Genomic DNA, 72,089 nt, shown 5'->3' with positions numbered 1-72,089 from the left:
AGGCTCCTCTGTCCATGGGGTTCTCCAAGCAAGCATATTGGGGTGAGTTGCCATTTCCTTCTCTAGGATATAATTTAAACAGAGTCAGAGAGTAATTAGCTTTGTGAAGGGTAAGTACAGCTATAAATGTTATTAGTAGTAATAGCTAAAGAATAACCAAGATTAACTCTTGCAAGACTGCTTGGCTAATATGTGCCAAAGGCTCTTCACTCATTTGTTTTTGCTGCAACCCCATCCTCATGAACATCATGCACTTTTGGTTCTCTCTTAGTCTCTTAGAGGTATGCATTTGAGTATATACTGCAAGGATGTTATTCAGGCAGTAAATCACTGCAGGTGGTGATTGCACCCATGAAATTAAAAGATGCTTACTCCCGGGAAGGAAAGTTATGACCAACCTAGACAGCATATTAAAAAGCAGAGACATTACTTTGTCAACAAAGGTCTGTCTAGTCAAGGCTATGGTTTCTCTAGTAGTCATGTATGGATGTGAGAGTTGGACTATAAAGAAAGCTGAGCACCGAAGAATTGATGCTTTTGAACTGTGGTGTTGGAGAAAACTCTTGAGAGTCCCTTGGACTAAGGAGATCCAACCAGTCCATCCTAAGGGAAATCAGTCTTGGGTGTTCATTGGAAGGACTGATGTTGAAACTGAAACTCCAATATTTTGGCCACTTGATGTGAAAAGCTGAATTATTTGAAAAGACCCTGATGCTGGAAAAGATTGAAGGCAGGAGGAGAAGGGGATGACAGAGGATGAGATGGTTAGATGGCATCACCGACTTAATTCACATGAGTTTGGGTAAACTCCGGGTGTTGGTGATGGACAAGGATGCCTGGCTTGCTGCAGTTCATGGGGTCACAAAGAGTCAGATACGACTGAGCAACTGAACTGAACTGAACTGAAGTCATGTCCAACCCTTTGTAATGCTATGGACGGGAGCACATAAGACTTCCCTGTCCTTTGTTATCTCCCAGAGTTTGCTCAAACTCATGTCCATTGAGTCGGTGATGCTATCCAACCATCTCATCCTCTGTCATCCCCTTCTCCTCCTGCCTGCAGTCTTTCCCAGCATCAGGTTCTTTTCCAGTGAGTCAGCTCTTCACATCAGGTGGCCAAAATATCAGAGCCTCAGCATCAGTCCTTCTAATGATTATTCAGGGTTGATTTCCTTCAGGATTGACTGGTTTGATCTCCTTGCTATCCAAGGGACTCTGAAGAATCTTCTCCAGCACCACAATTCTAAAGCATCAGTTCTTCAATGCTCAGCTTTCTTATGCTACAACATACTGAGTCCATTTTAATGGTTTGAATGTGTGAGATACAGCAATGATTTTTTAATTGAATGGTCTGTATATGATTACATTTAAGATAGTCATCCTGAAGGAATGGGTTTCCAACATCCTAAAAATTTTTATTATTACATTACAAGGTACTTGGGTACATGCTATTATGGAAAACTGTACCTTGATAAAAAAAGAACAGCTGATACTCATTACCTAGTATCCTGCTTAACCTTCTGCTACAAAGAATGATCATTTGTTTTATCCAGAATGTTGTGCTTTGATGGAAGCAAGGTGAGCTAATGAGAATTCAACTGGATAACTGTGTTGTTTTCTTTTATACTTTGTATTTACTTTATGAATATATAGTGTAGCAAAATAGTTCAACAAATGAAACAGCATTGAAAAGCTATATTTGGGAACATGCTTAGTGGTCCAGAGGCTAAGACTCCATACTTCCAATGCAGGGGCATGGGTTTGATGCACAGTCGGAGAACTAGATCTTACATGCTACAACTGAAGAGTTTGCATGCCACAATGAAAAGATCTCACATGCTGCAACAAAGACCTGGTACAGCCAAATAGATAAATGTATACATATGTTTTTAAAGAAAAGATATATTAGAGGAATATATTCTATATTATTCTATAGAATACAGTTCTATAACCCTTCTCACCATGGGTAACATTTGCTAATTTATTTTGTGTTCTTCTGGAGTTTTTTATGCTTGAATTTTGTCTGTATAGCATCCTATTAGAGTTTCACAGAAAAAGAAATCTGCAGCTTATACTAAATAACGGCATCCCTGGTGGCTCAAACAGTAAAGAATCTGCCTGCAATGCAGGAGATTCGGATCAACCCCTGGGTCAGGAAATGTCTACCCACTCCAGTATTCTTGCCTGGGAAATCCCATGGACAGAGAAGCCTGGTGGTTACAGTCCATGGGGTCGTAAAGAGTCGGACATGACTAAGCAACTGACAGACAGACATGCTTAATAAACTAAATTTTTTAATCAAAACCAAATGATTAAGTTAAAATAATGAATGATTATCTTTTATAAGAGAAGTGCAATAATAAGTGTTATATAATATGATTTATTCATTTCCTTCTTTTATTCTTAGTGGAATTGGTGTTCAGTGTTTAGCTACAAAATGGATATTCACACCCATGAAAAAGGGAAGTACACTGCTTTTTTTGTTGACATATATTTTGTCTCTTGAAGGCCTAATAAAACCAGTCAAAGCTAGTGACAATGTTATATGTTCTAAAGACCTTCAATAAAGATGAAATAACTGACTAATAAGAGCCAGATCTGTTTGAATAAACATGAGTAACCATATATATTTTTGACTTTAGTTGAAAATTTGATGCAGATGTTTTCATGTGCATTTGTGGGTATAACAAGAAAAAGAGTTTCAATAATGTTCTTTTAAAGTTTTTTTGTTGGGAACGAACTATGTGTGTGTATGTCAAAATGTCTGTCCAGAAACTTAAATAAAATCTATAGTCAAAATAAAATCTGTATATTTTCTCTCTACCTGCATGTCATCTAGTTTTCCAAGGCTCTATTAATTATTTCCATCCTTTCCTGAAATCAATCTCTTTCACTCCACTAATGCATAAGCCTAAAAACATATCCAATTTTTTTTCTTAAAATAGATGAAAAATATTACCTCTACTGTTCTGCCCCTTGGATTGCCAACTTCTTTCCCTCTTGAGTTCCCGGCAAACTTCTCAAAAGGTCATTGACTCCATTTGTGAAAATCCTCTGTGTTCTTTGCCCTTAACAATCTGGTTTTTGTTCCTTGTCACTCCATGGAATTTATACACTAAGCAGTCATCTGTAGATTTCCTACTGCCAGATCTAGAAGCTTTTTTTGACGTTAACTGGCTTTCTTTACTTGTGGAACACTCTGTGTATCAGACGATAACTTCTACTTAAGTCTTCTTGGAGCCTCTTTTCATGGAATCTTCTCCACCTCCTCTATTATAAACTTAGTTACCCACAAAGATTTCATTTTTGCTTCATATTTCTTTCTCACTGTTATTTCTTCTTTAATTATCTTATTTATTTATTTCTAATATTTTATTTTTATTTATTTCTTTGACTGCACTGGGTCTAGTTGCCACATGCAAACTCTTAGTTGCTGCATGTGGGATCTAGTTCCCTGACCAGGGATTGAACCTGGCCCCCTGCATTGAGAGCTCAGAGTATTAGCCACTGAACCACTGGGGAAGGCCCATCAGTTATTTAATTGGCTCATGTTTGTATGAGTTCAGCTCCAAAATCCACGTCTCTAGCCACTACTCCTCTCCTATGCTCCTAACGTCCATCTCCATGTGAATGTTCCTTCACACCTTCATGGTCAATTGGTTGAAACTAAGCTCTCTGTCTTGCACAAAACTGAATTTGCTCCAGTGTTTTTTAGTTATATTAGCATATAGTTATCCTGTCATTCAGGCTTGAAATCCATTTATGGGTGTTTCCTTTCCATTACTAAGCTTATCATTCATCCTCTATCTGAATCACTGTTTGTTTGTTTGTTTGTTTTTTTCCCCTGAAACACTTCTCTTTCCTTCTCTAATTATATCAGGATTGACTGTTCTCTCAGTCTCAACCCTGCCCTGATTTCGAACTATTTCTATACATTCATTCCAGAAAAATTGTCCTAAATACAGCTTCTTGAGTCTATTTTTTAAATATATATTTTCCTAATGTCTACTATGCAAAAACCTTTGACTGTGTGGATCACAATAAACTGTGGAAAATTCTGAAAGAGATGGGAATACCAGACCACATGATCTGCCTCTTGAGAAATCTGTATGCAGGTCAGGAAACAACAGTTAGAACTGGACATGGAACAACAGACTGGTTCCAAATTGGAAAAGGAGTATGTCAAGGCTGTATATTGTCACCCTGCTTATTTAACTAATATGCAGAGCACATCATGAGAAACACTGGGCTGGAGGAAGTACAAGCTGGAATCAAGATTGCTGGGAGAAATATCAATAACCTCAGATATGCGGATGACACCACCCTTATGGCAGAAAGTGAAGAAGAACTAAAGTGCCTCTTGATGAAAGTGACAGAAGAAAGTGAAAAAGTTGGCTTAAAGCTCAACATTCAGAAAACGAAGATCATGGCATCTGGTCCCATCACTTCATGGCAAATAGATGGGGAAACAGTGGAAATGGTGGCTGACTTTATTTTTCTGGGTTCCAAAATCGCTGAAGATGGTGATTGCAGCCATGAAATTAAAAGACGCCTACTCTTGGGAAGGAAAGTTATGGCCAACCTAGACAGCATATTAAAAAGCAGAGACATTACTTTGTCAAAAAAGGTCCATCTAGTCAAGGCTATAGTTTTTCCAGTAGTCATGTATGGATGTGAGAATTGGACTATAAAGAAATCTGAGTACTGAAAAATTGATGGTTTTGAACTGTGGTGTTGGAGAAGACTCTTAAGAGTTCCTTGGACTGCAAGGAGATCCAACCAGTCCATCCTAAAGGAGATTATTCTTGGGTGTTCCTTGGAAGGACTGATGTTGAAGCTGAACCTCCAATACTTTGGCCACCTGATGGGAAGAGCTGATTCATTTGAAAAGACCCTGATGCTGGGAAAGATTGAGGGCAGGAGGAGAAGGGGATGACAGAGGATAAGATGGTTGGATGGCATCACTGACTCAATGGACATGAGTTTGAGTAAACTCCGGGAGTTGGTGATGGACAGGAAGGCCTGGTGTCCTGCAGTTCATGGGGTCGCAAAGAGTTGGACACAACTGAGCGGCTGAAATGAACTGAGACATGTGATACATTGGATGTACATAGGTTTAGTTCCTGCCTTGAAGTAGCTCATGGTCTAGTAGTAAAGGCAGCCAAAGAAGTATTGGAAGAAATTAACATTCCCCATGATGGATAAATACTATGTGAAATTTAGATATTCAAGGAAAGGGAATGAATTTCCAGATAGAGGCAACAGCATGGCCTTTGAAGGCTTGCTGGGATTTGACTTGAGCCCACTTTTTTCAGTTAAATCTCTCACTGAGCCCTTTAGAAACTCCACATACGTTACAGCCAAAGCAGACAACTCCAGGTACTTTCCTACTTTGGGGAGTTTGCTCCACCCATTCTGTATGCCTTTTGTTGTTACTGTTGTTGTTTTGTTTGTTCTTGCTGCACCAAATGGCATGCAGAATGTGAAATCTTAGCTCTGCAACTTGATTGAACCCAGGCTGTCTGTATTAGGAGTGAGGAGTCTTAACTCCTAGACCACCAAGGAAGACCCTCTAAATGCCTTTTTGTTATCTATCTGTCCGTCCTTTAAGACTCAGCTCAACACCTTCAGAGAAGGCAATGGCAACTCACTCCAGAACTCTTGCCTGGGAAATCCCATGGACGGAGGAGCCTGGTAAGCTGCGGTCCTTGGGGTCGCTAAGAGTCGGACACGACTGAGCGACTTCACTTTCACTTTTCACTTTCATGCATTGGAGAAGGAAATGGCAACCCACTCCAGTGTTCTTGCCTGGAGAATCCCAGAGATGGGGGAGCCTGGTGGGTTGGGGATCTATGGCTATATGGGTCTGTGGGGTCGCACAGAGTCTGACATGATTGAAGCGACTTAGCAGCAGCAGCAGCAAGTACCTTCAGCTATGAAAACTTTCTCATTTCCTGAGGGGGAATAAATCTTTCCATTCTCTGTGCTTTTGGAATATTTGATTTATGTATTTCTTATAGCATACCTGCCTCATATTCTATTAATGTCCCATCATGTTCCTTTTTTCATTTTTTTGTATCTGTGTGCTCCTTAAAGACAGTGACAATATCTTCTGTCATCTTCACTTGTAGATATTTGATAAATTTAGTTTGTTTTCTTTTTTAAGACACTAGAATCCCCAAGATCTTTTAAGACAAAAGACAAGATTGATTCTAATTAGGGTGATGAGGTTGGCTGACTGACTCGAGACTGAGTAAGCAGTTCCCAAACTATTGAACTTCACAGCTAAAACACAGAAATTTCCAGGCAAACCCAGATGGCTGTTCACCCTACTTCTTGATTCAAACAGTGAATGAATGGTAGAGCTGTAAAAATGTTTGGAAAGCAGTTTTAATCATAATCATTGTTAGAATAGATAAATAGCAGAATAACTCAAATTGATCTGAAAAAGTCTGGTTGACAATCAGAGGCGTCCCATAGCACCAGGGTGGCAGGGAATGTAACTGGCTCTGATGAGGATTGCTTTACTATGCATTTTGCTCTTTTTGCTGGTCCTAGAGTTACAGAATACAGAGGACTGGAGATTTCCTCCACTCTTCCTTTCTTCTTTCTCCCCCTTTCTCTTCCAAACTGAGGCATCATTTACATAAAGTACACAAATCTTAGAGACATTTCATGGTATATTTCCTTTTTGGAAAGGCTTTACAGTTGTTCCTTCTTCAGGAAGGACAGAGAATATTGCCAAAACCTGTGGTCCGACTTATTCATCAATATCAGCACTTGATCTGGAAGTCATCTTTTTTTTTTTTTTTGCCAGCACTAACAATGCGTGGTTTGATCTCAGCAAGATCATAAAATGGCACAGCACCCACACAAACCTATTTCATACTGACTCACTTTCATTCCACTTACCATTTTTATTCCACTTACCATTTTGATTTCTTGTCTAATAAGTTGTTTTTATATTTGTATGAATACATAAGCTTTAAGCAAGAACAAAACACTCTAAATATTCTCTTGTTCATCATATTCCCCTTTAATGTTAAAATAAAAAAGGATAAAGTCACTCAGTCGCCACAAATGGGGATTCTTTAGGGCTTGGCCTGATTGTCTGTCATACTTTTCCCTTTGATTTTATCCCCTCTTCTCAAAGGAAGCCTAATGTCAGCCTAATCTCCAAGAACAGACAGTGTCTATACCCTCACTTAAACCAGACACTGAGAACAAAAACCATACAATTATCTACATGAATTCAGCTCTCCTCTGTCTTTACTATTAGCATGGCCTTATTCTTCCAGGGCTTCCCTGACAGCTCAGAGGTACAGAATCTGCCTGTAGTGCAGGAGATACAAGAGATATGGGTTCAATCCCTGGGTTGGGAAGATCCTCTGGAGGAGGACATGGTAACCCAGTCCTGTATTCATGCCTAGAGAATCTCATGGACAGAGGAGCCTGGCAGGCTATAGTCTAAAGGGTCTCAAATAGTTGAACGTGACTGAGTAAACACTTAAGCATACATTCTTTCAGGAGTGTCCTGCAAAGGCAATTTGATTGATGGAAACTTTACAAAAGTTTTATTAATTCTTCAGTAAAAAGCATCAATAAACAATCAGATCAAATCAGTCGCTCAGTCGTGTCCGACTCTTTGTGACCCCATGAATCGCAGCATGCCAGGCCTCCCTGTCCATCACCAACTCCTGGAGTGCACTGAGACTCACGTCCATCGAGTCAGTGATGCCATCCAGCCATCTCATCCTCTGTCGTCCCCTTCTCCTCCTGTCCCCAGTCCCTTCCAGCATCAGAGTCTTTTCCAAGGAGTCAATGCTTCACATGAGGTGGCCAAAATACTGGAGTTTCAGCTTTAGCAATCATTCCTTCCAAAGAAATCCCAGGGCTGATCTCCTTTAGAATGGACTGGTTGGATCTCCTTGCAGTCTAAGTGACTCTCAAGAGTCTTCTCCAACACCACAGTTCAAAAGCATCAATTCTTCGGCGCTCAGCCTTCTTCACAGTCCAACTCTCACATCCATACATGACCACTGGAAAAACCATAGCCTTGACTAGACGAACCTTTGTTGGCAAAGTAATGTCTCTGCTTTTGAAAATGCTATCTAGGTTGGTCATAACTTTCCTTCCAAGGAGTAAGCGTCTTTTAATTTCATGGCTGCAGTCACCATCTGTAGTGATTTTGGAGCCCAGAAAAATAAAGTCTGACACTGTTTCCACTGTTTCCCCATCTATTTCCCATGAAATGATGGGACGGGATGCCATGATCTTTGTTTTCTGAATGTTGAGCTTTAAGCCAACTTTTTCAGTCTCCTCTTTCACTTTCATCAAGAGGCTTTTTTGTTCCTCTTCACTTTCTGCCATAAGGACGGTGTCATCTGCATATCTGAGGTTATTGATATTTCTCCCGGCAATCTTGATTCCAGCTTGTGTTTCTTCCAGTCCAGCGTTTCTCATGATGTACTCTGCATAGAAATTAAATAAACAGGGTGACAATATACAGCCTTGACAAACTCCTTTTCCTATTTGGGACCAGTCTGTTGTTCCATGTCCAGTTCTAACTGTTGCTTCCTGACCTGCATACAGGTTTCTCAAGAGGCAGATCAGGTGGTCTGGTATTCCCATCTCTTTCAGAATTTTCCACAGTTTATTGTGATCCACAGAGTCAAAGGCTTTAGCGTAGTCAATAAAGCAGAAATAGATGCTTTTCTGGAACTCTCTTGCTTTTTCCATGATCCAGCGGATGTTGGCAATTTGATCTCTAGTTCCTCTGCCTTTTCTAAAACCAGCTTGAACATCAGGAAGTTCATGGTTCACATATCGCTGAAGCCTGGCTTGGAGAATTTTGAGCATTAATTTACTAGCGTGTGAGATGAGTGCGATTGTGCGGTAGTTTAAGCATTCTTTGGCATTGCCTTTCTTTGGGACTCGAATGAAAACTGACCTTTTCCAGTCCTGTGGCCACTGCTGAGTTTTCCAAATTTGCTGGCATATTGAGTGCAGCACTTTCACAGCATCATCCTTCAGGATTTGGAATAGCTCAACTGGAATTCCATCACCTCCACTAGCTTTGTTCATAGTGATGCTTTCTAAGGCCCACTTGACTTCACATTCCAGGATGTCTGGCTCTAGGTCAGTGATCACACCATCGTGATCACCACATATTCCTCATTTTGCTGTTTCCAAGCCTGGATGATTGGATTGTGATTGTAAAGGAAGAAAAAATTTTTCTTAAATCTGTTAGGGTCCCTGGCCGAGTCTGAAAATTAAACTGACAAGACAATTTATTATAACAGAAGAAAAATACACTGTTACTAGATGTAAGTTTACATGACATGGGGAGTATCATAAGAAAATGAAGACCCACAGAAATAGACTGGAGTAATTTTAGGCTAGGTATAAGAAGGGTGACACTCACATAGCAGTATGGTAGGCCTGAGTGTGAGGTAAGTTTAATAAGCTGAGGAATACTTAGCAAGGCCTTTTTGTTGGGATTTTGTCTTCAGAGATAATGATGCTCCTTTTCTTTGGCTAAAGGAAGGGCACTTGTTACATGGGCATTTTATGACCTGTTGCAAAAGATGAGGACGGGAAGGTTAGCAGACCTTTCTGCTCTGCCATTTTCTCAAACTCCTTCAACTAAAAATATTCAAGATGTCAAAGTGCCATATTTGGGAGGTAGAGTGTCTTGAACCTTATCACAAACCTTACTGAATACTCTTCAGATCTTTGCTTTTAAAGTTCTATCTTAAATCAAACTTCCAATTCTCAGTAAATTTTGACCTTATCATTCCCTGCTCCAAGACACTGCCAAAACTTTGCTATATGACATTCTTCCTCACTGAAGTAAGCAATATACTCAACTTTGTTTTACCAGCAGATTGTGTTAATACTCTTTGGGAAACCGTCTTTTGACATTCCATAGGAGGAGCATAAATCCATACTGAACTTACTGTACCTGCCTCCTGAGATTACTCAGGTTCCTCCTGCGTCTTCTTTTAAAAAATGTACTACCTGTCTCCTAGTCTTCCCCTTTAAAATTCCCAATCTTTTTGCAGAATGGAATGCATATTTTTAAGTTAACTGATTAATAAATTTTTTAAAATTGGTGTATAGTTGCTTTAAAATGTTGCATTAGTTTCTGCCATACAATTAAGTGAATCAGCTATACACATACATATATCCCCCTATCTCTCCCATGCTCCCCTCTATTCCATCCATCTAGGTCACCACAGAGCACTGAACTGAGCTCCCTCCACTATTCACAGGGAATGAATATTTTTTTTAAACTTCATTAAAAGGGTAACAACTGAAGTATTGGCTTATTAGTTCAACAAACAATTATTCAGCATGTACTAAATGCTAGGTACCATGCATTTGGCTATATGATTAAAAAGGAGACGATGGCAATTTTTCTCTGCTACTCATACCACATTGTAAATTTTCCAAGTCTCTGTGCCTCAGCATTACAAGTCAGAAACATCTTCTGTGTCACACGTTAGGTCACATGGTAAGAGAGTATTAGGACTTCCCAGGTGGTGCTGGTGGTAAAGAAACTGCCTGTCAATGCAGCAGACTCAAGAGGTGTGGGTTCAACCCCCAGGTCTAGAGGATCCCTTGAAGTAGGAAAATGGCAATCCACTCCAGTATTCTTGCCTGAAAAATTCCATGGACAAGAGGAGCCTGGCAGGCTATAGTTCATAGGGTCGAAAAGAGATGGACATGACTAACCACACACACACACACTTGAGGGTATTAAGGTTATAGTTAGTTCAGTCACTCAGTCGTGTCCTACTCTTTGCAACCCCAGGGACTGCAGCACGCTAGGCCTCCCTGTCCATCATCAGCTCCTGGAGTTTGCTCAAACTCATATTCACTGTCGGTGATGCCATCCAACCATCTTATCCTCTGTCATCCCCTTCTCCTCCCACCTTCAATCTTTCCCAGCATCAGGGTGTTTCCCAATGAATCAGTTCTTTGCATCAGGTGGTTTAGATGAAATTAAAGTTGCTAATCAGCTGACCTTAAAATGAAATAATCTTGGACTATATGGATGGTCCCCATATAATCACAAGGATTCTTAAATGGGGAGGAGGGAGGCAGAAGAGTCAGAATCAGGCATGGTATTATAGAAAGAATCTACCTCCCATTATGGCTTCAAAGATGGACAAGGACAGTGGGTCACAGGATGCAGGCAGCTTCTAGAAACTGAAAGAAGCAAGAAAGTAAATTATTCTCTAAAGCATTTAGAAAGAATACAGCTATACTGACACCTTGATTTTATCCCAGTGAGACTCATTTCAGACCTCTGATCTCCTTCAGTGTAAGATAATACATTTGTGTTTAAGCCAGTGGTCCCCAGTTTTTTTGGCACCAGGGACTGGTTTCATGGTAGTTTTTCCATGGACTGGGATGGTGGGTGGATGATTCGAGTGCATTACATAAATGTAAGGGATTCTTGCTCCTATAAGAATCTAATACCATTGCTGATGTGACAGGAAGCAGAGAGCAGGTAGTAACGTAAGTGATGGGAAGTGGTTGCCAATACAGATGAAGCTTTGCTCCCTCAACCGCTGTTCACCTCCTGCTGTGCAGCCCATTTCCTAAGAGGCCATGGACCAGTACCAGTCTGTGGCCCAGGGGTTGGATACTCCTGGTTTAAGCCACTAAATTTGTAATAATTTATTGCAATAGCAAAAGGAAATTAATGTAATAACTATAGTAAATTGTGGATAATCATGACATATGAACTTTTCAATAATATCTCCTGGGTTTTTGATGGGACACATGGTCTGGATAAATTTATGTTTTAAAATGTACCTGTGACTTTGTTTTTATTTAGGTATGTTGGGGTCCACAGATCAGAAGACAATTGCCATTTCTTGCTCACAGTTTCCAAGAGGAGAAGGCATGCCACACCATGCAGGACCACATGGGGAAGCACCTGAGTTGACGTGAGGCAGAAGAAGTGTGATGAAAATACCAGCAAAAGACTTTATTGTGTTTTTATGCAAGAAGAAATGGAGGAGGCAAGGTAAGAAGCTGAACAGGTATAGGACTGGCAATTTTGAATAATTTTCTTGGGATCTAGGCTATCGGGGTGTTAGTTATTTGGTACCAGGCTCTGGGGGTGATTTAAGGAAGGAAGCTTGTCTAAACTACAGAAACCAGTTAAAAGAAGGTAGATGGGGTGGCATGAACTCTGACTTGGTTGGTTTATATATTAAAGTCACATTCACCGGCAAGCTGTTTCCTAACTCTAGGGATTATCTAGCTCTGGGAGGGGTAGTATCTCCTCAAGTCTGCAAGGTCTGATGGTATTCAAATCACCATAAAATATAGAAACATTTTTAAGATTAATACAGGTTAGCATCCTGGACCCAAACGTGAACCATGAGACTCAGGCTGGAATCCAGTCAACGTATCCCATTTTTCTGACAACGGTAACAGTAGTTAGTGTTTGTTTTGGGGCCTGAGCCAATCTTAATGAGCTGAATTTCAAAACTTTTTAGATATTGGCTGGAAAGTAATCAGTAACATTTTTGGAGGGTCCTCTCCACTGATCTTGGAGCTGTGCATGTAAGACCAGCCAGCTGTCTTCTTATAACGATTGGAAGTCACCCTGAGAGTGGTAAAAACAAAGACCAGGAAACTTAAAAAATAGAAGCACTTGTATCAAGCTGTATCTGAAACCAGAACTCCTCTTGGATTTTTCAGGTATAAGTTCAGAGAGTTACTTTTTCTGAAATACTACTGTTTTTAATTTTCTTCATCTATTACTGAATAACAAGATATCCCCAAAGTCAGCCACCTAAACCTACAACAGTTTTACTATAGCCCACAATTCTGGGGGCCAGGAATTCGGGCGGGGCTTGACAGGACAGTTCTGTGTCTTGGGGCGTCAACTGAGGTCATTTTGGCAGATAGGCTTCTCTGGAGTGTGCAAGCAGTAAGAAAAAAACAATATCCCTCAGAAAGCACTCTTCATGTTTTTCAATCTTTTTGGCATAAAATTTTCCTCCCAGGAGAGATACTTTTGGCATTGCTTAACCTGTGGAGGTAGTATGGGTTTGATCTGAATCATTTCCTCTAATGCGTTCTTCTTGTCACTGGGGTTCTTGCCAGTGTTGAGGGAAAAAGCACTCGGAAGGATTTTAGAATGTCTGTATCCTAAAGATGATTTATTTCAGTGATATTTATGGAGAACTGGGCGTGTTCCAGAATAACCTGAGGGGCCATCAAGGGAGACTGCCCCTCTTGCTCTTTCCCCTCTGGGGGAGGGAGAATAATTTTCTTTTTACTTACAGGTTCTTGGCTGAATCTTCCCTGTAATAAAAGACAAATTAACAAGAGAAAAACAAACAGAAGCTTAAGGACATGTATAGGCCTTTCAGGGCTTCCCCAGTAACTCAGTCAGTAAAGAATCTGCCTGCAATGCAGGAGACTGCCTGCTGTGCAGGAAATGTAGGTTCAATCCCTGGGTCAGGAAGATCCCCTGGAGAAGGAAATGGCAACCCACTCCAGTATTCTTGCCTGAGAAATCCAATGGATAGAAGAGCCTGGAGGGCTACAGTCCATAGGGTTGCAAGAGTCTGACATGATTTAGCAACTAAACCGCCACCCCCACCACACCTTGTATGCAGAAAACTGAATAACTCTCCAAAATGACCCAAGCCACTACCTTAAACATCATCTCAAGCTAAAGACTGTCAACTGAATAAAAATGCATGGTCTAAAAGTTTCAAGCTAAGTCTTATTCAAGGATCTGAGAATTAGCTTGAAGGGCATCTTCTCAGATAGCTCTGAGGAACTACTCTGAAAAAGGGAAGAGCCAGGATATACCGGAATTTTCCATGGAAAAAAATTAGTGGAGCTTCAAAAGATTACTGCTAATAACAAGCAAGAATACTGGAGTGGGTTGCCATTTCTCTCTCCAGGGGATCTTCCCTACCCAGGGATTGAACCCACATCTCCTGTGTCTTCTGCATTAGCAGGCAGATTCTTTACCACTGAGCCACCTGGGAATCCCAAAGAATAGGCATCTCACATTAGTTATTTTAATGCTTTTTCTATGTATGGGAAGATGTAAGAGTCTGGGCTCATTGAAATTATTCCTTAGATATGTGTCTTAACTATCTCATGGCCAGTATCTGAAGCAGATAAAACTTTCTGTTTTTCTCCATCATGAATTTCCCTAAGGGCACACCGTTGAGGGTAGCAGCAGTGGCTGATGGCTTGACCTTTGTAGAACTGGAATGGCTTGCAATATTTTTTTTATTTCCTGGAATAACAAGTAACATTCCCTGTCCACAGAGCCCTCTGTTGGTCAAAAAATTAGGGATGTATTTTAGAGCTTCCCAGGTAGCTCAGTGAGTAAAGAATCTGCCTGTGGTGCAAGGGATGCCAATTCAATCCCCGAGTTGGGAAGATATCCTGGAGAAAGGCATGGCAACCCACTCCAGCATTCTTGCCTGGAGAATCCCATGGACAGAGGAGCCTGGCAGGTTACAGTCCATAGAGTTCCTAAGATTGGACATTTAAGCGACTGGGCATGCACATGGGAGGTATTTCATAATCAATTTGTCCTACAGTGCCAGGAATTCTCATTCCTAGGTCAGACAAGGATTTTGTTGATGGGTCATTCAATGTGTTATTCTTGGATTAGGCCATGTTGATAACCTAAAATTCTCTGGGTTGTCTGTTTTTCTAGTCTATTATAATCCATGAAATGTTTTCCCTTGTTGTTTTCTTCCATATCTAGAGTTGTACTATTACAATTATCCTATATAGAGTTATATATATGATCAGTTGCCTCCAGTCATTTAGGTATCATTAATTTTGTCAGAAACTTGGTTTCACATTGAGAAGTCATGAACTCTCAGAACAAAACCAGCTCATCAAAACTAGGAAGTGGATCACTTAAGGCAATAATTTAATTTTTCATGTGGGTCATAGCATAAAGGGAGAGGTTTTTCTGAAAAACAAAGATTAAAAGCCAATAATATTTTAGATCAAAAGTCATACAATTATAAGTGATATTGATCAGTTTATTTATCCCTTATAATTAATTCCTATTTACCTGAATGAAGCCATCAGATATTTCATTAGTTTTTAAATTTCTTACTCAGTTCAGTGGCATGATCTAAAAGTCATCAGACCTTATATTTGTCAAAAAGTCCTTTCTGTGGATCTTCTTTTTTTTTTTTTAACTTTTTTTGGGATATAGCTGATTAACAAACAACGTTGTGATAGTTTTAGGTGAACAGCGAGGGTACTTTGCCATACAGAGACATGTGTCCATTCTCCCCCAGACTGCCCTCCCATCCAGGCTGCCACATACCATAAGATTGAGCAGAGTTCCACGTGCTATACAGCAGGTCCTTGTTGGTTACTCTATGGATCTTCTTGAAGATCTTCATTTGGTAAATGCATCAGAGTATGTGTCTGATTCTTTGCGACCCCATGGACTGCAGTCTGCCAGGCTCCTCTGCTCATGGGATCTTCCAGGCAAGAATACAGGAGTGGGTTGCCACTTCCTTCTCCAGGGGATCTTCCTGACCCAGGGATGGAACCTGGGTCTCCCGCATAGCAGATTCGTTTACTGTCTGAGCCACCAGGGAAGACCCCAAAACACTAACTGTCTATAAAAGACAAAAGATTTTAAAAGGCATAGTTAAATATCTGCAATGCAGTTGACAAATGATTATATCTGTGTCATACAACATTTAAAGATAATAACTAAAATTATGACTACCAACATTATACCAGGACATATCAGATTTTTAGGAATTCCATATAATTTTTTGGAATATCTACATTAATGACATTTACCCATACAATATAATCTAAGAAGGTTTATCATTGCTTATTTAACAATGTTTCCCATGTAATTTAGCATGTCAAATAGACCTAATTCTGTCTTTGGGATGTTTCAGTGGCCCACTGAAGCATTTCAAAGTTAGTTAAAGGTCAAAAGAAGTTTATTTAAAATTTGATTTTGAGAAGTTTGTCAAAGACATAAAAAGTTTGTAAAATACTTGGTCAAAGAGGATTATATGTAACTGTGAAGCTATACTTTTTCACTCAACGAAAGTGACAGTAAAATATTTTAAATGCAAATAGAGAAAGTTACAACAGATTACTTAAAAGGTAAAGAAATTTCACATATTGTTATCAAAAGCAGATCAGTAGGCAAAAACAAAAAACAAAAAACAAACAAATACGCTTTGTTTTCAACACAGAGAAAAAATCAAATTCTGGTTTTTATCAACTTGCTTTTAATATTAAAATTTATTTATTTACTCAACTGAATTTTATCTTAATCTTAGTCTTGACTATGCACAGAACTCTTTTCTCAGCATTCCATTCCCACAAATCTTTTATAATTCTTACTTTACATTTAGATTTTGCCCTATGCTTTCTTTTCCCTTTTTCTCTCCAGTACACAATTACTTCCTTTTCCTTAGCAACATGAATTTCCATTCCTTATGCCTTTTTTCATACAAAATGTTTTCCTTATTAATTTTAATAGTTTTAATTATATATGTTAATTAAGTTCTTAACTTTTAAAACCTTAATTGCTGGTGAAAACTAAGAAGACAGAAGTTATGGACAGTGTTTTACATTACCATGCTATAGATTGTAATATTGTAAATACTATTTATGATTTTTAAAACATGCTTTTTTATAGAAAATTTTTCAATAAAAATTTTCAAACATTTTTATTAATAGATTCAATATCTTTGGTTTCTCTGTAAAAGGAGGCCTATGTTTGGTAAAGTTTCACTATCTTATTTGGGAATGACCTAGATATTTAAATAATTTCCATCATTCAACTTAATTTAGCAAACTCTAAAATTTCAAATTACCAAAAATTTGGACAAACTCTTTTTAAGTAGACATACCATAAAACAACAATTTCTGAAGAGTTCATTTACAAGCTCTTACCCCATTTATATCTGTTGAATTTGTTTGTTCCCAATAGTTATGGTAAGATTAGTCATGAAAACTTTATGAGATATTAGACCAGTTCATCCATCATTCCAAGCTACTTTCTTGCTGATAAATTTTACGACAGAGATAACATGACTTTATCTGACTTTTAGTAAACCTAGGTGCAATAAACATAAGACATGTTTGATTTAATTATACCAACAAACAAACTAATACTGAATATTAATTTAATGCTAAATATTTTCCGGATAGCATGAACCTGAAAGTAATTTGGGCTCGTCTCTGTTACATCTAGAAATAATTACTTTGTAAATGCTTTAATGTTAAATTGATCATAAATTAATTTTGAAAACACTATCTGAAGGTAAAGATATATCATTTGTATAATATGCACACAGATACATAAACAGGCATAACTAGAAATCTCATAGTTTCATTTCAAAACTTAGTCATGAATCAGGTATTACAATATAAACTTGCTGCTGCTGCTGCTGCTAAGTCGCTTCAGTCGTGTCCGACTCTGTGCGACCCCTAGACGGCAGCCCACCAGGCTTCCCCATCCCTGGGACTCTCCAGGCAAGAACACTGGAGTGGGTTGCCATTTCCTTCTCCAATGCATGAAAGTGAAAAGCAAAAGTCAAGTCGCTCAGTCGTGTCTGAGTCTTAGCGACCCCATGGACTGTAGCCCACCAGGCTCCTCCATCCATGGGATTTTCCAGGCAAGAGTACTGGAGTGGGGTGCCATTGCCTTCTCTAATATAAACTTTATAAATAGGAGAAGGCAATGGCACCCCACTCCAGTACTCTTGCCTGGAAAATCCCATGGACGGAGGAGCCTGGTGGGCTGCGGTTCATGAGACTGAGCGACTTCACTTTCACTTTTCACTTTCCAGCATTGGAGAGGGAAATGGCAACCCACTCCAGTGTTCTTGCCTGGAGAGTCCCAGGGACGGGGGAGCCTGGTGGGCTTCCGTCTATGGGGTTGCACAGAGTCGGACACGACTGAAGCGACTTAGCAGCAGCAGCTTATAAATAAAAATTGGAATAAGTTAAAGTTATTTGCTCAGATATGACTAAGGCTTTTTAATATTTGTAGAAAAGGCTTTCAAGATTTGTATTTTCCTTGATAAATCTTTAAGGAGGCTGTGAATTAGATTTTGAGTGAGGGAGTCTTTCCAGTAGTTTCCTCTTTCCTCCCCCCTCCTCCTTTTTTTCTTTTGGTCAGTTTTTACCTGATTGAACTAGTTAGACTGAGTCTCAGGTTATTGTGTGCTGTATTTCAATTTCTGATTTGTAGAGATTTTCAAGACAAATACAGTTGCTTTTTAATTCCCTGAAGAATTGGTCTGTTACCTAAATGATATAAAAAATTGATTTGCCCTGCCACGTTTTCTTTAATTTGCTTTTTAAAAGTATATATTAGCAAGAAGATTTCCAATTAAACTGGAACTCAAGATTTCTATGTTCTAGAACTTTAAGGTTAAATTTATAATGACCTCAAAAGTTTGCCAGAGTAACTTAACTCTCAATTTTTGCTTTTATTTCATGTATGCTAAGTCATTTCAATCGTGTCTGTCTCTTTGCAAGCCTATGGAGCAGACTGGGCTCCTCTGTCCATTAGATTCTCCTGGCAAGAATACTTTAGTGGGTTGCCATGCCCTCCTCCAGGGGATCCATGCCCTCTGATCCAGGGATCAAAAGCTCATCACTTACATCTCTTGCATTGGCAGGTAGGTTCTTTACCATTAGTGGCACCTGGGAAATCTTGCTTTTATTAGTCCCCAAATATTAGCTCCTGATTTTTATTTCACACTCTGTGGGCTCAGGTAACCCTATTGGTTTCCCTTAGTATGTTTAATTAATATTATGTTAGCAGCAGATTTATATACCCTGTCTTATAATACCAGGCAGGGCAAGCATCCCTAGTGAGATATAATGGCTATCCCAAAATATAATTAGGCTAAAGAGATATAACCATCTTATATAAAGCCCCTTTAAATATATCAGTTCTTATAAGCTTTCATTTCTCTTGTGTCAACTCTTATACCTAATTTTAGCCTCCATTAAGACTCCATCAACAAGTCTGATCTGACAAGTAGTCCCACAAACTTTCCTTTTTGTCCTCTGGCCATTTTATGTATTTTTGTATAAAAGGCTTTGGAGCTCCCAATGAGGAATTGAAACAAGGGACTCAGGGGGATCCTTTTATCAATCTTTTAACTTAATTGACCTAAATGTTAACCCAAGCAATTGTTGTTCAGTGTAATTTTCTTCTTATTTTTTTTTAAACTAGGGCAAACAGAGTTGACTTCTTTGGGGTCCTTTAAGGCTGGACGAACCAAAAGGAGGTCCCTTTGGCTTGTACAACCTTAGATATAGTACTATATCAGACCTTTGTTTTAATTCCATGAATATGAATATGCTTTATCTCTATTTTAAAATAACTATCTGAAGATTACCATTCTGTTGGAACAAGTCTCTTTAAAATTTTCACCTATTGGGAAGAAGTCTCTAGATTTTCTCTCAGCTTCTTATTCCTCTGTGAAGCTAATGAACATTAATCTAATGTTTTTAATAACATCTGTAAGATTCATTGAGGGGAAACCAAGACCACAAATAAGGCTTCCCAAATGATTGTTTCTTTTGTTTTAAAAAAGGGGAGTTCTTAAGCTTCAGTTCAGTTCAGTCGCTCAGTTGTATCTGACTCTCCGAGACCCCGTGAACCACAGCAAGTCAGGCCTCCCTGTCCATCACCAACTCCTGGAGTTCACCCAGACTCATGTCCATTGAGTCGGTGATGCCATCCAGGCATCTCATCCTCTGTCGTCCCTTTCTCCTCCTGCTCCCAATCCTTCCCAGCATCAGGGTCTTTTCCAATGAGTCAACTCTTAAGCTTAGTCATTATCTATTTGTATGCACATTCTAATTTGATCTTTTCATAGATACCAGTAAAGCAGCTGTTTATAGCAAGAGCTTTCTAAAATTTTACCAAATTTAGAAACTTCTCCAACCTAAAAGATTTATCATCTTGCCATTGACCAGTAGTATCTTAATAGCAATTCAAACCAATAAAAAGCAAGAAGCATTCCCATAAGAAAGTGCAAAGGATGCAACCTTCGTAAGATCTAGAAAGTTTACTCTCCGAAATACTTTAAGAAAGTAAAGATTTTCATTGTACACAGGTAGACACAACTGAGGCCAAGATAACAAAGACTCCTCATGGACTGCAACCCCATCGGCCAGGTTTCCTGAGAGCTGGCATAACCAGACAAAAGGACTACTTGGAATCCTAATCCATTTGACTGACTGCCAAATGCACACCATATGTGTACCTTTAGAATGGCAGAGATAAAGCCCTCAGAACACAGAACAAAATGCTTAAGAAGATTAGATAGAAAATTTACATCTCAAAGGTAGAGAGAGAGAAATACAAGTTCCTCCTAGAAGGAAGGAGGAGTTCTTTTGTTCTTTTAAGGTCAGAATTCTGAAAATATGTTTTTTACAAACTAGGTTTTTTTATATGTGCACACACAAAAATTAATTTTGGAATGTCCAAAAAAAAGCAACTTTATAACTTTTAGGGCAAGATTTCCTTTCAGATCAGATCAGTCACTCAGTCATGTCCGACTCTTTGCGACCCCATGAATCACAGCACGCCAGGCCTCCCTGTCCATCACCAACTCCCAGAGTTCACCCAGACTCACGTCCATTGAGTCAGTGATGCCATCCAGCCATCTCATCCTCTGTCGTCCCCTTCTCCTCCTACCCCCAATCCCTCCCAGCATCAGGGTCTTTTCCAATGAGTCAACTCTTCGCATGAGGTGGACAAAGTACTGGAGTTTCAGCTTCAGCATCATTCCTTCCAAAGAAATCCCAGGGCTGATCTCCTTCAGAATGGACTGGTTGGATCTCCTTGCAGTCCAAGGGACTCTCAAGAATCTTCTCCAACACCACAGTTCAAAAGCATCAATTCTTCGGCGCTCAGCCTTCTTCACAGTCCAACTCTCACATCCATACATGACCACAGGAAAAACCATAGCCTTGACTAGACGAACCTTTGTTGGCAAAGTAATGTCTCTGCTTTTGAATATGCTATCTAGGTTGGTCATAACTTTCCTTCCAAGGAGTAAGCGTCTTTTAATTTCATGGCTGCAGTCACCATCTGCAGTGATTTTGGAGCCCAGAAAAATAAAGTCTGACACTGTTTCCACTGTTTCCCCATCTATTTCCCATGAAGTGATGGGACGGGATGCCATGATCTTTGTTTTCTGAATGTTGAGCTTTAAGCCAACTTTTTCACTCTCCACTTTCACTTTCATCAAGAGGCTTTTTAGTTCCTCTTCACTTTCTGCCATAAGGGCGGTGTCATCTGCATATCTGAGGTTATTGATATTTCTCCCGGCAATCTTGATTCCAGCTTGTGTTTCTTCCAGTCCAGCGTTTCTCATGATGTACTCTGCATATAAGTTAAATAAACACGGTGACAATATACAGCCTTGACGTACTCCTTTTCCTATTTGGAACCAGTCTGTTGTTCCATGTCCAGTTCTAACTGTTGCTTCCTGACCTGCATACAAATTTCTCAAGAGGCAGATCAGGTGTTCTGGTATTCCCATCTCTTTCAGAATTTCCCACAGTTTATTGTGATCCACACAGTCAAAGGCTTTGGCATAGTCAATAAAGCAGAAATAGATGGTTTTCTGGAACTCTCTTGCTTTTTCCATGATCCAGCAGATGTTGGCAATTTGATCTCTGGTTCCTCTGCCTTTTCTAAAACCAGCTTGAACATCAGGAAGTTCACAGTTCATGTATTGCTGAAGCCTGGCTTGGAGAATTTTGAGCATTACTTTACTAGCGTGTGAGATGAGTGCAATTGTGCGGTAGTTTGAGCATTCTTTGGCATTGCCTTTCTTTGGGATTGGAATGAAAACTGACCTTTTCCAGTCCTGTGGCCACTGCTGAGTTCTCCAAATTTGCTGGCATATTGAGTGCAGAACTTTCACAGCATCATCTTTCAGGATTTGGAATAGCTCAACTGGAATTCCATCACCTCCACTAGCTTTGTTCGTAGTGACGCTTTCTAAGGCCCACTTGACTTCACATTCCAGGATGTCTGGCTCTAGGTCGGTGATCACACCATTGTGATTATCCGGGTCATGAAGATCTTTTTTTGTACAGTTCTTCTGTGTATTCTTGCCATCTCTTCTTAATATCTTCTGCTTCTATTAGGTCCATACCATTTCTGTCCTTTATTGAGCCCATCTTTGCATGAAATGTTCTTTGGTATCTCTGATTTTCTTGAAGAGATCCCTAGTCTTTCCCATTCTGTTGTTTTCCTCTATTTCTTTGCACTGATCGCTGAAGAAGGCTTTCTTATCTCTTCTTGCTATTCTTTGGAACTCTGCATTCAGATGTTTATATCTTTCCTTTTCTCTTTTGCTTTTTGATTCTCTTCTTTTCACAGCTATTTGTAAGGCCTCCCCAGACAGCCATTTTGCTTTTTTGCATTTCTTTTCTATGGGAATGGTCTTGATCCCTGTCTCCTGTGCAATGTCACGAACGTCATTCCATAGTTCATCAGGCACTCTATCTATCAGATCTAGGCCCTTAAATCTATTTCTCATTTCCAATGTATAATCATAAGGGATTTAATTTAGGTCATACCTGAATGGTCTAGTGGTTTTCCCTACTTTCTTCAATTTCAGTCTGAATTTGGCAATAAGGAGTTCATGGTCTGAGCCACAGTCAGCTCCTGGTCTTGTTTTTGCTGACTGTATAGAGCTTCTCCATCTTTGGCTGCAAAGAATATAATCAATCTGATTTCGGTGTTGACCATCTGGTGATGTCCGTGTGTAGCGTCTTCTCTTGTGTTGTTGGAAGAGGTGTTTGTTATGACCAGTGCATTTTCTTGGAAAAACTCTATTAGTCTTTGCCCTGCTTCATTCTGTATTCCAAGGCCAAATTTGCCTGTTTCTCCAGGTGTTTCTTGACTTCCTACTTTTGCATTCCAGTCCCCTATAATGAAAAGGACATCTTTTTTGGGTGTTAGTTCTAAAAGGTCTTGTAGGTCTTCATAGAACCGTTCAACTTCAGCTTCTTCAGCGTTACTGGTTGGGGCATAGACTTGGATTACTGTGATATGGAATGGTTTGCCTTGGAAATGAACAGAGATCATTCTGTCGTTTTTGAGATTGCATCCAAGTACTGCATTTCGGACCCTTTTGTTGACCATGATGGCCACTCCATTTCTTCTAAGGGATTCCTGCCGGCAGTAGTAGATATAATGGTCATCTGAGTTAAATTCACCCATTCCAGTCCATTTCAGTTCGCTGATTCCTAGAATATCGACATTCACTCTTGCCATCTCTAGTTTGACCACTTTCAATTTGCCTTGATTCATGGAGCAATTAAGCAAGTACTTGTCAGTATAAACACTGTACATTCATAATGAAATCTTCCCAGTATCTCTCAACCTACTTAACCTACTTAAATGTCTTTAAACTGAACAAAATCTTCTCAGAATTTTTCAACTGGACTATACTTCAGTTCAGTTCAGTTCAGTCACTCAGTTTTGTCTGACTCTTTGTGACCCCATGAACCACAGCATGCCAGGCCTTCCTGTCCATCACCAACTCCCAGAGTCCACCCAAACCCATGTCCATTGAGTCGGTAATGCCATCTAACCATTTCATCTTCTGTTGTCCCCTTTTCCTCCTGCTTTCACTCTTTCCTAGCATCAGGGTCTTTTCAAATGAGTCAGCTCTTTGCATCAGGTGGCCAAAGTATTGGAGTTTCAGCTTCAACATCAGTCCTTCCAATGAACACCCAGGACTGATCTCCTTTAGGATGGACTGGTTGGATCTCCTTGCAGTCCAAGGGGCTCTCAAGAGTCTTCTCCAACACAACAATTCAAAACCATCAATTCTTCAGTGCTCAGCTTTCTTTATAGTCCAACTTTCACATCTATACATGACCACTGGAAAAACCATGTCTTTGACTAGACAGACCTTTGTTGACAAAGTAATGTCTCTGCTTTTGAATATGCTGTCTAGGTTGGTCATAACTTTCCTTCCAAGGAGGAAGCATCTTTTAATTTCATGGCTGCAATCACCATCTGCAGTGATTTTGGAGCCCCCCAAAAATAAAGTCAGCCACTGTTTCCACTGTTTCCCCACTACACTAGTATTTTTCAACTAGAGGGGCATCCTTCAGTATCTTCCAACTGGGGAACCACATATTTGTTATGCATCGATCCCCTGGAGGAGGGCATGGCAAGCCACTCCAGTATTCTTGCCTAGAGAGAGAATCTCTTGGACAGAGCAGCCTGGCAGGCTACAGTCCATAGAGTCCCAAAAAGTTGGACAAGACTGAAATGACTCAACACACATGCACCAAACAAAACTCAGGTTCATCAACCAATAGTTGGGATATCTGAGAACCAGGAGATACTTATCCAGATTCATCTGTTCTCACTAACGAGGTAAATGGACACAAGAGGCCTTTGCTGGTATGAAGGCTCTGGATCCTTGGAGAGTTCAGGTGAAGGAGAGAAGTCTGCTCTGAATCCCTTCATGGTCATCAAAACTGTCAATTGAATAAAAATGCACAACTTAAAAGTTGTGAGTTAATTTTTATTCAGGAATCTTACTGAAAACTATAACCTGGGGAGACATCCTCTCAGTTACCTCCGAAGAACTACAACAGACAGGTAAAGGAAGAGAAAGATATATAAGAGGTTTTTCTGAAAAACAAAACAAAACAAAAAACAAAAAAACAAACATTTAGTGCAGCATTGAAAGATTACAGTAAGTCCCTTATATATGAACAAGTTCAATTCTTAGGGCATATTTGTAAGTCCAATTTGTGTGTAAGTCCAAGAAAGTTAGCCAACTAACATAATTGACTAATAGTACTCTAATGTAATAGATTTGTTTCACACAAATAGTACATGAAACAACAACAACAACAAAAAAAACCCCACAAAGAATAAAGAAAATATTTTTAATCTTATAGTGTGCATGCATGCTCAGTCGTGTCTGACTCTTTGTGACCCCATGGCCTGCAACCCATCAGGTTCCTCTGTCCATGGAATTCTCCAGGCAAGAATACTGGAACAGGTAGCCATTCACTTCTCCAGGGAATCTTTCTGACCCATGGATGGAACCCAGGCAGATTAGGTTTCTTTACTCCAGGTAGTAACCCTGCAATAAAGAAACTGCAGACAGATTCTGCACTGTCTGAGCCACCAGGGAAGCCCATAAATAAAGCCATACAGAAAGAAAACATTTTTAATCATTCAATACCTTGAAAAGTACAGTGGTACAGTACACCAGCTGGCATACAGGGATTGGCATCGAGTGAACAAGCAAGAAGAGTTACTGACTGGAGGAGGGAGAGAAGGTGGGAGATGGTAGAGCTGAAAGATCAACAGCAATGGGAGATGGAGGGCAAGCTCCAATTTTAGTAATGTCAGTACTTGTTGAAACTCAGGTTAAAAATTTCATAACTTGAAGTTCATAACTTGAAAAGTTCATAACTTGAAGTTTCGTTTGTATGTAGGGGACTTACTGTACTGCTAATCACAAAGAACGAGCATCTCAAGTTAATGATTTTAGTGCTATGAGAAGATACAAGAGTTTGGGTTCATTGAAAGTATTCCTTAGATATACAACTAAACTGTCTGAGGATCAGTATCCAAAGCACAAAATTCTTCCTGCTTTTCTCCATCCTGAATTTCTCTCAGAATCCACCATCAGGGCAGCTAGAGACTGATGACTTGATCTTTGTAGAACTGCAATTGTGGGCAACATTATTTATTTACTGGAATAGCAGGGAACATTCCCTGTCCACAAGACAAAAGAAAAAGTTGAGGTGGGGTGGGGTTAGGGGGGTAGCTAGCTATGGAGGTTATCACACAAAGCACGGTGAAGAAGGGTTTGGCTCTAATGCAGATTGTAGTTGGTGCTTAGATGATCCTCTCCATTGATGAGTTTCTAAAATGTTTGTCATCTTTCTCTTCAGGGAACTGAGAGGGAAACACCCTTACAAGTAAAAGTTGCCCTTGTAAATGTAAATTTCCCGTACAAAATGGTTATTTATACTCAGTTTTCAGAGCTTTCCCTGTGTTTGCTGTTCCTTAAAAATACTAGCTCAAAATAATCCATACACCAAATAGACATATTTTGGGATGGCGTAAAATATACAGGCATATTTCTTATAATAGTTCATATACTTCTTATAGTTCATATACTACTTATAGTTCTACATGTGTGATTTCATTTGAAGAAAGGGTTCTGCTAAAACTAAAAATTTCAAAAATGCTGTGATATTGTGATTATTCTAGGAAATAAATATTTGGTCTTTGATTCCATTCCAGGCACAGAGCTCCTAAAATACTTGGAATTTTGTAGGGAAGATGTTTTTTGTTATGTTAATGTGAGGATGAGGGCTGGTTGCAAACTTTCAATTCCTCCAACCACTTGCCTGCCCCCCCCCCTTTCCCTGAAACCTTCTGAGAGGAGACAGGGACTAGAAATTGAATTCAATTCAGTGGTCTATAATTTAATCAATCATGTAATAAATGAAGCCCTTATACAAACCCAAAAGGATGAAGTTCAAGATCTTATGAGATGGTCAACAGGTAGAGATTTGGAGAGAGTGGTATGCTCAGAGAAGTCATGGGAGCTTCAGGCCCTTTCCCCACACCTTGCCCTATGCATTTATTCCATCAACCTGTTCCTGAGTTATATCATTTTATAATATGCCAGTTAAGTAGTAAGTAAGTAAAATGTCTCTCTGAATTCTGTTAGCGACTCTAGTAAATTAGTTGAACCCAAGGAGAAGGTCATAGAAATTTCCAACCTGCAGCCAGTCAGTCAGAAAGACAGGTAGAAACTTAGGCTTATGATTGACATTTGAAGTTACAGGACTGAACCCTTCACTTGTGGGATCTAAGGCTATTGCCAGGTAGATAATGTCAAGACTGAACTGAATTGTAAGATACCTGGCAGGTGCTGGAGAATTGCTTGGATGTGGGGACACTACACCCTCCCCTACCTCTACAGTGGAAATGAGGCAGGAGATAGATGGGTCTCTTCACTAGACTTCACCCATAGCCCTTTTCACTAGAATCCATCTTGGCTAAGAGATGCATGCACACATATAGCAGAGCAACAAGATAAACCAAGCATGGACTCAGAATCAGGCAAAGCAAGATGATTGGCCAGAGGAAACCCAGAAGATATTGCTCCATATAAGCTTTTCATACCATGATGGTACAACTCTCTCTCTGAACTGCCCATGTGAGTCTATCCACATATACTTTTTTCCTCCTAATAAACACTTTACTTGTTTCATTAGTTTCTAGCTTTTTGTGGAAATTCATTTCTACCAGGCCGACAGACCAGGATCACTTTCGCTGGTGGTCTAGCGGCTAGGATTCAGCACTCTTACAGCTGTGAGCTGACTTCAGTTTCTGGCCAGGGAACCTAAATCCTGCTTCTAGCCATTGCAGGCCAAAGCTGCTAGAGTTCAGATCCAGCTAGGTTAAATGACTTGCTCAAGGTCACACAGTTCAAGAAGTAAATAGATGAGAACTTAGGTCTCCTGAGTATGGTTATCTAATGTGTGTCCTCTCCTGTTTGATTCTAATAACCTAAGAAGCAAGTCCTAAATCTACTTAGATGTGAAAATAGGATTCAGAAAAGTTAAATGATTAGGCCAACTGCATAAGGAATAGAGTTGGATTTTAGAATACAGGTTGCCTGAAATATTTTTACTGCCAGTCTGATGTACCATATGTTACACTAGTGATTCACACATTTTTTGGTTTGTTATATTCTTTCAGAATCTGATGAGTGTGATGGACTGCCTCACAGAAAACTATACTGTGTGCTTATGGATGTTAAATATAATATAATGGACATTCTGAAATTCATCTGTGGGCAAAGGTCTAGGAAGAGGTTGCAGATCTTAGGTTAGAAATAGTAGTGTTAGTTGCTCAGTCATGTCTGATTCTTTGTGACCCTATGGACTATAGCCCTCAAGGTTCCTCTGTCCATTGAATTCTGCAGGCAAGAAGACTGGAGTGGGTTGCCATTTCCTTCTCCAGGGGATCTTCCTGAATGAGGGATCAAACTCAGGTCTTCCACATTGCAGGCATATTCTTTACTGTCTGAGCTACCCTTGTAAATATTTAGCAATCTCTCTCTACATGTACTTCTGCCATAAATATTTGTTGATATTTTCCTTTATTCTAACAAGTAAGATGAAAGTGAAATAATGATGTATGTCAAAATTTCGCTTCTTTATGTAATGACACAAGGACATTTTTGCCAAATCAGATAACAGTTTTTAAATATTAGAAAAATATTCCTCAATTCTTGTGTTATTCACAAAGTAATGGCAACAGTCACAACTTACCTTTAGGTTTAATCTGCATTAGTAACACTTCTCCTTCACTGTTTCATGTGACAGTTAATTGTAAAGTGATTAGCAGAAAACGAGGAAAGAATTAAAAACCATGGAGAATTTAGTCTCCACCAAGGACATCATAGGTGGAAAGAAGTGGCTCGATATATTGCCCTTCTTTTCAGTTAACTAATATTGTGCAGGAAAGTGGGGCTGGAGAGGATGGTCACGTCCCAGTTTTCAAGCAAGTCCCTGGGATGGCCACCAAGTGTGATTTCTTGACTTTGCACAGGAAAGAATTCAAGAGCAAGCCATAGTAAAGTAAAAGAAGATAGGTTCAGATACACAGTCCACAAGCGCTTCCCTGATGGCTCAATGGTAAAGAATCTGCCTGCCGATGCAGGAGACACGGGTGTGATCCCTGGGTTGGGAAGATCTCCTGGAGAAGGAAATGCAACCCACTCCAATATTCTTGCCTGGGAAATCCCATGGACAATAGAGCCTGGTTGGCTATAATCCATGGGGTCTCAAAGAGTCGGACATGACTTAGTGACTCAATAATAACAACACTCCACCGACAGAGCGTGGGCCATCTCAGAAGGCAAGACTACCACCAGGGTGGAGGGCGGTCAGTTTTTATAGGGGTGGATTATTTCATAGGAATAATGAATTATTATTAATAATGAATTAGGAATCCTCCTAATGAGTAGGAGGATTATTCCAACTATCTTAGATAAGGGGAGGGATTTTCAGGAATTGGGACACAACCCACTTCTTGGTCTTTGATGGTTGGCCTCAGTACTGAAATGGTGCCTGTGGGTGTGTTATTTAGTGTTCTGATGTATCACAATAAGTGTACACGGAGGTTCAAGCTCCCCTAGAAGTTGACTTGTCTGTCATCTTGGACCCAGTTGGTTCTAACCAGTTTTTGTCATGTCCTCTATCTATGTTATTCTTTTGTTAGGTAGTTAGAACAGGGAAAAGGAGTCCAAAATGGCGGTTGCTAAAAGACGGGAAGGGAAAAGCCCGCAAAAATAGAACAGAGGAAGGTCAAAGGAAGGTCTGAGGACTGGAGTGAGGACTTCAGGTAGAACAGCACTCCTGACTAAGCACAATTTGCATAGGGCAGGCCCAGCGGAAAGAAAAAAACATATAAAAAGAGAAGACAAAGCTAGCTGTCTCTCTCTCTCTCCCGCGAGCTGGGGCGCTCTTCTCTTCGCGTCTTTGTATGGATGTGCCCTCGTGCCTCAAAGATGGATTTTCCTGCTATCTTCTAAATAAAGGGAACGGGGTTCAGGATTGGGAACATGTGTACACCCATGGTGGATTCATGTTGATGTATGGCAAAACCAATACAATATTGTAAAGTAAAAAAAAAAAAAAAATCTGTAACACTGAGCTGTAACACTGATGGAGCCATAACATGGTCTGTTTGAGATCTGAGAGCTATAACACGGTCTGTCCAAGACCCGAGAGCTGTGACATGCCGAGGGGGCTTTAATGTCCATCACTCCAAATCTTTGTTGTGACGAGACAAAAACCGAGGAGCATACGCTCACCTGACACTTTTAAAGGTTGTGCCATGCCCCTCCCTTCTTGTTTCAGTTGGAAGTGTGTATGTGTGCACACATGCGCATTCATATCAGCACAATGAGGAGCACCCAGGGGACAATGTGAGCACTAGGATGTATTTTGGTAGAATTGGGTGAAGAGTCACTTCACATTCATCTGGAATCCCTTAATTTACTGTGTGACCCTGAGCAAGTCACGTCACTCCTGAAAGTCTCAGTTTTCTCATTTGTAAGATAAAAGGATAGCACTGAGTCCCTACCAGGTTTTAATGGTACTATAAATGTATTTAAATCATTAAGGTATATGTGTTGGAGGGGCGGGGAGGGACAAATATCTCAAAACACATATTTGTAGAAAAGAAGTAGGATCTGTTCTTGCTTATCACAGTCAAGGGAGAAACACAGGAAAGTAAACCACCATTTCCCATTTCAATTATTGATGGAAAGTGTGACCTGTCAGAAGAAAGAGGGAGAACTGACTGAGAGATTGAGACTTTTTTTGTGTAATTTGTGTTTAAATTCAGGCAATAGCTTCCTTTTGTTGCAGGAATGGGGACTTCCTCCAGGGCCCGAAGATTGTTAGACAATCTTTCAAATTGTCTAACATTTGGAAATGAATTGTCTGAGGAGACACACGAGCTGACAAAGCAACAGACTTTATTGGGAAGGGGCGCCCAAGGGCAGAGCAGCAGGGTAAGAGAACTCAGAACTGCTCTGTTACATGGCTTGCAGTCCCAGGTTTTATAGTCATGGGGTTATTTTCCAGGTTGTCTCTGGCCAATCACTCTGACTTAGAGTCCTTCCTGCTGGCACAAGCATCTCTCAGCCAAGATGGATTGCAGCAAGAAGGATTCTGGGAGGTTGGTAGAATATATGGACAGGCATCTCCTCTCTCCTTTTGACATTTCCTGAATTCTTTTGGCTGGTGGTAGCTTGTTATAATAGTTCCATGTTCCTTATCAGGACCTCCTGTTGTAAGATAACTCATTCATGTGGTTACTATTGGGCTTGGCTAGGGGTTGGGGGTGGAATTGGGGGGGTGAGGGAGTGGGGGGCAGTTTTAGTCAGTGATTCCCCTAATACTTTTAACCCTTTATAACGGATACCCAGCATCAATACCATTGTTATGCTAAATTATTTTTTTCTCCATAAAAGGGGGTATGCCCTTCTCAGAAGAAACATTCCAGTGGTAATTAAGTTCTAAATTAAGTTCTATTTTCCTCTGCTAGGCCTCTCTGTTCAACCCCAGACTATTTTTTTCTTACTCTCTTTGCTATGTTAATTAAGGTTTTCACAGATTTTCCAACCTTTTACCTTCATAGGCTGCTATTTCTTACCCCACCATCTTATTTTTTGCCAGAATTCTCTAAATTCCTTCAAATGCTGAAGGAATTCTCTAAATTCCTTCAACACTTCTCCCAGCCCCTTTGTCCCTTCTGTGTTAGAGCCCAGTCCACACCTTCAGCAATGACCCTATTGCCTTCATCCATGGACTTCACCTGTGTGGAGGGCACTAGCGTGAGCTTGGAATTGTGATGGAAAATCAAGGTGGAATGGATATTACTAAGAAAGCTCTATAAAATGGAGCTGAGAGGCTTGCATCAGAATCAGTCATAACTCTTGTAACTTTAACAGTCATATGCCTTTTGCCTTTATAAACTCCCGGCTGTTTTTCTTTCTTGTACACTCTTGGTTTTACCCAAATCTTTGTCTTCCAAATTGCAGTTCCTATGACCACACATGAAACTCTGTTCTTTGTAGCTTTGTTATTGATTGCTGTTCTACAAAATACCAACTTTCTACTTGCATCACCTCAACCTAGTTATTTAATTTTTCTGTGTCTTGATTTTCTCATTCATCAAATACAGATAATAGGCACTTCCCTGGTGGCCCAGTGGTTAAGATTTCATGCACCCAATGTAGGGAGCCCAGGTTCGATCCCTGGGCAGGGAACTAGGACCCACATTCCACAGTGAAGATCCTGAGTGCTGCAACTAAGACCCAGTGCAGCCAGATTAAAAAAAAGAAGAAATATAAATAATAAGGGAACTTTCTCCATACCTTTCTTGTAAATATTAAATCAGTCTATGTGCATTAAAGACTTAGCACAAAACTGGCAGACAGTAAAGAGTAAGTAGATATAAGATATTATATGTTTATACCATTATATTTTATATATTTCTGTTCCCACTCCAAAAGCAGGGTTTGTAGGCAGTACAAACACTTTTATTCCAACAGCACAACTGACAAACTTTACTGAAAAGCTGAAATTTTAAAAATAAAGTTGGTTATTTTGCATCATGTAAAAACCCTTCTCCTATCTATCTCCCTTCAAAAATCAAAGGTTTCTGAATTTGTACCTATATTTCTGTAACAATTTGTAATTGAACTTACTCTTGGTAGTCAGTTTTATCTCTTCCTTTCCAATCTGGATGCCTTTTACTTTCTTTTTTGTTACCTTATTGCACTGAATGGGGCCTTTAGTACAAGGTTGAGTAGAGTGGTGAGGTGACCCTTCTTGCTTTGTTCCTGATCTTAGGGAAAATGAATTTAATATCTTACCAGTAAATGGTATTAGCTCTAAGATTTTTCTACAAGCTCTAAGCTTGTAGGTGCCCATGATGGTTAACTTTATGTGTTAACTTGACCATGATAAGGGATGTACACATAGCTGGTAAACCTTATTTCTGGGTATGTGTGTAAGAGTATCTCCAGAAGAGGTTAGCATTTGAATTAGGAGGCTGAGTAAAGAGTTCTCACTAATGCTGGTGGGCATCATCCAACTCATTGAGTGTGTGGATAGAACAAAAGGCAGGCCAGTCTACTCAACCTGAGACATCCATCATCTCTCATCAGACAGTGTCACTCCTGGTTTTGGGGCTTTGGGATTCAGATCAGAACTAATTTACACCACTGACTCCAAATTTTCAGGACTTTGAAACTGGACAGAATTGCACCATCTATTTTCTGGGTTTATTTGCTTTGTGGACAGCAGATTGTGGAACTTCTCAGTCTCCATAACTGTTTGAGTCAATTCCTATGAATAAATCTCTTCTTATATCTATCTATATCTGCATCTAATCTATCTATATCCTATTGGATATATCCTATAATCTATCTTTTTCTCTTGGAGAATTCTGATTAAGCCAATGCCCTTCATCAAATCCCCTTCTACTCCTAATTTTCTGAGAGTTTCTTTTAAAAATCATGAATGGATATCAAATTTTGACAAATGCTTTTTTTAATCCTCTTTTTTTTTAATGGTTAGAAAATAATCTTAATTAATGGACACATATGCTGTTTACAAATTTTCAATTACAAACATGATCATAATAAATGGCATCAGGCTAATATCCTAAAGATAAATTTCCAGGAGCAGGAATATTGAAAAGTTGTGTATTTATAATTGTGTATTTATATATATATATATATTATATATATATAATTGTGTATTTATAATTTTGATAAGTATAAACAATTGCCCTTCCTAGGAACTTTACAAATGTATATTCCCACTATCAGGTAAAAAGTTTTCACCACCAGGTAAAACTCTTTTCAGTAAATGTATAAATTGCATCTCTTTTTATGAGTGATCATAAATATCTTTTCTTCTATTTAAGAAACTTTTTATATTCATTCTTCCCATCTTTTGCCCATTTTTTTACTCTGTTGTGTATGTGTGTGTGTGTATGTAAATGACTTTTTAAATTGATTTTTAGGATATTATTTTTTATATATCAATATTTCTTAGTCAATTTATTATTTTTTGACTTTGCTTTTGATATGTGTGTAAAAGTGATATTTTAACTTGAATCTCATTACTTCCATTAATTTTTCTGATGAGCTAGAAATGGACCTTATGAGAAAATGTGGGAAATACTGTAGTTTTATCAATTCCTTTGACAAATCATCTTGTGGAAAGTTGTCCACAGTGGTAAAACTTATAATAATAGTGAGCTGATTCCTGCTAATTTTTTTTTCACAGAAAGTAATGAATATAACTTGTTTCTTTTTTAATTGGTGTGGATAAAAGCTATTATCCTTACTTATTCATATCATTTCTTTACTATTAGAGAAGCAGTAAAGGTAAAGGAACTGGGTGAAACTATTTGATGCATATGGAGTTATTATGTGCCCTTGACTCAAGATCACCTTGAAATGATTAGTAGTCTGGATTCAAATAGAATATTCCTTACTTCCGATAGTATGCCATTCAATGATATCTTAGCCCAAAGGTCACATGTGGTGGTAATAGGGGAGTCCCAAGGCCTCATTTCCAACCTAGACTCTCCAACTTGGGGATTTTTGAAAGCCTAATTTTTTTAGCCCTTACTTGGATATCAAAATGCTGAGTTCACAGTGATGAATTCAACCAACTCTTTATTTAACTTGTACTGTCATTGCATTCTGTGTACAACACAATCTCACATGATGTTGGCACATACGATGGAAACAAAAGTTATTTTTTCTTTTAAAATTAATTTAAAAAATAGTGTTATGACATAATTATCTTCCTTCCTTGTTTTTAACTTCTGTTTTCTATTGCTTTTTTGTTAACCTAAACTCAGCTCACCCACTCTTTCCTTAGCTTTTTTTGGATCCATATCTCAGTTCCTTTTTTCTTCTTAAGACATACAGGAAAATCTCTTTCTAGGGCTAATTATGTTCATGTTTGCTACACTCTTGAGCAATTTATTTTAGTAAATCAAAGAAGAATGTATTTTTAGAACATCCCAGGAAGAATGCATATACTGGTTAAGTTCAATTACACCTACTGCTGAAGGAAACCTACAGAAGTGGAGGTACAGAGAGTGGAGTGAAGAATTTTATTCATTTGTACTATTCACCAAGGTTTTAACAGTACTTAATTATGATAGTCATCATTCACTTATTTATGCTTCTATTTAATGAATAGTTGTTAAATAAATACATGCAAAGTTATTTTCATACTCTGAGGTTTTTTGTTTTTTAAGTTGATGGTTGATATAAACACTATCATCAAGATTGCTGAGAGAAATATCATTAACCTCAGATATGCAGGTGATACCACCCAAATGGCAGAAAATGAAGAGGAACTAAAGAGTCTCTTGATGAAGGTGAAAGAGGAGAGTAAAAAAGCTGACTTAAAACTCAACATTCAAGAAACAAAGATTATGGCATCTGGCTCCATCACTTCATGGCAAATAGATGGGGAAACAATGGAAACAGTGACAGACTTTATTTTCTTAGACTCTAAAATCACTGAGGACAATGACTGAAGCCATGGAATTAAAAGAAATTTGCTTCTTGGAAGAAAAGCTATGATAAACCTAGACAGCATATTCAAAAACAGGGACATTACTTTGCCAACAAAGTTTTGTCTAGTCAAAGCTATGGTTTTTCTAGTAGTCATGTACTGATGTGAGAGTTGGACCATAAAGAAGGCTGCACGTTGAAGAAATAATGTTTTCCTATTGTGGTGCTGGAGAAGATTCTTGAGAGTCCCTTGGACAGCAAGGAGATCAAGCCAATAAATTCTTCAGGAAATCAATCCTGAATATTTACTGGAAGGACTGATATTGAAGCTGAAGCTCCAATACTTTGGCCACCTGATTTGAAGAGTTGATTTATTGGAAAAGACCTTGATGCTGGGAAAGATTGAGGGCAAGAGGAGAAGGGGACAACAGAGGGTGAGATGGTTGGATGGCATCATCAATTCAATGGACATGAGTTTGAGCCAACTCCGAGGGGTAGTGAAGGACAGGGAAGCCTGACGTGCTGCAGTCCGTGGGGTTGCAAAGAGTCAGGCTTAACTGAATAACTGAACAGCAGCAGCAGCAGTTGCCGATAACCTTAACAAAACTAACTTTGGTAGAGTGAAACTGACAGCTTCATTAGCATTTGAAAATGGAGAGGAGAAGAAGAAACAGCAAGTGGAGACACATCAGGCAACTTTGCTGTAAAGGAGAATATATACATAGCATGGTAGTTGGAGATGAATGTGGGATCATGGGACTTTTGTTTGGTGTTAGGTAGAAATTGAGGCAGGAGATAGATAGACCCCAGGCTGAATAGCTAGAGTTTGTCCCCTGTGGATAAATACTCCAAGATGAAGAGGAGGAGGAGTTAAGCCCTGCCCAGATATGAAACTATGTATTTCTCATTCTCAAGGTCAAGGAGACCTTCCTTGAAAGTCAAAAAGGAGGGGGAGACACCCCATAGTAGGTGATGTCAACCTACCCATAGGCCTCTTCACAAGAATCCATCTTTGCTAGATGCACATGCATACATGGGAAGGCCTGGAGATAAACCAAATATGGACTCAGAACCAGGCAAAGCAAGATGATTTGCCAGAGGAAACCTAAAAGAAATGCCCCATAACAGTGATTCAAACTACCATGGTGGCACAGTAAATTTCATTTATGTGCATGGAGGTCTCATATCAATAAGACCTAAGACGTGACCAGAGCAGGGAGATTTTATACCTTTTTAGACAAAGAAACAATGAATCTATATCTATGGAAAACTGAGAGGACAAAGAAAGTTAGGTTTTGGGTGCTTAATTAGTGAAGAATCTAAACAGAATTTGAGTTTAGGTAGTAAATTAAAGGACTAAAAATGTTTATACAGACTTCTTGGCCTGAATTCTCTGTCTCTGGTGAGGATGTCCTTCTGTCTCCAGATACAGGTAGAGAATTTTCACACAAGTGATTTATTTCCTACTTTAAGGGAGACAGAAAGGAGGATCAGAGTGTCCCTCTTGCATTAGCTATTTCTTCAGTAAAACCATCTATATGCCACAGAGGAACATTTTAGGATGGCCCACCCTGAAGTAAAAATTGAGGGACAGGGGAGAACAGGGATAACTTTAGAGTGATGTCTGAGTAGGAAAGAAGGAATTCTTCTTCCTGAACAATCAATCTGTGCATGAATTGGCCTTAGATAGAAACAGGGAAAACATCCCTCTCTTACAAAAAAAATAAAAAAAGATTTATTTATGGCTGTGCTGGGTCTTCATTGCTGTGCTGGCTTTTATCTAGTTGGGGGCTACTCTCCAGTTGGTGGGCAGGCTTTTCATTGAGGTGGCATCTCTTGCTGCAGAGCACAGGCTCTAGGGCATGCGGGCTTCAGCAGTGGTGGCTCCCTGGCTCTAGAACACAGACTCAATACTGTAGTGCACGGGCTTAGTTGCTCCGAGGCATGTGGGATCTTTCCAGATCTGGGCTTGAATCTGTGTCTCCTGCATTGGCAGGTGGATTCTTTACCGCTGAGCCACCAGGGAAGCTTTCAAACATCTCTTTTATCTGGAGGGAAAGTGGCAGGAATGGAGCAGGAAAATTGGTACCATTAGGAGTGGTGCACAGAGACATTCCTTTATGATTGCCTCCATATTCTCAGTAAAATCAGAAGTGTAGCCTTCAGTTGGGACTGAGGAGACGTAGGGAATTATCGGAGGTTTGAGGTGAAATAATCATCGGGGAGAATAAAAGAATGTTTGTGATTGTAGGAGGGATGTTGGGCAGTTATAAGGTACTGTTTGAATGAAGTGGTGACAGATTTAAAGTGGACAGCCAGCGGGATGTGTGTGTGCACATGTATACACTGGAGCGCTTCCAGTCACGTTCTCAGATGCACTTACTGAGAAAGTGATGTTTGGATTTGTTTATGTTTTGCCTGTAAAGCTCAATTCAGGGAGAGAGAGGCAAGGGCCTTGAGAGTTTTGGCAGTGGAGTAATAATGACGTTGGGCCTTGAAATCTAAGCTGGGTAAGGATTGAAGTGAGACTTTGTAAGGAAGCAAGAGATGGATAAATCAATGAATTGGAATTCCTACAGCATTTGAGAAATTATTGGATTAAATCTATTAACTAAAAAGGCAAGTCGTAGTGGTCAAAGAGAGGATAAATTTAAATGGAGTATATGAGTTATTAGTAATGATATGATGTAGTATTAAAATATGACTCAGATTCAGACTTAAATTGAAGAAAGTAGGAAAAACCACTAGACCATTCAGGTATGACCTAAATAAAATTCCTTATGATTATACAGTGGACGTGAGAAATAAATTTAAGGGACTAGATCTGATAGATAGAGTGTCTGATGAAGTATAGACAGAGGTTCGTGACATTGTACAGGAGACAGGGATCAAGACCATTCCCAAGAAAAATAAATGCAAAAATGCAAAATGGCTATCTGAGGAGGACTTACACATAGCTGTGAAAAGAAGAAATGCAAAAAACAAAACAGAAAAGAAAAGATATACCCATATGAATACAGAGTTCCAAAGAATAGCTAGGAGAGATAAGAAAGCCTTCCTCAGTGATTAATGCAAAGAAATAGAGGAAAACAACAGAATGGGAAAGACTAGAGATATCTTCAAGAAAATGAGAGATACCAAGGTAACATTTCATGCAAAGATGGGCTCAATAGAGGACAGAAATGGTACAGACCTAACAGAAGCAGAAGATATTAAGAAGAGATGGCAAGAATACACAGAAGAACTAACTGTACAAAAAAGATCTTCACGACCCAGATAATCATGATGGTGTGATCGCTTAGCTAGAGCCAGACATCCTGGAATGTGAAGTCAAGTGGGCCTTAGGAAGCATCACTATGAACGAATTCCAGTTGAGCTATTTCAAATCCTGAAAGATGATGCTGTGAAAGTGCTGCACTCAATATGCCAGCAAATTTGGAGAACTCAGCAGTGGCCACAGGACTGGAAAAGGTCAGTTTTCATTCCAATCCCAAAGAAAGATAATGCCAAAGAATGCTCAAACTACCACATAATTGCACTCATCTCACATGCTAGTAAAGTAAAGCTCAAAATTCTCCAAGCCAGGCTTCAGCAATACGTGAACCATGAACTTCCAGATGTTCAAGCTGGTTTTAGAAAAGGCAGAGGTACCAAAGATCAAATTGCCAACATCTGCTGGATCATCCAAAAAGCAACAGTTCCAGAAAAACATCTATTTCTGCTTTATTGACTGGTCAAAGGCCAAACGGAGAAGACGATGGCATCCCACTCCAGTACTCTTGCTTGGAAAATCCCATGGACGGAGGAGCCTGGTAGGCTGCAGTCCATGGGGTCGCAAAGAATTGGACACAACTGAGCGACTTTACTTTCACTTTTCACTTTCATGCATTGGAGAAGGAAATGGCAACCCACTCCAGTGTTCTTGCCTGGAGAATTCCAGGGATGGGGGAGCCTGGTGGGCTTCCGTCTATGGGGTCGCACAGAATCGGACAGGACTGAAGCGACTTAGCAGCAGCAGCAAGAAAGGCCAAAGCCTTTGACTATGTGGAACACCACAAACTGGAAAATTCTGAAAGAGATGAGAATACCAGACCACCTGACTTGCCTTTTGAGAAACCTGTATGCAGGTCAGGAAGCAACAGTTAGAACTGGACATGGAACAACAGACTGGTTCCAAATAGGAAAAGGAGTATGCCAAGGCTGTATATTGTCACCCTGATTATTTAACTTATATGTAGAATATATCATGAGAAATGCTGGGCTGGATGAAGCACAAGCTGGAATCAAGATTGCCGGGAGAAATATCAATAACCTCAGTTATGTAGATGACACTACCCTTATGGTAGAAAGTGAAGAAGAACTAAAGAGCCTCTTGATGAAAGTGAAAGAGGAGAGTGAAAAAATTGGCTTAAAACTCAACATTCAAAAAACTAAGATCATTGCATCTGGTCCCATCATTTCATGGCAAATAGGTGGAGAAACAGTGGAAACAGTGGCAGACTATTTTTGGGGGCTCCAAAATCACTGTGGATGGTGACTGCAGCCATGAAATTAAAAGACTCTTACTCCTTGGAAGAAAAATTGTGACCAATCTAGACAGCATGTTGAAAAGCAGAGGCATTATTTTGCCAACAAAGGTCCATCTAGTCAAAGCTATGGTTTTTCCAGTGGTCATATATGGATGTGAAAGTTGGACTATAAAGACAGCTGAGTGCTGAAGAATTGATGCTTTTGACCTGTGGTGTTGGAGAAGACTCTTGAGGGTCCCTTGGACTGCAAGGAGATGCAAGCAGACCATCATAAAGGAAATCAGTCATGATTATTCATTGGAAGGACTGATGTTGAAGCTGAAACTCCAATACTTTGGCCACCCGAGGCAAAGAACTGACTCATTTGAAAAGACCCTGATGCTGAGAAAGATTGAAGCAGGGAGCAGAAGGGGACGACAGACAATGAGATGGTTGGATGGCATCACTGACTCAATGGACATGCGTTTGAGTAAATCCTGGAGTTGGTGATCGACAGGAAGGTCTGGCATGCTGCAGTCCATGGGGTCACAAAGAGTCAGACACGACTGAGACACTGAACTAAACTGAAAATATGACTCAGGAAGTCTATATAAAAGTAGTCTATTGAAAGACAAGATCATGGGAGGACAGGATGTAAAGAAATTATGAAGGACTTCCCTGGTGGTCCAGTTGTTAAGAATCCTTACTTCCACTGCAGGGGTCATGGGTTCAATCCCTAATCTGGGAACTAAGATCCTACATACCTCACAGAGCATCCAAAAAAAAAATGTTTTTTAAAGAAGAAATTATGAGGCCATTATATTGAACACATTATTTGTATATGTTCCAGTTACCTCTTTTTGTATAACAAAGCTAATCAAAACTTAGGTAAAACAACAATGTATTATCTCATAGAACTGTGGTTAGTTCCAGTGGTTAACTGAAATTACTGTCTTTTAAACACTCAACTGAGTGGAAGTCCAAGATGGCTCACTCATAGGGCTGACAGTTGATGCTGGCTGCTTGCCAGAAGCTCAGCTAGGCTGTTGCCCAGACTGCCAACATATGGTTGCTTTATGTAACTTGGACTTCTCACATCACAAGCACTGGTTTACAAAGGGAAGTGTCCCAAGAGTGAATGTTCCAAGGAGCAGAAAGCAGAAACCACAAAGCCAGTACAGGGTTACACCCAAACTGGTACAGTGATAGAGTGTTATTTCACCATATTCGGTTTTTTTTGGCCATGCAGTATGCAGGATCTTAGTTCCCCAATCAGGGATCAAACCTGCATCCTCTGTATTGGAAGCTTGGAGTCTTAACCACTGGACCGCCAGGAAGTTCCCCATATTCTTAGTAGAAACAGTCTCAGGGCCCGCATATATTCAAGGGGGAGTGAAGGATAGAGACTAGCTCTTGAAAAGGGTGGCAAAGTAACACTGCAGAAGAGCAAACACATGGAATGAGAGATACTGTTATAGCCATCTTTGGAAAAGAAAATTTTCTGTAGTGTGAATATTGAAATCGATAATAATAGGACTAGCATTGGTGGGAAAGAGAGTGAGCTAGATGTTAAAATGTTGATTAGGAAGAACAACTCAGAGATATCTTGTTGAAGATATTTGCAACAAGGAGAAATAGAAGATAATGAATTTGTTAGCATAAACTTTAGCTCCCTTTCCTTGGTTTATTAGCTCGAACTGTTTTGTAATTTTACTCATTGCATTACTAATTATGGTGTAAGCCTTTACCTTATGACAGCTTTTGTTCTAAAGGTGTTATATGATACAACTTCACTTCAGCATTATAACCTACAATTGCATACTTCCATTTCTCCCCTTCCAATCTCTGGTCTATTGTCATCTGTTTATTTCTACATATGGGAGAAACCCCACTATTCTTTTGTTTTAATCGGGTGATTGTTTAAACACATTTAAATAATAAGAAAAGATCTTACATATTTATTCAAATAGTTACCATTTCTACTGGTCTTCATTATGTTGTATAGATCCATATTTCCATTCGGTACTATTTTCTTTTCACCTAAGGAATATTTAATATTTCTGAAACATTTCTTGTAGTGTGAATCTACTGTTGATGAATTATTTTAGCTTTTATATATGGGGGCGACAGAGGATGAAACAGTTGAATCTCACCATTGACTCAATGGACATGAGTTTGAGCAAACTCCAGGAGACAGGGAAGGACAAGGGAGCTCGGAGTGCTGCCGTCTATAGGGTCAAACAGAGTTGGACACGAATGAGCAACAGAACAACAATGTCTGAAAAGCTCTTTCCCCCACCCACTTCTGTTTTTGAAAGATGTTTGTATTAGGTATAAACTTCTAAGCAACGGGTTTTTTTTCTTTGAGTACTTTAAAGATGTTGCTCAATTGTATCTCATGCACTTTTTTTTCAACAAGAAATATTCTATCATCTTTATATTTCTTCCTCTCTATATATCTCATTTCTTTAGCTGCTTTAAAATATTTCTTTCTCACTTGTTTGAGACACTTGATTACTGTGAACCTTGGTGTAGTTTTCTTGTTTCTAGGTTTCATTAAATTTCTTGAATCTGTGGTTGTCATCAGATTTTAAAATATTTGCACCATTTTTTCATTTCATATTTTTTCTCTTCCTTAAGAAGTCCTCCTTTCATTTGAAGTCTCCAATGATACATTTAATAAAACACTTCAAGTTATCTCACAGTTCACTGAAGCTTTGTTTAATTTTTGATACTTTCTATTCTCTTTTACATTTTGTATAGTATGTCTTATAAGCCCTTAACCCTTTCTTCTGCAATGCTTAGTCTGCCATTAATTCTTTCCAGTTTATCTTTTCATCTCAAACAGTATAGTTTTCATCCTTGGATTTTTTTATTATTTTAAAAGAGCTTCCATGATTCTACTTCACATACTCAATCTTATCTCTAGCTTTTTAAACATATGCTATATAGTCATTATAACTGTTTTAAGGTCCTGAACTACTGATTCTGTTGTATGGGTTGGTTTTTATTTTCTTTTTCTTTTTAGGTACAGGCCACATTTTTCTGCCTTTTGCATTCTTAGTGGTTTTTGATCAGGCACATTTGTGGATTTTGCCTTTGTGGATGCTCAAAATTCTTATAAATGTTCTTTAGCCTTGTTCTGGGATACAGGTTCTTGAAAACAGTTTTAGGCTCTGAGTCTTTCTTTTAAGCTGCGTTGACAGGACCAGTGAAGTGTTTTAGACTTATTTTTGTTGAATTATTGAAGCAAAGGTCTTTTGTTCATCGTACTTGGTAGCACTAATTATGAGGTTTTTCTTGTCTGTGAATTGGAAACAGGCACTATCTTATTTCTGTGTGAACTGTATAGGTACTATTTTCTTTGTTCCTCTTGGTGAGTTCTTTCCTGAACCTTTGGTAGTTCACTATCCCCCTCCCCATCCCTCTCACACACACAGACACCCAGTGATCAGTACTCAAAGACTCAAGGGGGATCCTCAGCTGAACTCCAGAGTTCATTATGAAATGATCACCATGATAAGTCTAGTAATCATCCATTCTCATACGAAGTTACTACAATATTATTGATTGCGTTCTTTAATCATTTGATACTTATAGAGTGGAAATGAGAACAATCAGGCATAGATCTTGCATATATAAAACTCAGTGAGCACAGCTGGAATGCTAATAGGGTAGATTACAAGCTTGGGTTGTCCAGAAGTAGCTGATAAGCATGCATGTCATTCAGATTCAGTATGATGATTCTGCTTTCCAAAAGACTTTCCTTAATGAACAAGATAGAGGCTGTGTCTAAACATTAGTAACTTTGTATATTTCTTACGAGGTCATTACAGATTTTATAAAATGATACTTATTTTAGTTTAAGGTAACTAGAAAAAAAAAACAAAACATACAATTCATAACACTTTAAATGAAGAAAGTGTGGGCCAGGAAGTCAAACCAATAGTAAACTACTCTAAGTCTTAGAACAGCAATCCATTCTCCAAGAATTGGTTCAAAAATACTAAGTACTGACTGTACTAAGAAGCAATCCCTACTTAGTTACATGGGTGGGCTGTATGTTGTTCTTTTCCATTATCAAAATAATTCAAAGAAAAGGTCTAAAAATACACCTCCAAAAGGTTCATTTTATTCTATAAATGCCATCCTCTTTATAGCTAACAATCAGATCTCAGAAACAGAGACATTATTCCAGGAAATGGTGAAAGATATTTAGTATTAATCTAACATGTTACTTGTGAAGAAGTATCTGGCAGGCAAGAAAAGTTCTGTGTGTTTTATTTAGGAAAAATTCTGTATGATTTTTCGCTATAGTTTAAATGATCTCTAAGACTTTGTACAAAGGTAAATATAAAAAATAAAATATACTGTGCACTGTAATTTTTAGAAGCTGTACTTTTTACTGAGCATAGGGATTATTCAGTAAAAATTTGCTGAATTAATCTGGATCTAAGAATAAATTTCTTTTAAGGCGGGTTTAAATGATACAAAATAATGACTTAGCATTGTAATAAAATGTTGTCAATTTTATTAAAAGTAGATTCCATTTCTTCACACAAGTAAGTATTGTGTTTTTTAAAGCCCATTTTATTGTATTGTTTCATCAGAGTAAGTTGGCTCAGTGAAACTATCACTGATAAAAACACGTACAAAATTAGCACCAAACATCTATAAATGCAGATAGCCACAATGACCTTTCCAGTATGTACAATCTCCTTTTACACATACACACATATATTTACAGCTAATAAATAACATTGAAAGTCAAAGCATTGCTGATATATATAGTGACGTCTATAGAAGTCAGAGTTCCCAGGGCCATACACTGATTGAATTTATTCTTTCTTAAGTTGATGCACCCTTGCTCAAAACCCAAATCCCGAGAATTAATGAATTATAACAATGAAGGGGGATGCCAACAACAAGTCACACAACATTTTATTTTTAGAGAGAATTCATTCCAAACTGGCTGATGTCAATCACAGCATTCATTCTACTTTGTACAGGCACAATCATATCTCTCAGATGAAGGAGTGTTCCGGCACCACTGGAACATTTTCTACTGCAAGTGTGTTCTAATGCACCTCTTAATCATCTACCTTCCGAGCCATGCTGAGGAATAATCGTGTATGTGGGGCTTCATACGTGAATATGTGTTCAGACACCCACACACATTCACAGTTTGGATTTTCAGTAATAGCCTCTGAAATATTTGACTTCTCTATCATTTTATAATAATATATAGAAAAGCATTCTGAAAATATGAGATTTAGTTTATAAATAAATGTTCACTCACTCTTGACTAGTTGTTAAAAACAACTTTCATGACAATTCACGTGGATATAGCAATTGATCCAATGGTTTTAAGCACTGCCAGTGACTATATGACTGACTGTAGCTTTTCTGTTTCTTTACTTAGTAAAAACAATCTTTGTCTAAAATTTGTAGGACTTTGCATGATGCAAAGTTTCATCTTGAATACGTATTTTCTTATCAAAGTTAGGGAAGAAAGAGACATGCTTAAAGTCTGACTGAAGCATGGCTGAAATAAGCCTAAAATGAACAGTAACTATCATACATTAAAGGACTTTAATGAATATAACTTTGAAAGTCTGATAATAAAATTACAGTATCATTTTTTTTTCTCTGTAGTTAAAATTCTGTGTCAGCTGATGATAACAGGCTCATTTGAAAAGCCTATCTAGGGAAAAACTATTAAAATATAATCTTGAGACAAAGCAGGAAAAGAAAGGGGAAACACTAAACCATAAACTGTTAAGTTTATTAAGATTTAATTGATCTCCACTTTATATATCTCCTTTAATTTGTAACTTAGTTATGATGCAACCAACCGTAGAGGGTGTTTAAAGGTTCAGCGCTTTATCAACTCTATTCTTCATTTCTATCTCCAAGTCACTAGTTCCTGGTTCACTCTTGGACTACATTCCAATGGCAAGAGGAGAGTAATTCCAAGAAAGTAGGGATTTTGATTGATAAGTAAACGGGTCCTACTCATGCTGCAAAAAAACCTACTTTCTATATTTAGACTTGGAGAAAACTTTGAGAAGGTCATCAGTCTAGAAAACGCAGAATCCCAATTAAAAATGAGATTTTAATCAATTTTAGGCTATGGCTAAACTTACTACATGAAGAGATCTGATTATGTTATCATTTTAAATAACTCATTTTTTTTCTCAAAGGACAGAATGCAGTGCTTTTCATATCTGTTATTTTTTTAATGTTGGAAGATGTGCTATTTGGCCACTATACACCTCAAATTGAATTAGTTTTAGTATTTGAGACTGTCTCCTAAAATAACTAATAAGGCTAGAGCTGGGGTTAATACTCAGGAAAATCCACTTTTCACCATCTAAAGCACTGGGCATCTTTTGTAAAAGTTACTTCATTCTTCATAGAATTCATATGCTGTTCTTTCTTCTGTAGCTTTGCCAAGTTTCTGAGAGAAAACAGAGGAAGAATGGCAATTTATTATCTTAGTGTTTTATAACCCTCTTCCGTCCCTCACCACCTTCAAGATGAAAAAGTAGTCAACCAGAAGTTCAGAACAAAGGTTGTGAGAATAAACATAATCAGAGGAAGTGGCAGGCTCACAGAAGTCAAAGACAGTCTAGTATTTACTTAGCCATGTCTGGATAAGGAGTATCCTTTGTAGAAGACTGAATCGAATGTTTTCAAAATTTAGCAAGGTTTCTTACGTCTAAAACTTGTTAAATAAAATACCTATTTTTTTTTCCTTTTCTTGTGATATGAGTCTTCTAAAGAGTTTTACCAGAAGATGAGAGAGAAGCTTTTACTTCATTGACTTAGTCACAGAGGTGAAAAACAGCAGAAGGTTATTAGTCTGAGTCATAATTACCTCCTAGATAAAGTTCAGGAGTAAAAAAAAAAAAAAAAAAAACTCCCTAAATATCTGTTGTTTCAGTAATCTTATCATCAGATGAAGAACATATCATTAGACTATCTTAGATAAAGTCTTATATCTTACACAAATGTGATAAGAAATATTTGATAAACAGATGAGTTGTTTCCTAATTTTTAAAGTTTTTTTTTTTTTTTAATTCACATTACAGATTAAAGTCATGGATGACCATGGGATAATATATACATAAGAATGTTTGTGTACAATGGCACCCCACTCCAGTACTCTTGCCTGGAAAATCCCATGGACGGAGGAGCCTGGTAGGTGGCAGTCCAAGGGTTGCTAAGAGTCGGACATGACTGAGCGACTTCACTTTCACTTTTCACTTTCATGCATTGGAGAAGGAAATGGCAACCCACTCCAGTGTTCTTGCCTGGAGAATCCCAGGGACGGAGGAGCCTGGTGGGCTGCCGTCTATGGGGTCACACAGAGTCGGACACGACTGAAGTGACTTAGCAGCAGCAGCAGTAGCAGCAGTACATAACTTAAATTCATATATAAAACTTCATATAGGAGTTCCTTTTGAAGAGTTAAAACAAATATGAAGAACCTCAGATTTGTGATGAAGAAAAACAAAGCAATGAAGCTCTTAGTAGAAGTATACACTTAGATAAAAATTCAATTATTCTCCCTGGCTTAACACCAGTAACTATTCTCCATTTCAAGTTTATCTTGAGTGCTCTTACATTAATGTTTTTAATCCAGATGGCTTCACCTTGTCCAAAGTATATATGTCATAACGCCATAATGTAAAAAAACTAAAAGAAGGTAAATATTATACATGTATAGAGAAAGTCTGAAATCCATATTTATCCATTGATAAACTGTATTATAAAATAGAAATTAAAAATAAAAGAGATATGTCACATAGAACCTTTAATATGCTTTTTCTGATTAGAGAATTCTTCTGTACTTTTGTCTGTAAATGCAACTGGGGAAGACAAACCGAAAGCAATTAGCTTTTCTATTTCTGGATGATGTTGTGACCAACTTTTCCCATTGTTTTCTCGTGTCACTGGCTGGTATGATATGATCTAAGCTTTCCCCCTTTATACCTACAACCCTTCAGCACTTGCACCTGGCAAGGGGATGAGTGGAGGAATGGAAGTGGCATACTTTGGGAATTCCAGGAGGGAACGTGGTGGAGAGAGAGGCAGTCACATGTTCAGTCTCTACTTAGTACTGACGCTCTGGAAAAATTCAGCTGACAGCTGCCATGTGGATGAAAAGGTCAGGTAGAAAAGAGCCAGGCAGTTGTTTTGAGGTAGAAAAGAGAACATCTTCTAAACTTTTAAGTCCACAAGCTTTCCATCTTTGGGGGTTTTGAGATGGATGCTTGGTGGCTGCCCCTTTGGCTCCCTGTCCTGGAATCTGCTGTCACTTAGAATCAAGGAGGACTCTGGTTTTGGCTGATGTTTCACTCCCCTGGGTACCTCCCAGGAGGAGCTGTGCCCATAGCCACAGTGATGGCTACAAACTTGTGGTATATGCTCCGCACACAGGTCTGTAAAGGGAGCAGGGTTGCAGTACAGGAAAAAGCAGAAGTGAAGATTTTGTGGTAATTCAAGAAGTAAAATAAAACCTATGAAGTGTGCCAGAGCTGGCATAAAGAACAGGAAAAAGAAAATAGAGGAAGTACTGCTAAAAACAAATGGACAGGTCTAATGTGCGTGCGTGTGTGTGCGTGTGTGTGTGTATGCTCAGTCGCTCAGTTGTGTCCAACTCTTTGTGACTCCATGGGCTGTAGCCCTCCAGGCTCCTCTGTCCATGGGATTTCCCAGGCAAGAATACTGGAGTGGGTGGACATTTCCTACTCTAGGGCATCTTCCCGACCCAGGAATTGAACTCGCATCTCCTGCATTGGCAAGCGGATTCTTTACTACTGAGCCATCGGGAAGCCCCCTAATGTATATACAGAAGACTTTAAGAAAGACCACCTGAAGGTTCTTATCACAAGACTCAATCCAAGCCTCTAGTTCAGGGGTGAAGGGCAAAGCATGAGCAGCATCCCTTGGAGAGCAAGTTCAAGATACCCATAGAGCCTGAGCCCATGATGCTCACCAGCCAGACTTTCTATTCAGAGACTTGTCATGGCATTTCACAAATATCACAGGTGACTTTCCTTTCTGCAGATAAGACATTTTCTCCCGGGAACAGAAGATCACCCTGTGGAAGAAATTGTATGTGAACACAGCATATTGGAACAATAAAAATGACTTCAAAAATAAATGCTTCTGTCAGGGTTGTCTGAAACTCACATGATTCTTCTGACTGTTTTGATATTTCCAATAATTAACTATCTATACTCAGGCCATTCCAGTCAGCAACACATGTGAATCAGATGGTTATTTGCGGGCTTAATGCACTGTTTGGCAATAAAGCTCGTTCATTAATATAGACTGGCATACAGATAGCCTGGAGCAGGTTTAAAATCACCAGGCTCTTAGAAAAAGATGATACAAGATCAACTTTACCACTTCTTAGTGTCTGCATTAAGGAATTCAGAAATCAGCTTTCAACTGGCCTTGCTAGAGAAACACTACTCTGTATAGCTTCTCCATTCACTTCTTTCCCTCCTCAACTTTGGTTATAAAAGAAAATGACAAAAGAGAAATATATTATTGATCCTAATTTAAAGAGTCATTTTTATTTACAATAATGGTATACTGAAGTTTACAAAATCCCTGTACATTCAGTATGAAAGACAGTGAAAGTGTAGTTGCTTAGTCGTGGCCAACTCTGCATTCCCATGGACTGCAGCCTGCCAGGCTCCTCTGTCCATGGAATTCGCCAGGCAAGAATACTGGAGTGGGTAAGCCATTTCTTTCTCCAGGGGATTTCCCAACCCATGGATTGAACCCAGGTCTCCTGCATTGTAGGCCGATTCTTTACCTTCTGAGCCACCAAGGAGGCCCCATTCAGTATAAAAGTTTTAAATCCTCTGAGGCTCTCTATGCAATTCATTTTATAGATCTATGTGGATTTGGGTGGGGACAGAGGATGAGATTATCTTGCAATCTCATCCTTCTTGAAGAGGTTGGTTTTTATTTTATTAAAAAAAAAATATTTGGCTATATCTCTTGGCATGTGGGTTAGCTCCCCAACCAGGGACTAAACCCACACCCACTGCAGTGGAAACTTCCAATCTTAACAACTGAACTGCCAGGGAAGTCCTAAGAGGTTGGTTTTAATCTCTGAATGTTCAAGTGGCATCACTAAGGTTCTCTGCATAACTGTTTTGTGCTTGCAGAAATCAATGTTAAATGAGAAGTTGAGATTTTTTACTTCTAATCTCAGCTTTACTCAATGATTGTGGCAAATCAGTTTATGTTTTCTTTCCATGAAATGCAGAAATACCATTACTTCTCTAGTATAATAATAAAATAATACTCTTAAAAATAATAAGAATAATTTTCTAGGTATATAGTTTTAAATGAATTGCATAGACAGCCTCAGAGGATTTAAAACTTTTATACTGAATGGGGCTTCCTTGGTGGCTCAGAAGGTAAAGAATCTGCCTACAATGCAGGAGAGCTGGGTTCAATCCCTGGGTATAGGTATATAGTTTTAAAAACAAAGCCTACTAAAGTTTCACCTGAATGTTGGAGGCTCCAGAAATACTATTTCTAGGTAAAGACATTTGAGTGAATCAGAAGTGAATGGTGAAAAATTAATTACTTTTTTTGAGTCTCTCCTGCCTTCACTCTGATCTTTCCAATATCAAAGCCGGGGCTGCTCCACCAGTTGGACCAGCTGAAGTAGGAATCGCTGATCCATTTGAGTTTCAACATTAGCAATTCTCCAATATCCACCTCCGTGTAAAGTAGAAAGGAGTATGTCTTATTTGTGGAAACTTCAGGCCTGAATAAAAGATCAACATATTTGGTTAGTTCTGAAAATTAGAATTTTTTCCCTTTTTCTTCCTCCTAAAAGGTAAATAGCTTTATTGTTTGGGGAGTATTTTAAAAATGCAAAAAATGTCCAACAAAATATACAAGATGAATGTCAATGGCACTTAGCGTATTTTGAAAGATGGCTACACCCCTTTAAAGTATTCCAACTTTTATCCTAACAATATGAATTATGTAATATAATTCCTAAGAGAAAAATTCATAAGTCCATCACTTAGAGATATTATTTTCATTTTCATATATTTCCTTCCTATTTGTACTGATATGTGATCTGTGTTTCCTTTGTCACAATCATAGTGTACATGAATTCTCTATTTTTTCTTTATTCACTTCATGTTTTACCTTCCACTTTTTAACATGCTTTACCTAGTTTTCTATAACTACACTTTTTAGAGGCTAGATTGATTTTATTGATTTGTTGAACCACAATTCACTTAACCATTGCCTCAGTTTTGGACACTTACTTTGTTTCTAATTTATGCTACTGTGGGTACCACTGTAATGAACATCTTTTGCCTATTAAAAAATTTTCTATTAAGTACACCTTTTTTTAGGAGTCCTATGCCAGGGGTCTGGGATCTAATGCCTGATGATCTGAGGTGGAGCTGATGTAATAATTATAATTAAGTGCACAATTCATGTAATGCACTTGAATCATCCTGAAACCATCCCCCATCTCCTGGTCTGTGGAAAAATTGTCTTCCACAAAACAGGTCCCTGGTGACAAAAAGGTCAGGGACTGCTATCCTATGCCCTTTCTGTTCCTCAGACTGATGGTCAGGGCAGGTAACAGTGCCATGATAAGCCCCCATGCTGAAGGTAAAATTCTGCGGCTACTCACAGGGTAAAAGGGATGTTCTCGCTCTCAGCCACAGTGCCATACAGAGAGATCTCGAAGGCCTGGTTGGTGTATGTATTACTCTCAGTTCCAGAAAAATGTATCTTTACTTGGTAATGGAAGACTGGAGAGAGAGAATCAGAACAAGCTCTTATCAGTCTTTATGGAAACACCGCAGCACAAACAAGCAGGCACTCTCAACAGCAGACTGCATCTTACTAGTGATCAACAGGAAGCGTTCATACATGACTATAAATGTGACTCGGAAAGATTGCTTCATATCTGTACAGTGCTTACTACTAGAATATTCAGGCTTTGAATTCTACTCCTTTGCAGAAGAGTGTGGTTCTAGTGGATAGGAAGAATCCAAGTATATCTGACTTGGTAAGCAGACCCAGAAAGTAATCATCTTTGATCTGGTACTGGGCTTCCTAAGCAATGCAGGAGACTCAGATTCTTAACAAAATGGGAGTATCTTAGAAGGCTTGGTATATTCCTCCCTCTCAGGACTAATTCTATTTTCAAATACAGGTGGTTCCTGCCTTCACTTAGAGCAGACTTTGTTGTTTGTTGTTTAGTAGTTCAGTCGTGTCCGACTCTTTTTCAACCCCATGGACTGTAGCCCACCAGGCTGCTCTGTCCATGGGATTCTTCAGGCAAGTATACTGGAGTGGGTTGCTATTTCCTTCTGCAGGAGATCTTCCCAACCCAGGGATTGAACCTGTGTCTCCTGTATTGTAGTCAGATTCTTTACCGCTGAGCCACCTGGGAAGCCCCAAAGCAGATTTTAGGAGTTGGCATCCTTTTTCTGCAAAGGATGAGAGTAAAGAGGTTTTTCGGGCCACAGTCTCTGTCTCAGCCACTCAACTCTGCCATGGAGGCATGAAAGCAGCCTTAGTCAATACAGAAATAAATTAATGTGGTTACATTCTAACAAAAGTTTTTTTAAAGAATCAGATGCTGGGCTGGAATTGGTTCAAGGGCCATAGTTTGATGACTGTGTATGAACGGTTTCAAATGAACTCAGAGCCTGGTACTAATGTGGTGCCCCATGCTAATGGGCACAAGCACAGAGGATGGTGGCAGGCAGAACTGATGCACAGGGTGGTGTTGTTGTGCCCTGGGCCTTACTAGCAGTGGGAATTAGGAACTCCAGCAACATGGATTAGTGCAACTTCCTCTCTATCAACAGAAACACAAATGAGGGCTCAGAACTTAGCAACATTGTTTTATCATCTCTATTGCAATGGACAAAATCAGTTCATGTGATGCAACAAGCATGATAATAAAAAAAAATAGGATCAAATCCATTTTCCTATTTATAACAGTCTCCAGCCTACCTTTGTAAGGCATCTGAGAACGAGTCTTCAGGTACATCTTGCTGCTTCTTTTGGCTCTGACCTTGTTGATCTCGTAGCCCATGTTGTTGCAACGGTTCTTTCTGCAGCTCAGGCAGAGACCTTTCTCAAAGGCTTCTTTGGAATTGCACCGGTAGGCCTTACTTGGATTTTCTTCATTCAACAGAGAGTCAATGAAGAGATGAACGGAACGTTCGTGGGAGCACTTCACTAGCTGATCCACATCTGGGGAGAAAGAGACACAAGGAACATTTCAACTCTGTGACAGTTCACAATGAGTGTTTCATCTTGCATGTCTAATATAGCTGAGAGGTGTTAGAACAAAATGATCTCCTTGATTGTAGGTCCTGTTTAAGGAGGCACTCTTGATAGCAGCTTCTTCCCTACCCCAAGAGTGTTAAAGCTGCCAATTTTATCAGGAACTTTAGATGCTTCTGCTGTCTTATATTTGTGAGTATGTTTACAAAGCTGTAATAAGGACATCCAAGATAGAAGTTGATTTCCCCCAGTTCATCACACCTTTTGCTTATATTGAAAGTATATAATACCTCTAGATGCTTCTGGAAGTATACCCCTAGAAACCACATCATAGGTATAATTGCCATATTAACAGCATTTTATCATAGATACTATGAATAATTGAGGAGTGTGTCACTGTTCATGATTTTTACATTAAATTATAGAAATAATAGACTTATTAATAATTATTTCTATAATTTCTACAATTATAAAATGTATTATTTCTATAATTTCTATAAATATATAATTATAGAATTATAGAAATAATCAGCAATGTCATAAAAGTACAGCTTTTTATCATAAGCTTTTTTACCAATTAAAAGTAGTAACATTATGCTATAAATTCTATAACGTATGCCCAAAACACCAGAGTATATTGGTTATAGGTAGGTCCCATTGTCCACAAGGTATGCAAAGGTCTGTTAAAACAAATCATAAAATTAACACACACTAACATGATTATTCAACATTAAAAACTAATATTAAACTGTATTTTCTTCTTAAAAAGTTGGAATATTTATTGTTAGGGAATGGTGATTTGTACATCTCTTTAAAAAGCTGGCAAAAGAAATTTGGACTAATTGACATGTCCTTTACTTTTAGTAGAATTAAAAATAACTCTACTGGTTTTGCACTGTATTCAAAGTTTAATGTGTAGCAAGATAATACTTTTTCAAAGGCAAGGCAGTTTTCTTGCCATCTCACTGGTTTTTATTTTTTTCCCCTTTTATTACTGCAAGTGCGGTATTCAGTGCAGCTTACGATATAATACAAGACGAAATGTCTATCTGACCCCAGGAAGTATTGAGGCTCTAAGATGACCATGCTAAGAGGTGACAGACTTCTTCAAAAACACATCTTGGCTAAATGTATATTCAAACTATGTACTTGTGGAGAATGGTAGGGCACTTGGTCAGTAAGAGTTAAGACAACAACTACATTTAGTTAACTTCTGAATTATATTTACCTCCAAGGCCTCTCTCTGCAATCACACGGAGAGCTTCCCCAATGTTACATCCTGGTTGGAAAGTGCCTCCATTAGGGTAAATGTCCACATGCCCTACTGGTTTCTGGATTCCGATACTTCGACCTGGTGACCCCCTGGTGAATGTGTGTAAAACGTCTACAAAATCCGCATCATCAGGAGAAAGGCGACTTGGAGCTTCTGCATACTCGAAGTTAGGTCCAGCTGGATCTAAGCCTTAGAGGGAAAACAAAAAGTCCTCAGAGATTTTTATTTATTTATATATTTGGCTGCATGAGGTCTTAGTTGTGCATGTGGGATCTTTCGTTTCATCGCGTGGGAACTTTCCTTTGGGCTGCATGAATTCTCTAGTTGACTTTGTGGGCTTAGTTGCTCCACCGCACGTGGGATCTTAGTTCCCCAAGGAGAGATGGAACCTGTGTTCCCTTCATGCGAGGTGAATTCTTAACCACTAGACCACCAGGGAAGTCACTCAGAGATTTTTAAATTCCCATTAGTTTTAGTCTCCATCAGTATCATCTTAGCATTCCATTGCTCATCATTTGAATGTAACTGGCAGTCACAGATTGTTATCAGTTCCAATTCTGTACTGACTGAGTTTTAAATTACTGAGATTCATAAGAGGTTTATCTCTTCTTCAAATAAAATTTGAATTTCTCAAACTAATCATTAAATAACAATTTTCACACAGGATGGCTTGATTCCCTTTTGTAAATTATTTCTGTGCCTGGTTAGAAGGCCTGTAAATAGTGCTGGGCTCTTTCTTCCTCTCTACACAGGCCAAACTATCTATTGCCATTGGCCTGGATGACAGGTCTCCTTTTTCCAAATGGCCTCTGGTGCGGGTCCTTTTTCTTTTTCTCCAGTATTGATGTGAGAGGTGACAGATATGTGTGCATACACTATTAAAGCACAGAGCAAAGGGAGGAGGGAAACGGGTTTCTGAGATGTCACTGGGCTTTCTGTGTTTAACTCTGCATCGTTTCTCTTCTTCTGCCAGTAGATGGTGAGCCCATGAGAGCAAGGGTCTGAATTTTATTTTATTCCAGAAAAAGAGCCTTCCCATGTGATAATCAAATGGCCAGGCATACCCAGGAGGGTAACACACATATGCTTGTTTGACAAGCATCCTGATTCTCTTTCAGAGCAACAGGCAATGCAGTTCTTTTATTTTAAGAGAAAATGGCACTGCTTTCTTACCGGTAATCCTGTTGACCTTCTTATTGGTCAGACTTCCTGCAATACCAGCAGCGTGGGCCCCAAGGCTGTATCCCAGGAGATGCACATTGCCCAGGGGATAGTTAAATTCATCCTTTGGAAGACGAACAGAAAAAGGAGTTTTATAGTTCTTTGCAAAATATCAATGCTAAAAGAAATAAAAGTTGAATAGTGTTTCAAATAAATAAATATCATTTTCAAAATAGGGACAATACTGAAACCTAACTGTATTTTAATTTCTTGTTACAGGTAAGAGGAACATAGACTATATTGTTGAGATTTTTCTCTTTCCTTACTAATATTTAAATTAGAGTTTTCCAAATGTCTGAAATAGAAATGTATGGAAACATGAATTTCCATACATCTGAAAATATATGTAATGTGTATATTTATATATTGGAGTAGGAAATGGCAACCCACTCCAGTATTCTTGCCCACAACATTCCATGGGCAGAGGAGCCTGGCAGGCTACAGTCCATGGGGTTACAAAGAGTTGGACATGACTAAGCGACTGAGCACCATATTTATATATAGGTATTTATATATATATATAGACACACACATACAGATATATATTTAACTCATCATTTTCTACTCAAATACCCTGTGTTACTTTATTCTTTAAGGTTACTCAAGCAATGACTTAAAATCAGAAAGTATTACAGAGGATGGGACACATATGGGCCAGCCTTCTCATTCAACAGATGAGAAGTCTGAGTTCCAGGAATGTGATCTGATTTGCCCAAGTTCACTCTCCTGGTTAGCAAAAGAGTCAAGAAAAGAACTTTTATCTTTTAATGATCGATTCAATAAACAGAGCTTATTTTTAAGTACCTGGCTTAAATAATGGCCTGTGAGAGTATTATCTTCATTTCAACCCCAAGATACTTTCCAAAGGTAATTTTCAGAGGATGACCTCAGAGAGTCAAAGTGAATAAAGCTCCTGATCCTCAGCTACTTCATATCCTACACACTTTTCCTGCCATTTTTTTTCCCCTAGCTCATCTCCTTCACTCCTCCAACTCTCAACAAAAATCCAGATCTTTAATCCACACTAAGAAATAAGTAATATTAAAATTTTCATCAAAGATTAACAGGTCAAAGCCTGGATAAAATTTCCATGTGCCAGCCAACTGGTAGGGAAGGATTTGGCTGAACATGACATCTTTCCTCTGCCCTGAAATAACAAGTTTTTGTCTGTTCTGCCCACTTAGTTCTTGGTCTCAGCAAATCTATTCACCATGAAAATATCAAAGGACAGTGCAGGGCAGGACTATGCCTTATGGGTTTTATAGCTTTATCATTTTTTATCATAATGCTACTTTTAGCTGAAAAAAATAATGACTATGCTTATTCTAAAGATATGAGTTGACCCAAAAAATATCTATATCTAAATGTATAAGAATAAAGGGCTTCCCTGGTGGCCCAGATGGTAAAGAATCTGCCTACAATGTGGGATACCCAGGTTCGATGCCTGAGTCGGGAAGATCCCCTGGAGGAAGGCATGGCAACCCACTCCAGTATTCTTGCCTGGAGAATCCCATGGACAGAGAAGCCTGGCAGGCTGCAGTCCATAGGGTCACAAAGAGTCAGACACGACTGAGCAACTGACACTTTCTCTTTTTTACCACAAAGGAACAAAAACCGGTCGTTAGTTCAGCTCTACCCAACTGGTCTGTTCTGGATATACAAGGCTCCTTCCCCCAGTCTTACCGCCATCCAGTTCATAAACTTGGCCACATCCTGTCCCACCAGCTTGGTGTACCCTGCGGACACTGGATAATGCTGCTGGGCCCGTGACAGCCAGTCCACCACGATGACGTTGGAGTCCGGTTCCCTCTTGTACAAGGCAGCCACAAGTTTTGGCACCCAACTCTCATACATTCCTGTCACCTGAAGAGGATGATACAAGCATCCTTAAAATGCCCACCTACAACTTGTTATATTAATAGATACATGTGTCAACCCCATACATTAAATGGGGGGGGGAATCCATAGGAAGCCCATTGGCTCATCAGTAAAACTTCAATAATTTATAGTATTGAAAGGAAAGATCAACCTGAATAAGTTAAAATTTACAGTAGAATGATGGGCTATTTTAAAAGAAATTTAGTTTAAATACTTTCAATTGGGTTAATAAATATTTCCCAACAGAAATATTTTGGGGAATGTGAGTACGCTTTATTCTTTTTTTTTTCACTTTCTTTTTTAAATCTTTAATTAGAGGATAACTACTTTATAATATTATGTTGGCTTCTACCATACACCAACATGAATCAGTCATAGGTAAATATAGGTCCCCCTGCTTTGAACCCTCCCACCTCTCTCCCAATCACACTGCTCTAGGTTATCACAGAGCACTGGCTTTGGGTTCCTTGTGTCGTACATCAAACTCTCACTGGCTATCTGTTCTACATATGGTAATGTATATGTTTAAATGCTTTTCTCTCAAATCATCCCACCCTCTCATTCCCGCACTGTGTCCAAAAGTTTGTTCTTTCTGTCTGCGTTGCCTTTGCTGCCCTGCAAGTAGGATTTTCATCATTGCTGTCTTTCTAGATTCCATACCTTTATTTTTATAAAGGGTTATTTACATACAAAATTTGATGTGATAGTGAAAAAAAATAGTTTTAAACATACTATTCTTACAGAAGATAATTTTAATTAGCAATCTCTTAATACATTAGAAAATTATTAGTTTCAGCTCAGACTTGTTCACCATCCTTTCAAATTCTTGATTATCAGAGTACAAATTGATGAGGTTTAATTATCAAATTTCCAAAATTATAAGATTGGTCTTGTTTTGGAGACAAGCAAACTGCCATCTGTAATTCTTTGCTTCTTGTTGATAAAGGCCCCCAAATTCAAAGTGAAAAGATTTATGCCATCAAAGAGGAGACCCTGAACATCTTGGCAAATATGCTTATTTTTAAATAATCGAACACATTAAAAAAAACACAGATGACAAAATTCCATGCCATCCCGCCAGGAGCCTATACATAGCAACAACCTGTTTTAAATCTACCCACCTCTAATACAACCTGAGAGCTGATCATACTGTTGCCCTAGTAAAGGTTATGACTCAACAGACAAAGAAGATTCTGAAATAAATATCTTAGGCTGCTTTTAAGGGGAAATCTGTAAAACCTGTATTCTTCTTAGAGTAATGCCAAAAGAAAAAAATAAGACTCTTGAATTCCCAAACCAAGGGACTTTGTTTAAAACTTTGATCTTAGATGGTGGGTCCTTTCAGATCTTTATTATTATTATTTGTATTTGTTTTCTTTTTAAATTTTTATTTATTTTTTAATTGGAAGATAATTGCTTCTTAATATTGTGTTGTTTTCTGCAATATATCAAAATGAATCAGCCATATACTTCCATTCTGTTTAATCTATTTTGTAGGATAAAACATTAAAACATGAACTCTCGATTCACGCCTGACACTAACAAAGTGGACAAATTTTCACCACATTGCTGTGCTTTGTGGAAGGAAAAAGCAAGCCTGGGACTCAGGAGATGTTGGTTCCAATCCCAGTTCTTCCCCTAATTACGTCTATGAACACAGGCACTGTTTTAACTTTACCAGGGCACCTATGAAACAAAGGGATCAGATGATCTGGAAGTTACTCTCCACTCCTAAATGTCTTCTTGTGACCAATTTGGTTCCCAATCTACTTGCAGTGATACGATGTCAGCTCTATAAGCTATATGGAAACAGTGACAGACTTTATTTTCTTGGGCTCCAAAATCACTGTAGATGGTGACTGCAGCCATGAAATTAAAAGACACTTGCTCCTTGGAGGAAAAGCTATGACCAACATAGACAGCATATTAAAAAACAGAGACATTACTTTGATGACAAATGTCTGTCTAGTCAAAGCTATGGTTTTTCCAGTAGTCATGTATGGATGTGAGAGTTGGACTATAAAAAAGATGAGCACCAAAGAATTGATGCTTTTGAACTGTGGTGTTGGAGAAGACTCTTGAGAGTCCCTTGGACTGCAAGGAGATCCAACCAGTCCATCCTAAAGGAAATCAGTCCTTAATATTCATTGGAAGGACTGATGCTGAAGGTAAAACTACAATACTTTCGCTACCCAATGAGAAGAATTGACTCATTGGAAAAGACCTGGATGACAGGAAAGATTGAAGTCAGGAGGAGTAGGGGCTGACAGAGATGGTTGGATGGCATCACTGACTTGAAGGACATGAGTTTGAGCAAGCTCTGGGAGTTGGTGATGGACAGGGAAACGTGGCATGCTGCAGTCCATGGGATCACAGAATCAGACACGATTGAGTGATTGAACTGAACTGATAAGCTATCTCAAGCACGAAGAGAAAGCAAAGCCAAAAAAGCACAAAGGTGATGTGAGATCACTAGGAACATGTTGGAGTCTTCTATGAACACATCTCTGTATAGCTGCTTCCAGTCAGGGTGCAAAACCTGGGTCTTTGGAAGAAGCAGATGCAATGCCCGCCCAGCATAAAACTCAAGAATTGGTCCTGCTCCATCTTTCTCCTCTCTTGAATGTTGAAGGGTAACCACCATTTGTAGCTGCCTTTCCAGAGAGGATGATGTCATTTCTCCAGAACACAATGCTAATCACTCCTCCTTTTAGCCGGTGGTGAGGAGCGCCAACATCACATTGAGAACCCTGTACTTAAACACAAGCAGGTGGCCAAGCTCCAGGACATCTGTGGCTGCACTGCCTCCTGGGAAGTGTCCTGGGCACCCTGCATGCTAAGCATTCCCTTGGGTTTCTCATGACAAAGCTGCAGAACCTCCTCACTTAGTCCCATACCCTTAAATGGCTGAGCAGCTTACCTCAGATAAGGCAGGAAAATCTTATTTTCTCTCACCCCCTATTATAAATTTTTTATGTACTGTCAGTGCTTCTGAGTTGGGCAATCTGTCAAAGGGCAAGGAACCCAACCTACCTCTACAGCAACTAATACTTCAGCGACTGATAATTTTAGTAACTGCCTAACAATCTTATCCTTTCTTTTTAAAATTTAACATAAGACTCTTCTATAAGTAACCCTCAACAAAAATATCAATAACCTCAGATATGCAGATGACACCACCCTTATGGCAGAAAGCAAAGAGGAACTAAAGAGCCTCTTGATGAAGGTGAAAGAGAAGAGTGAAAAAGCTGGCTTAAACTCAACATTCAAAAAATAAAGATTATGGCATCCAGTCCCATCACTTTGTGGCAAATAGATGGGGAAACAATGGCAAACTATTTTCTTGGGCTCAAAAATCACCGCAGATGGTGACTGTAGCCATGAAATTAAAAGAGGCTTGTTCCTTGGGAAAAAAGCTATGATCAACCTAGAAGCATATTAAAAAGCAGAGCCATTACTTGGCCAACAAAGCTCTGTCTAGTAAAAGCTACAGTTTTTCCAGGAGTCATGTATGAATGTGAGAGTTGGACTATAAAGAAGGCTGAGTGCTGAAGAACTGATGTTTTTGAACTGTGGTGTTGGGGAAGACACTTGAGAGTCCCTCGGACTGAAAGGAGGTCCAACCAATCAATCCTAAAGGAAATCAGTCCTGAATATTCATTGGAAGGACTGATGCTGAAGCTGAAGCTCCAATACTTTGGCCACCTGATGTGAAGACAAAGATCACTCATTAGAAAAGACTCTGATGTTGTGAAAGATTGAAGGCAGGAGAAGAAGGGGATGACAGAGAATGAGATGATTGGATGGTATCACTGACTTGATGGACATGAGTTTGAGCAAGCTCTGGGAGATATTGAAGGACAGGTAAGCCTGTCATGCTACAATCCATGCGGTCACAAAGAGTCAGACATGACTGAGTGACTGAACAGTAACAACAACCCAACAAAGGACTGGAAAACAAGGACTCACCTTCTTCAGTTCCAAAAAGGTAATATTTCCTAGCTTTTTTCCTTCTCAGTTTCCTTAAATCAGTACTAATTTTTAATAGCTTTGATTCACAGGCACACACGGAGAAGGCAATGGCACCCCACTCCAGTACTCTTGCCTGGAAAATCCCATGGACGGAGGAGCCTGGTGGGCTGCAGTCCATGGGGTCAAGAAGAGTCGGTCACGACTGAGCGACTTCACTTTCACTTTTCACTTTCATGCATTGGAGAAGGAAATGGCAACCCACTCCAGTGTTCTTGCCTGGAGAATCCCAGGGATGGGATGGGGGAGCCTGGTGGGCTGCCGTCTATGGGGTCGCACAGAATCAGACACGACTGAAGCGACTTAGCAGAAGCAGCAGCACAGGCACACAGCTGCACTTGAAGTCTTCCTTGCCACCTGCACCCAGTGGTCCCACTGAAGAAACCAGGTTGTTCACTGAAATGCCTAGATGAGTTGTTGCACAGACCACCTAGTTCTGCACAATGAAACTCAGTCCCACAGCCAGTGGCCCAGCCTCTGAGCCCAGGCACTCAGAAATGTCAGGACACATGTGAAGAACGTAAGTGGTCTTTTTAAGCAGTGGGGCTAATGATAGAAATTACCACTATCTACTGATACTGGGTGAGTCACATCATCTTAGTGTGAGGAGGAAATATTTTTCAAAAATTCCTAAATTACAAAATTCTCTCAGGGACAAGTTGAGATACCTGAGATATTTAATTTATTTCTGTCATATGAATGTTAAGCTTAAACTTTTTTGAAAAGTATTAAAAGCTAAGTTCTAAATATAGCCAAAATGTGTCTAAAATAACCAAAGATTATACTTTCCAATATAAACCTCTTAAAATGTAAAAAAATCTGTCAGAAATTTGAAAATGCAACTTTATCGTAAGATATATAATATGCTACCTAAACTCTAGCAAATAGAAGTGTTTTGTTAAAATAAATATTCCTGTGAAATCCATTAGTTGTTGCCTTCATCTTTATAAAAGTAACAGCAATTGTCCTACACTATCAATAACAAAGGCACTTAAGTTATGTAGAAAAAAATCAGGAGTACAAATAGCAACCATTAGCTGATTCATCTCATTGAAGTTAAGTATCTATTACCACACTCACAAACTCTGGACATAATGGAATGATAATATTTCTTTAAGCATCAATTTTATCTACGTTCTTTTTAATGAGCTACAAAAATCTGTTCATTAAGGATTGAAAATATTGGAAACAAACTAGTTAAGTAAGAACTATACCATATAAAGGGACTAGCTGGTATATTTAAAGAGAACTATATTTTTCATATTCTTGAAAAGTAAATATAAGCAGTTTTCACCTTTGCTAATCATCTTGCATGACAGTTCCCTAGCTAGCCGTCTTTCATCTCTAGAAAAGCTCCCTAAGGTTTACAGTTGGAGAATATTGGGAGAGGAGGGACGTCCAGTCTAAATTCATTTTTTTAACAGATCAGTAAACTTAGGCCCAGTGGTGAGAAGTGGCTGGATCCAGTCACAGAGCTAGAGAATGGCAAAGCAGAACATTAACAGTCTCTTCCCTCCACCCCAGCCCTCTCCTCACTCTCACAGGTCATCTTCCTTAGGAAAGGACTTGGGTGATGCGCCAGATGAATCAGGATCACGCCAAGTCTCCAGTGGTTCCTCTAACCCACACTCTGCTCTGTACTTGAGCAAAGGCTAGGGGAATGGCCAGTTTGAGGTCACAGCTAGGCACCATGGTAAACTGAAGGCTAGCACTGTCCAGAGGAAGTACCCATGAACTTGTGGCTTTTTTAATATACTTTTTAAAAATTTATTTTTAATTGAAAGATAATTGCTTTACAGTATTGTGTTGATTTCTGCCAAACATTAACATGCATCAGCCATAGGTATATCTATGCTCCCTCCCTCTGGAACCTCCATCCCACCTCCCTCCCTATCCCACCCCTCTAGGTTGTTATAGAGCCTAGTGAGTTCCCTGAGTCATACAGCAAATTCCCATTGGCTATCTATTTTACATATGGTGATGTATGTTTCCATGTTACTCTCTCCATACATCCCACCCTCTTCTTCCTCTCTCACCCATATGCATAAGTCTGTTCTCTATGTCTGTATCTCCATTGTTGCCCTGCAAATAATTTTATCAGTACCAGCATTCTAGATTCCATATATATGCATTTTTATCTTTCTGACTTACTTCACTCTGTATAGTAGGCAACTTGTTGCTTTAGATTCCTCAATCCCCACCTGAGCCAGAACTGTTTTTATTCCAGTTTAAAGCAAAGGCATCACTGGGTTCCCATCACCGGGCTCTCAACAAGCCTGTTAGAACACTTAGTTCATGCCAGTCTACTCCTTCCTAAAGAGCCTTCCTTACCGTCCAGCCATGGATCACCACAAAGGTTTTGCTGCTGTGGTTGAAGTGACAGTTAGCCACAGATTCGGTCACTCCAGGAATGAGGTGGCAAGTGTCCTCAGCTGTGTCTTCGGGAGTCCTGAGAGCAAATTTACTTTCAATGTCTCTAAAATCTTTTCCTCCTGTAATCCCTGAAAAGGAAAAATTGGATAGGAGGTTAATTAGAGGGTGGTTTGTTTTATTTGCTGGACTAGTGTGTTTTAGATTCACAAGCAAATACCAGTAATGCTATTTTTGTTTCTAAAGTAAAAAAAAAAAATGGATTGCAAGAGAATGGTTGATCCTCCAGTGGTACTCAAAGTGGACAGTGCTCCAGTGCTCAGTTGTATCTGACACTTTGCAGAGGATAAGATAGTTGAATGGCATCACCAACTCAATGGACATGAGTCTGAGCAAACTCCGAGAGATAGTGAAGCACAGGGAAGCCTGGCATGCTGTAGCTCTTGGGGTCACAGAGAGTCGGACATAGTGACTGAACAACAAAAACGAACAACAACAAAGCTTGTTTGAGGGAAGACTATTTCCTTTTCACTAGCATTATTTTTAAAAATTTTAACAAGAAGAAAAGTTGGAAGCATGGGGAAATTTTGTATGGAATTATTCCTCCCCACATGGCAAGATACATCAGTTCAAAATTGCTTTAGTGATTTGTTCAGAAATATCTGTGCTATGTATGAATTATGATTAATTCTTTCCCCCAATGTTTCTTTCCTCACTTGTGTCTTCACAGACTTCCACACAAAGCTGCCACTTAAAATACTACAGCAGAGGTGGTTTTGGAAAGAATACACTCTTCATTGTTAAGCCCCGACTGAGTCAGGAGAGAAAGAAAACTTTGGCCTACTTTTGAGTCTCTGGACAATACTTCTAAATGTTGATGAATCTTCACAGGGTATTTGTAGGAAGTACATACTATATCACAGTAAACATTTTAAGTACATTTTAAGTAAATTGTATTGCAATTTACTTTAGATTTTGCCCAAGAAGTTCTTTTACTGTTAGAAACTGCCTTAGAAAATTTCAAACTAGGTTAGTTTCACCCACATCACTCTATATCAAATAATTTATGTTTCCCTTCTTAACAGTCTTATTTTAACATGTTCGATCAGCAAGCTTTTTAAAGCAGAAATAACCTGAACAGTCTGGCAGACAGATCTCGCCCACCACCTGGTTGCCAAACTGATATTTAAGATTATTGCTCTGCATAACTCCAGAGGATAACAGTCACTTTTAGACTTTTTTTTTTTCTAGAATTATGCAACATGGTGGCCTAGGGTTGCTGGTGGTTTTGAAATGACTAAGAATATTCTTTGAAATTATTAAGGCAGGATTTGTATATTTCTATGAAAAAGAAAAGCCTGTTAAATCTTTAACTCTTGTACCAGATTATCATATGGATCACTCAGAGCTCCAATTTCCCACAACCATCATTTCTATGGGGTACATAGCTTGTAAAGAAAAATAGAAGAAAATTCATACATTTGCAAGAAAATTTGTATTTGGAAACTTCTGTTTCACTTTTCATGAATTTTTTAAGTTACAGAAAGCAAAATGAAGGCTTTGACAAGAAAACAGTACCCCTCTATATGCTATGTGATGTTTTCAATTCTTTGTCTATTCTGTATATGAAATTATAGATGCTACTGGTGTTTAATCAGTCCTTCCCTCTCCTTGGTGTTCTGACAAATACCAAAGGTATTTCCACATACCTGGTTGTTTGTAATCCCTTAAGGATGTCTTGGCATTCTAAAGATGAGTGTGGTTTCCCAATTTCTACCAGCCCTCATACAACTGACTTAGGCCAGGAAGAGTTAGGGAGAAGGATGGACCCTGACTGTGGGTCAACAGTGTGTTTAGTCATCGTAATATATACACTGGGGATTGCTCCTGGCTGGCTGATGAACTGATTTGACTCAGCTGCTACTAAGGAAATTACTGTTTTTTATACATGGAAATGATAGTAGAAGGACCTTTCACTAGATCCCCTTAGAAGTAAAGCCACCTTAGAATAGTGTGTGTTACAGGGGCAGTTGTCTAACGTTTAATCCTTTATAAGGGCTGAATTCGACTCATCATATTAGTAACATCACACCATCATGTGTCCTCATCAAACACTAAGGAGAGATTTGGGGGCATCAGGTAAGTTACAAGTCAATGCATTTCTTGACTATATAATCTTTATCTCTAAAGTCCTAAATAAGTAACAAAAAATCAAAGTGTGTCAACAAAGGCTAGGAGTTATCTTAACATAGATAATAACTCACAGAGATGAAATTAGGTCAAGCCAAAACCCTTTAAAGGTATACGTATAGAAGGTACATTATAGAAGGAGCATTGAGCATCCCCGCAAAGTGACTCTAAAGGTAGTTCACAGTTATCAGATAAATAAGATTAACACGTATATGAAGACATGAGGTATATGAGCTCAGTTATAATGCCATTCTCTTAAAGTTTTTACTTCTTTCCTTTCTCTGTTTGTTTTTCCTCTCTGACACACACAAACATAGACTCCTAAAGAACTTCATCAGTAATTCGTCCCTTCTCTGAGGCTGATGGTCATAGTTATTGACTCAGCTTCTATAGAATGCTGACCACCCCCCCTCCCCAAAAAAAAAAGGTTTGGGGAAAAAAATCAGTGTTATTATCTGACTGAATTGATTGGAGTTTTCACACATTCCAATGTAGACAAGGCACTTGCTTACCTAACAAGCAGATTTACTTTCCAATTTTATAGAAAAAAATGTTTGCAAAAATAGCAGCTGTAAACTCTACAGCCTAATTTCTCCTCCTGAAATAAAGCAAGAGAGGAGGGTTGAGCTAAAAATACACCGTCAGAAAGAAAGTGAACATTTCCTACTGCCAAATCTTCCCTGGTGCCTGACTCCCACCCTTCCATACATTAATCAATCATGCTCTTGCTGAGCTCTGCTTCATTTGAAGGTGCTACGTGCTATTTTGCTGTCATTACTCATGTTTAACTCAGATATTAGCCTAGAAATTCACTATGGCCAGTCAAACAGACTTGTAGCTACTGAGCTCTTCAAATTTCCTAAATAAGGCCTTGCAGAGATTCTGGTGGCTCTAAGAAAAATGGAGAAGGCAATGGCACCCCACTCCAGTACTTTTGCCTGGAAAATCCCATGAACAGAGGAGCCTGGTAGGCTGCAGTTCATGGGGTCACTAAAGAGTCAGACACAACTGAGCAACTTCACTTTCACTTTTCACTTTCATGCATTGGAGAAGGAAATGGCAACCCACTCCAGTGTTCTTGCCTGGAGAATCCCAGGGACGGGGAAGCCTGGTGGGCTGCCGTCTAGGGGGTCGCACAGAGTCGGACACGACTGAAGCAACTTAGCAACAGCAGCAGCAGCAAGAAAAAAAAAGAGCCTGAGGGCAGTGCCCATATCCTCATATTTTTCTTAGAAATTGAAAACGGAAAAGTATAGTCAGAGCCCAGAGGTGGTAGTACTTACCATTCCCTCCTCACACTTGTTCCTTTCTACTCTGAATGTCTTACTGCTGCTGCTGCTGCTAAGTCACCTCAGTCATGTCCAACTCTGTGCAACCCAATGGACGGCAGCCCACCAGGCTTCCCCGTCCCTGGGATTCTCCAGGCAAGAACACTGGAGTGGGTTGCCATTTCCTTCTCCAATGCATGAAAGTGAAAAGTGAAAGTGAAGTTGCTCAGTCATGTCCGACTCTTCGAGACCCCCATGGACTGTAGCCTACCAGGTTCCTCTGTCCATGGATTTTCCAGGCAAGAGTACTGGAGTGGGGTGCCATTGCCTTCTCTGGAATGTCTTACGTTCCTACCTAAATTAGTTTGGAGGAGAAAGAGGGCAGAGAGTTGCTGTGATAAGAGAAGCATAATATAAAGAGGGGATGGGGATTAGATTTAGAGTGGGAAGGAAGGATATGAGGGGGATTAATTTCAAGACCATTTCCAAATGATTCCTCCCTTACAAAGCATATATAGCTAGGAAAAACATAGATTGATTAAATTGATTAAATCCAATTTAATTCCGTAATCACTTGTGTCTATTTGCATCGAAGAGTAATTAAGGGATTCAAGGAATTCCTTAATTAAGGAATTCAAGGAATTAAAAGGTCTAAGAGGATTTTGAGTCTGGTCTAAATTCCTCATTTTAGGGCTGAGGAAGCACAATCCAGAGAGGTGACACTGACTAGCCCAGTAATTTAGGTCCTGAATCTCGCAGGGAGTCTGACAAATACTTTAAAACTGTGAATGACACTTATTTGTGTGTATTTTTGGTCTAAGTAACATTATCCCATGATGTACTTTCTGAAACAAGAATTTGGAGTTTGTTCCACCCATTTTTCAGATAGTGTAAAACACTATCTAGGGGCACATGCTACCTCGTAAGATGTTTGCCTGTGTGTCTGGTCAGCCACTCTAGTCCTGTAGGACTTTGTGGGACCCCACGGACCCTAGCTGCTGGATTCCACCATCCATGGGATTTTCCCGGCAAGAATACCAGGCTGGGTTGCCATGCCCTCCTCCAGGGAATTTTCCCGACCCAGGGATCAAACCCATGTCTCCTGAGTCTCCTTTCTCCTAATGCTGGGATAGACTGAAGGCAGTAGGAGAAGGGGACAACAGAGGATGAAGTGGTTGGATGGCATCACCAACTCCATGGACAGGAGTATAAGCAAACTCCAGGAGATGGTGAAGGATAGGGAAGCCTGGTGTGCTGCAGCCCATGGGGTTGCAAAGAGTCAGACATGACTTAGCGACTGAACAACAACAAATTGAACCTCCAGTGTTCTCAAACTGATCAGACAGAAAAGATACTTTTTTTTTTTTTATCAGCTTTCCTTTTCTTAACCTATCAAAAATGCTATTTCATATACAGCAGAAACTAACACAACATGGTAAAGCAATTTTACTCCAACTTAAATAAATTAAAAAATGTTATTTCACAACTCTGTGCTGAAATAGCAAAGTCAGAGACAAACTTAGCAGCAAAGTCAAACTTCACTATAAAATGAGCCACTGCAGGACGTACCGCCTGAAAGCACATCCAGGAGACACGCCCTGACTGCAATTCCACCAAAGAGAAAAGAAAACGTTGCCTCTTTTTATGACTTGCTTCAGCTGCCTTTTTAGTTCTGCTGTGTGTTAGCTGAACCAAGGCTCAAGTTACACAGGCTGCCTCTATCGTGGGCAGGTCTCAGGCTGGCCGCTCTTCTTCCCTGCAATAAACTCACATCTGGCTTGGACGCCTTAACCCTGGTGAGCGGTGACTGGGGTTCCGCCAGTGGCCTCCCCGCGGCGCCCAAGAAGCCCCAAGAGCTCGGACCGCACCACGGGGCAGGGCGCCCGAGTCGGGCTCAGCTCCGAGAACAGTCCGAGGACAGTAAGGGTAGCCAAGCGCAAACCTGGCAATCTCCAAGTCAGCGGTCAGATTGCTGGTCGCTCTGCCACGTTTTTTACGGCGGGGGTGGGGGTGAGGGGAGCGGTGGTCAACCCTTCACCAGGTTTGCTGGCGGCTAAGTAAATCCGAGGGTACAAGAGTGGAAGCTGGACAGCTTCCCCGGCGCCCCACTGCGTGCAGGACCCCGCGTGCCCAGGACTTCGCGCCCCGCGTCCTCTCCTCCATGTCCCTCCACGTGGAGAGCAAGAGTGTCCAGAATTGGGGTCAGTGCCTCCCTCCGCTCCCCCACAGGCCGGCTTCTCCAGGAGAAGGGGCCACTTTCTACTCGCGCTCTCACTGGCTGGGGCTGAGCTGCGCCCAAGGCCAAGCCAGGGTCACCTTGGCCCCCTTCATTTCATTCCAGGGCCCCTGCAAGAGGAGAGGTTAGCGCAGGTCACCGCTGGCAGAGCCCTTCCTCCCTCCTCCCTGGCCCCGCCCCTCACACTCTACCGGACCTACCCGGCTCCTTTCCTTGTAGAGCCCAGGCTCCAGGGAACTCAGCCCCAGCCGGAGTAGAGAGGGCTGCGCGGGAAAGAGAGAAAGGGGTACTGGAAGCCGCCCCAGAGAGATCGGAGGAAAAATCTCCTCCGTGCTGCTTCTAGATCCCACCCGCGCGACCCTTTCTGAGGCAAGCGCTCGGGCTACGAGAGTCCCCGGTGCGCATCCCAACCCCTTCCTACTTTCTTTCCTTCTCATCCTCACAACGTGTGCAAATGGCCACTGAGCCTATTCTGTAAGTGGGGAGTCTGCGCGCACAAAACTTACTGTCTGCGGCGACCAGCCCTCCACGGGAGACGGTCAGACTCTGCAGGCACACGCTCAGAGCCAGCAGAAGTAGGGCCTTGCTCTCCATCTCGGGGGATGTCCCTCTGTAGGAGATGCAGGGCACCAGGCGCGAGCGCGGACAGAACAGTAGACCCGCCGAGCCCAAGGCGGCAGCAGGCTGGAGCAGCGGTCTGGCACAGAGCAAGTCACCCTTTAAAGGGGAGGGTGGGGAGCTAGAAGCGGCAGGTTTCCTCGGAGGAGGAGGAGGTGGGGGAGGAGAAAATGAGTCCGACACTGTTTCCACTCCACGGCTGCTTATGTGATTGGAAATATGCAAATGAACCTCATCATCTATTGGCTATAAAATCTTAAGTTGGGGGGAGGATACTAAATTCACTTTCAAATATTTGAGCAAACTGTAATGAGATTCAACTCTGCCAGGGAGAAGAAGGGGAAAGGGCAGAAGGAAAAATTTTACTTTCTTTAGGAGGGCAATTTGCTTTTCCTAAGAGGTCTGGCTCTCCTGGGTCCCCTACACAAACACCAAACAAAGGTTTTTATGGCTTTATGTGAAATACTCTGTAATCATCTGTTTTCTAAGAAAGGGAAGTTAAGTTGTTAGACTACATTTGGGCAATACCCAGCTTCTTTTGGTGGCTCCTGTTTGTAACTTGCAGTGTCTGTTTTGTTTTTTGTTCCCCCCCTCCCCCGCCAATTCTCCTGGACAATGTCAATCTAAGGACCCACGGACTCACATTTTTCTGCAGCTTGAACTTGCACTATCTGGTGTTTTAACTTTGGTAATATGGATTGGCTTGTAGTTGAGAAAAGCCCTCTTGCTCTAGTTTCTAATTTTTGCCTTATGCAAATTATACTCAATCCTCAAACTCATCAAGAAATGCAAAGTAACATTTTATCCTCAGAGGCAGAATGTTGAGGCCAGACAGCCTGAAAGTGTATTGTTATGCTAAGTGAAAGAAGCCAGTCACAGAAGATGCACATCCTATTATTTCCTTTGCATAAAATATCCACTAATAGGCAAACCTTAGGGACAGAGAGTAGATTAATGATTGCCTAGTGCTGGGGACTAGGGGAGGCAGGAGAATGGAGATGATTTTGGAGGGGATGGTGACAAAAATGTTCAAAAATTACATTGTGGTGATGGTTGTACAACTGAATAAATACACTAAAAACATGGACTTATACACTTTAAATGGGAGAGCTTTATGGTACATAAATTATATTTTAAATAAAGCTATTAAAATGATGTGTTCAGGTATGCAAGTAAAATAACACGAATAATGAAATCACTTTGGATGTTGTATTTTCTTTGACAAAATGCTCAGAATACTTTCAAATGTCTTTTTAAATGTAAAAAATTTGAATTAGCCAGGAGTGACAATTAACTCTATACACTCCACTTTACATCTGAGAAATGGGCTCATAACCCAAACTCTCCAATTCACTGTCTATACTGGATTATTTCTCTGAATACTTCTAATGCTTCCTTCTACTCATCCCTCCTTCTTCCATCCCCCTCTCTCACAGACACACAAACACACAAACACAATCTACATTTATATGTTAGACAGATGAAGCCCATACAATTTAAATTAGGCTCACAGTTTAAGCTTTTCTCAAAAACAAAATACTTGATAGTGCTCAAATAATTCAAAGTCTGTTATTCTACGGAATAGAGTTCTATCTTTAAGTGTTAAATGTGTGTTGTGCTCAGTCGTGTATGACTCTTTGAGACCCCATGGACTATAGTCCACCAGGCTCCTCTATCCATGGGATTTTTCAGGCATAATTACTGGAGTGGGTTGCCATTCCCTTCTCCAGGGAATCTTTCCCATCCAGGGATTGAACCCAAGTCTCCTGGGTCTCCAGCATTGGCAGGGGGATTCTTTATCACTGAGCCACCTGGGAAGCCTCAAGTTGTTAAATGCCACAGCACAGTTTGTCTTTTATTACAATTATTAAAAAAAAGTATTGTGCACATTCATTCTATACTACAAAACATGTAAAGGAATTAAATTCCTATAAGAGCTTTAGAAGTAGCCAAACAGATCAAGCAGTGGATGAACAACTATGACATGGCAGTCTTCTAAAAATTCTATAGTAAATT

General features: G+C 39.6%; 1 protein-coding gene across 1 annotated transcript; it reads right to left on the bottom strand.

Annotated features, from left to right (window-relative positions):
* Positions 1-45,934: 45,934 nt before the first annotated feature.
* Positions 45,935-70,163, bottom strand: LPL (lipoprotein lipase). The gene is given in 10 exon segments (NM_001290913.1): positions 45,935-46,142; positions 48,687-48,791; positions 50,304-50,486; positions 51,378-51,498; positions 52,715-52,957; positions 54,219-54,452; positions 55,437-55,548; positions 57,168-57,347; positions 63,723-63,892; positions 69,962-70,163. Coding segments are annotated over 10 exon segments (1,437 nt in total). The 5' UTR covers positions 70,050-70,163; the 3' UTR covers positions 45,935-46,141.
* Positions 70,164-72,089: the final 1,926 nt, after the last annotated feature.

The sequence above is a fragment of the Bubalus bubalis genome, chromosome 3, assembly GCF_019923935.1.
Source record: "Bubalus bubalis isolate 160015118507 breed Murrah chromosome 3, NDDB_SH_1, whole genome shotgun sequence".
Classification (NCBI taxonomy): Eukaryota; Metazoa; Chordata; class Mammalia; order Artiodactyla; family Bovidae; genus Bubalus; species Bubalus bubalis.
This window is presented reverse-complemented; position numbering and strand designations above follow the sequence as displayed.